Consider the following 65,520-nt stretch of genomic DNA (forward strand, 5'->3'; position numbering starts at 1 on the left):
TTTTAAACTCAATTGTGACATCGATAGACAATCTAACATTATTTTTAAACTGAATTGTGACACCGATAGACAATCTAACAATGTTTTTAAACTGAATTGTGACATCGATAGACAATCTAACATTATTTTTAAACTGAATCTTGACACCGATAGACAATCTAACATTATTTTTAAACTGAATTGTGACACCAATAGACAATCTAACAATATTTTTAAACTCAATTGTGCCATCGATAGACAATCTAACAATATTTTAAAACTGTATTGTGACATCGATAGACAATCTAACAATATTTTTTAACTGAATTGTGATATCAATAGACAATCTAACATTCTTTTTAAACTGAATTGTGACACCGAAAGACAATCTAACATTATTTTTAAACTGAATTGTGACATTAATAGATAATCTAACAACATTTTTAAACTGAATTGTGACACCGATAGACAATCTAACATTATTTTTAAACTGAATTGTGACATCGATAGACAATCTAACATTATTTCTAAACTGAATTGTGACACCGATAGACAATCTAACAATATTTTAAAACTAAATTGTGAGATCGATAGACAATCTAAAAACATTTTAAAACTGAATTGTTGCACCAATAGACAATCTAACAATATTTTTAAACTGAATTGTGACATCGATAGACAATCTAACATTATTTTTAAACTCAATTGTGACATCGATAGACAATCTAACAATATTTGTAAACTGAATTGTGACACCGATAGACAATCTAACAATATTTTAAAACTGAGTTGTGACACCGATAGACAATCTAACAATATTTTTAAACTGAATTGTGACATCGATAGACAATCAAACATTATTTTTAAACTGAATTGTGACATCGATAGACAATCTAACATTATTTTTAAACTCAGTTGTGACATCAATAGACAGTCTAACATTATTTTTAATCTCAATTGTGACATCAAAAAATTAACATTATTTTAAAACTGAATTGTGACACCGATAGACAATCTAACAATATTTTAAAACTGAATTGTGACACCGATAGACAATCTAACAATATTTTTAAACTGAATTGTGACACCGATAGACAATCTAACAATATTTTTAAACTGAATTTTGAATTGTGACTTCGGTAGACAATCTAACATCATTTTTAAACTGAATTGTGACATCAATAGACAATCTAACAATATATTCAAACTGAATTGTGACACCGATGTACAATCTAACAATATTTTTAAATTGAATTGTGACACCGATAGACAATCTAACAATATTTTAAAACTGAATTGTGACATCGATAGACAATCTATCATTATTTTTAAACTGAATTGTGACATCGATAGACAATCTAACATTATTTTTAAACTCAATTGTGACATCGATAGACAATCTAACATTATTTGTAAACTCAGTTGTGACATCGATAAACAATCTAACATTATTTTTAAACTCAATTGTGACATCAAAAAATTAACATTATTTTAAAACTGAATTGTGACACCGATACACCATCTAACATTATTTTTGAATTGAATTGTGACACCGATAGACAATCTAACAATATTTTTAAACTGAATTGTGACACCGATAGACAATCTGACAATATTTTTAAACTGAATTGTGACATCGATAGACAATCTAACAATATTTTTTAACTGAATTTTGAATTGTGACATCGATAGACAATCTAACATTATTTTTAAACTGAATTGTGACATCGATAGACAATCTAACATTATTTTAAAACTGAATTGTGACATCGATAGACAATCTAACATTATTTTTAAACTGAATTGTGACATCGATAGACAATCTAACATTATTTCTAAACTGAATTGTGACACCGATAGACAATCTAACAATATTTTAAAACTGAATTGTGACACCGATAGACAATCTAACAATATTTTTAAACTGAATTGTGACATCGATAGACAATCTAACATTATTTTTAAACCGAATTGTGACATCGATAGACAATCTAACATTATTTTTAAACTCAATTGTGACATTGATAGACAATCTAACATTATTTTTAAACTGAATTGTGACATCGATAGACAATCTAACATTATTTTTAAACTGAATTGTGACATCAATAGACAATCTAACAATATATTTAAACTGAATTGTGAAACCGATAGACCATCTAACAATATTTTTAAACTGAATTGTGACATCGATAGACAATCTAACATTATTTTTAAACTGAATTGTGACATCGATAGACAATCTAACATTATTTTTAAACTGAATTGTTACATCAAAAAATTAACATTATTTTAAATCTGAATTGTGACACCGATAGACAATCTAACATTATTTTAAAACTGAATTGTGACACCGATAGACAATCTAACATTATTTTTAACTGAATTGTGACACCGATAGACAATCTAACAATATTTTAAAACTGAATTGTGACACCGATAGACAATCTAACAATATTTTTAAACTGAATTGTGACATCGATAGACAATCTAACATTATTTTTAAACTGAATTGTGACACCGAAGGACAATCTAACAATATTTTTAAACTGAATTGTGACATCGATAGACAATCTAACATTATTTTTAAACTGAATTGTGACATCGATAGACAATCTAACATTATTTTTAAACTCAGTTGTGACATCGATAGACAATCTAACATTATTTTTAAGCTCAATTGTGACATCAAAAAATTAACATTATTTTAAAACTGAATTGTGACACCGATAGACAATCTAACAATATTTTAAAACTGAATTGTGACACCGATAGACAATCTAACAATATTTTTAAACTGAATTGTGACACCGATAGACAATCTAACAATATTTTTAAACTGAATTTTGAATTGTGACTTCGGTAGACAATCTAACATCATTTTTAAACTGAATGGTGACATCAATAGACAATCTAACAATATATTCAAACTGAATTGTGACACCGATGTACAATCTAACAATATTTTTAAATTGAATTGTGACACCGATAGACAATCTAACAATATTTTAAAACTGAATTGTGACAGCGATAGACAATCTATCATTATTTTTAAACTGAATTGTGACATCGATAGACAATCTAACATTATTTTTAAACTCAATTGTGACATCGATAGACAATCTAACATTATTTGTAAACTCAGTTGTGACATCGATAAACAATCTAACATTATTTTTAAACTCAATTGTGACATCAAAAAATTAACATTATTTTAAAACTGAATTGTGACACCGATACACAATCTAACATTATTTTTAAACTGAATTGTGACACCGATAGACAATCTAACAATATTTTTAAACTGAATTGTGACACCGATAGACAATCTAACAATATTTTTAAACTGAATTGTGACATCGATAGACAATCTAACAATATTTTTTAACTGAATTTTGAATTGTGACATCGATAGACAATCTAACATTATTTTTAAACTGAATTGTGACATCGATAGACAATCTAACATTATTTTAAAACTGAATTGTGACATCGATAGACAATCTAACATTATTTTTAAACTGAATTGTGACATCGATAGACAATCTAACATTATTTCTAAACTGAATTGTGACACCGATAGACAATCTAACAATATTTTAAAACTGAATTGTGACACCGATAGACAATCTAACAATATTTTTAAACTGAATTGTGACATCGATAGACAATCTAACATTATTTTTAAACCGAATTGTGACATCGATAGACAATCTAACATTATTTTTAAACTCAATTGTGACATTGATAGACAATCTAACATTATTTTTAACCTGAATTGTGACATCGATAGACAATCTAACATTATTTTTAAACTGAATTGTGACATCAATAGACAATCTAACAATATATTTAAACTGAATTGTGAAACCGATAGACCATCTAACAATATTTTTAAACTGAATTGTGACATCGATAGACAATCTAACATTATTTTTAAACTGAATTGTGACATCGATAGACAATCTAACATTATTTTTAAACTGAATTGTTACATCAAAAAATTAACATTATTTTAAATCTGAATTGTGACACCGATAGACAATCTAACATTATTTTAAAACTGAATTGTGACACCGATAGACAATCTAACATTATTTTTTATTGAATTGTGACACCGATAGACAATCTAACAATATTTTAAAACTGAATTGTGACACCGATAGACAATCTAACAATATTTTTAAACTGAATTGTGACATCGATAGACAATCTAACATTATTTTTAAACTGAATTGTGACACCGAAGGACAATCTAACAATATTTTTAAACTGAATTGTGACATCGATAGACAATCTAACATTATTTTTAAACTGAATTGTGACATCGATAGACAATCTAACGTTATTTTCAAACTCAATTGTGACATCGATAGACAATCTAACATTATTTTTAAAGTCAGTTGTGACATCGATAGACAATCTAACATTATTTTTAAACTCAATTGTGACACCGATACACAATCTAACGTTATTTTTAAACTGAATTGTGACACCGATAGTCAATCTAATAATATATTTAAATTGAAGTGTGACATCGATAGACAATCTAACAATATTTTAACTGAATTTTGAATTGTGACATCGATAGACAATCTAACCTTATTTTTAAACTGAATTGTGACATCAATAGACAATCTAACAATATATTTAAACTGAATTGTGACACCGATAGACAATCTAACAATATTTTTAAATTGAATTGTGAAACCGATAGACAATCTAACATTATTTTTAAACTGAATTGTGACATCGATAGACAATCTGACATTATTTTTAAGCTCAATTGTGACATCGATAGACAATCTAACATTATTTTTAAACTGAATTGTTACATCAAAAAATTAACATTATTTTAAAACTGAATTGTGACACCGATAGACAATCTAACATTATTTTAAAACTGAATTGTGACACCGATAGACAATCTAACATTATTTTTAAACTGAATTGTGACACCGATAGACAATCTACCGATATTTTTAAACTGAATTGTGACATCGATAGACAATCTAACATTATTTTTATACTGAATTGTGACATCAATATACAATCTAACAATATTTTTAAACTGAATTGTGACATCAATAGACAATCTAACAATATTTTTAAACTGAATTGTGACATCAATAGACAATCTAACAATATTTTTAAACTGAATTGTGACATCGATAGAGAATCTAACAATATTTTTAAACTGAATTGTGACACCAATAGACAATCTAACATTATTTTTAAACTGAATTGTGACATCAATAGACAATCTAACAATATATTTAAATTGAATTGTGACACCGATAGACAATCTAACAATATTTTTAAATTGAATTGTGACAGCGATAGACAATCTAACAATATTTTTAAACTGAATTGTGACATCGATAGACAATCTAACAGTATTTTTAAACTCAATTGTGACATCGATAGACAATCTAACATTATTTTTAAATTCAATTGTGACATCGATAGACAATCTAACATTATTTTTAAACTGAATTGTGACATAAAAAAATTAACATTATTTTAAAACTGAATTGTGACACCGATAGACAATCTAACATTATTTTTAAACTGAATTGTGACCCCCAAGGACAATCTAACATAATTTTTAAACTGAATTGTGACACCGATAGACAATCTAACAATATTTTAAATCTGAACTGTGACACCGATAGACAATCTAACAATATTTCTAAACTGAATTGTGACACCGATAGACAATCTGACAATATTTTAAAACTGAATTGTGACACTGATAGACAATCTAACAATATTTTTAAACTGAATTGTGACACCAATAGACAATCTAACAATATTTTTAAACTGAATTGTGACACCGATAGACAATCTAACAATATTTTTTAACTGAATTTTGAATTGTGACATCGATAGACAATCTAGCAGTATTTTGAAACTGAATTGTGACATCAATATACAATCTAACAATATTTTAAAACTTAATTGTGACATCAATAGACAATCTAACACTATTTTTTAACTGAATTGTGACATCAATATACAATCTAACAATATTTTAAAACTGAATTGTGACATCAATAGACAATCTAACATTATTTTTAAACTGAATTGTGACATAAAAAAATTAACATTATTTTAAAACTGAATTGTGACACCGATAGACAATCTAACATTATTTTAAAACTGAATTGTCACACCGATAGACAATCTAACAATATTTTTAAACTGAATTGTGACACCGATAGACAATCTAACAATATTTTAAAACTGAATTTTGAATTGTGACACCGATAGACAATCTAACATTATTTTAAAACTGAATTGTGACCCCGATAGACAATCTAACATTATTTTTAAACTGAATTGTGACACCGATAGACAATCTAACAATATTTTAAAACTGAATTGTGACACCGATAGACAATCTAACAATATTTTTAAACTGAATTGTGACACCGATAGACAATCTAACAATATTTTAAAACTGAATTGTGATACAGATAGACAATCTAACAATATTTTTAAACTGAATTGTGACATAAAAAATTAACATTATTTTAAAACTGAATTGTGACCCCGATAGACAATCTAACTTTATTTTTAAACTGAATTGTGACACCGATAGACAATCTAACAATATTTTAAAACTGAACTGTGACACCGATGGACAATCTAACAATATTTTTAAAATGAATTTTGACACCGATAGACAATCTAACAATGTTTTAAAACTGAATTGTGACACAGATAGACAATCTAACAATATTTTTAAACTGAATTGTGACACCGATAGACAATCTAACAATATTTTTAAACTGAATTGTGACACCGATAGACAATCTAACAATATTTTTTAACTGAATTTTGAATTGTGACATCGATAGAGAATCTAACATTATTTTTAAACTGAATTGTGACATCAATATACAATCTAACAGTATTTTGAAACTGAATTGGGACATCAATATACAATCTAACAGTATTTTGAAACTGAATTGTGACATCAATAGACAATCTAACAATATTTTTAAACTGAATTGTGACATCAATTGACAATCTATCAATATTTTAAAACTGAATTGTGACATCAATAGACAATCTAACAATATTTTTAAACTGAATTGTGACATCAATTGACAATCTAACAATATTTTAAAACTAAATTGTGACATCGATAGACAATCTAACATTGTCTTAAAACTGAAGTTTGACATCGATTGACAATACATTTTTTTCCAACTGATTGTGACATCGATATTGCATTGTGCATGAAAGGGAGGAAGTTGTCATGGTATACCCTTAATGCCATCAATTATATACAAAATGTCTTGGATAATCTTCTGCGCATGCTAATAGCAGATGAGGATATTGACGTCATCGTATTTGATGCGGCTGAAACCATACAGACAGTAAATTAAACAATACATTATGTGTTTGTTTGAAATTCTAGGTACCAGAGCACCAGGATATGCAACCTGCTAAAATTAACATAACTTAACTTATTCAATCAAGAAGACGATATATTGTTGGAGACACTTCTTGGAAGCAGGGTTGACTGCATGTCGTCTATTGACGATGACGTATCAGATAGGCTCATGTTGGTGACCGCAAACAGCATAGCTTCATTCTACAATAAAATGTGTGCCCTACTATCAACTAACATGCCCTAACATGATATTAAAAGTAAGTAGTAAATTAACATTAAATATAAACAATTAAAGGCCAAAGTCTTCTTGTCAAATCCGCAAATTTTGTTGTCTGACAGCTGTTTGTGTGTGCGTTTATGTATTTGTTTATGTATTTGTTTATGTTTATTTCCAAGAGACTTCTATATGGTTTTCTGTATTTATATATCTCATTTTGTAAACGCATTAGTTGACGATGTATATATCATGCTTGCGTTCTCGTCTATGATGTGTCTCATAATTCTATGATATGTATAATATGTATCTTAGCAACCTGATATACTCTTTGTTGTAGAGGTTACTAAGTCATTTAGACAGTCAGTCATAGATAAATGCATGCACGCACGCATACGCGCAAACAAGTATATATATGCATAAATACATGCGTCATATGAAGAAAAGAAACTACATATAGAATTACACTGTTATAAGTTTTACATTTCATTTTCGTTGCTATCTCGGACTTAATGTTAAGCACATAACACTATAGACGTATTAACTTTTCGAAATATTATCATCATCAAGCAACTGTTAAAAGATCAGTGCCATGCTCCGCCAAATGATTGCAGATTTGCATAATTGCAGGTATTGAGATATTTCGTTTTGTCAATACGGTAGCTTACACAGTATTACAATTGTATTACTACTGTATCTTTGTCACTTTTCTGTTCTATTTTATGATCTTGTATTATTCTGAATTTGTTTAATCTGATGTAATCTCTTTTTAAAGAGGATATAAAGTCAGTCAGTCAGTCAGTCAGTCAGTCATACATACATGCATGCATGCAGGCAGGCAGGCAGGCAGGCAGGCATGTATGCATACATACATACATACATACATACATTCATACATACGATATATTAACCTATTCGTTATTGCGAATATACATGTGTCACCATATTACTTCTGATAACATAATTATCAAATCGAAGTTCGAGGCATATGACATGTCCTTCGGCTGTAACTTGTGATAATGAAAAGGGTAAAAAAAATGATATCGCTAAATGTCACGTTTCTTTTGGTGAGTATCAAGCGAGATTATCACAAAATGACCTTATGTAGACCATTCGGTTTTCCTGTAATCTGATATTTGTTTTTATACATACATTTGTATACATACATGAATATATACATACATATCATTTGAACTTTGAAATAGTCCGATAAAAACGTCAGTAATATATGTGTAGATACTTGCGTCACGATTGCTTGCATCAATATTAGGTCAGCGTTGGAGGTGTTGTCCTTAGATGGTGATTATAATTGGAGAAAATGAAACATAGAAAAATGATATCGCTTACGTTTTTGCTGGTAAGTAAAAATACGTGGCAGAATGATATCTCTATATAAACTGGTTTCATGTTTCCGATGTTATTGCTAAAAACATTTCATAATGGAAAATGTATTGGTTTGTTATTCCTCACATGATCATTTTACATGTTTATTTTCAAGTTCAGTAACAAATTTTAAATGTTAAAATTTATTTCATTGCTCCATTCATACAAAAGAAGGTAAACCAGCCAGCCAAAAAGAATTTATATTTACATTCTCTGAATACTTCATTTTATTATGACAATACAATGTTTCGATTTCAATATATATATTGTGCAAATGCGACTAACAACTGTATTACTAAAGCGATTTTTAAAAAATTGCGAAATTTTACAATAATTTTAGGACAGCAACATTTGCAAACGTAGATTCATCATAAAATGCTTAATATTGTTTTGTTTGCAAAATTCCTGAATAACAATGACGATATCATTTTTTTGCGTTAACACGTTTATTGAGCGGACTGATACAACGAACACCGCAAGAATGGGGTAACATGACGTAATGACCCAACAGACTTCAGAGCGAAGCATCATGAAATAAAATATTTTAAGGATTATGCGTTTACTTGTCAGGATCTTGATTTAAATTTTTTGTTTATTTCTGCGTTTGGATTTGAATTTTTGTGTGTCGACAAGCTTGCAGTCTATTTCGGTAAAAGGCGCATAGGCCCTACTAAAATTTCGATAGTCGCACAACTTGCAATGGACACTAATCAATACCTGTTTGACCGCTCCTAAAGCTTTGATTGACATCTGATATTAACCAATCAAATTTGGGATCCCACACATGGTTACACCGTGCTCCATTACCTCAGACAATCTACGCGCTATCGGTTGTCTAAGCAAACAATGTTTTCAATCGTTTTGTTTCGTATTGTGATACTCATCAATTTAAACTTTTGTATGTGACAGTAGGATTTAACAATGGTAAAGAGGTGTAGCAATGGTTTGTGTAACAACGACGACCAATATCAGGAGCGATTAGAAAATTGTGTGAAGTTTGTTCTTTTACCGACGCAGAAAACTAACTTACTGAAAATACCCGAGAGGGATTAAACCTTACGATAGGTCTCATGAACAATTCATCCCATCGAGAACTAATTCAAATAAATACGTTTGCACAAAGATAAATGCTGGTTATATTTACATGATAATAATGATAATATTAATAATAATAATAATGATAATAATAATAATAATGAGGACTTTGTATAGCGCCTAATCTTTAGAAGCTCTAAGCGCTTTACAACATTAGACAACACCTATAAGATAAAATACATATAATGATATGATTACAAAAAGAAACACAATGAAATTAGAAAACATTAAAAAAACATGCTGAGTATATTTAAGGTAGGAAACAGTATTAGGTCTTTAAGTTTGTTCTTGCAGTCGAAATAAGTGAGTTTTGAGAGCACTCTTGAATGTGATCACTGTGTCTTTGTGTCTAATTTCAGTGGGCAATTCATTCCACGTTGCAGTTTATAAATCACTCTGATCAAAATCAGATATCCACTGTTATACCTGACGCTCTGACAGCGACCGATTAGGGGTCATGTTGTGGTAACCTATGTTATAATCATAATCGCTATTTTATCAACCAATCAGATGAAGTCTTATACCTTCACGTTTGTAGATCTAGCGGTGTGGATGAAGAGCATGAATGTGTACCGAACGATTTGAAAGCTGCATTTCCTTTGGCTAATTCAAAGGTCACCAGAACATTACCCTTAAGTGGTCGTCGTCAGATCAGGACAGCGGAGGTCTGATCTTAATCAGATTGTTTATAAATATCCTTGTTTAAAAGCAAGATTCAAGGCCTGATCAGGTCAAGTGTTAGAGTATGTGTGTGTGTGTGTGTGTGTGTGCAAAATTGCAAGGGCCCTGAGTTCCTCAAAAGAGCACAAAAGCAAAGGTCTTGCTGTTAATTTTAGCGGCGGGGGGGGGGGGGGGGGGGAGGGGGCACCTTGGCATTCGTTTGTGAAACACCTATGGATAATCTATTGTTCTAGGTATCCGAAAATGTATCACCTTTGCCTGCCTTGAATAGATCTGCTGCCCAAACATTTTAAAGCGTAATCATGTCCTTATAACATTAAATAGAAGACAAATATATTAAAAACAAAACAAAAACCCACACATATAAAAAAATAACAAATTATATTTATATATTTGTATTTTAAAAGATAAAGTATATGTTACACGACTGAAATGATGTATGAATCGAAGACAAAGTTTCTAATTCACATTTTTTGCAAACGTTTTTAAACAATGTATGGCCAACATATCAATTTCCACATCTTCTTCCTCCTGATTTCCTTGTCTCCCAACTACTGGATTTTTACACTTATTTACTAGTTATTGAATTTATTCCCTTGTCTGATACCCTTAGAAACATGCAAATCATCTCAACAAGTCACTGATATTTGAGTGTCCAGATGTGTATGGCACATATTTATTTTTAAGTATCCAGGAATAAGTTTATGTAATTAACATTGTGTTGCTTGATCCCTAGAAGTATGAATGCGATTAATAATGTTGTGGCTCTTTTGCAGACGTTAATGTGAAATTGCCCATTTGTGCTCTTCGTTCTACGAACACGCCATATTTCACACTTATATGTCTAGGTAGCAACAGAATGGGTTATCTCCCATATGGAGGCGGAACTCTAGAGGACTAACGGTAATAACTGAATTCCCACAGTAAGCCTATGCACACACCATGATATTAAAAATTCAATAACTTAAACTTTTTTAGTGCTTGTGTTCAAACCTATATTTATCAGTATAGATGAAACCTGCATGTCAGCTTCTGTGTAGAGGAAAGGATATGAGCCATGGCATTTTCTGGACATGAATGTGTTTGAAACATGTCTTTTCAATTCCGCACCAAAGAGTTAGGTGCTAACTTTAGTAATGAATGTTCCAAACTCAAGACTGTTAAAGGACTTAAATTCCATCAACAAAACAATGTCTCTATTTTTTTCATTTATAACTAGGATAAGCTCTCAAAAAAGTCTGTATCCTATAACAAAACTTATATTGTTAACCAATTCTGGTCAGCCAAACCCATTTATACTCTATTTTATGTTGACCCATTTCTAGGCTGGTTCCCATTTTTCCGTATCATTAGTACCGTGTGTCCTATACGGAGGTCAAGTTGGTGGGCAAAGAGATTGATAGCTGGGATAGTTGATTGGTGTCAATACTCGTTTCTCACTGCGTCTAATGTTTTTGTACTGATAGAGTACAGTCTCCTGTTTTGTACTTACAGAGTGCAGTCTACTTACAGAGTGCAGTATATTGTTCTGTACTTACAGAGTGCAATCTACTGTTTTGTACTTACAGAGTGCAATCTATTCTTTTCTACTTACAGAGTGCAGTCTACTGTTTTGTACTTACAGAGTGCAATCTACTGTTTTGTACTTACATAGTGCAATCTACTCTTTTGTACTTACAGAGTGCAGTCTGCTGTTTTGTACTTACAGAGTGCAATCTACTGTTTTGTACTTACAGAGTGCAGTCTACTGTTTTGTACTTACAGAGTGCAATCTACTGTTTTGTACTTACAGAGTGCAATCTACTGTTTTGTACTTAATAGAGTGCAGCCTACTGTTTTGTACTTACAGAGTGCAGTCTACTGTTTTGTACTTACAGAGTGCAGTCTACTGTTTTGTACTTACATAGTGTAGTATACTGTTCTTTACTTACAGAGTGTAGTATACTGTTCTGTACTTACAGAGTGCAGTCTACTGTTTTGTACTTACAGAGTGCAGTCTGCTGTTTTGTACTTACATAGTGTAGTATACTGTTCTGTACTTACAGAGTGTAGTATACTGTTCTGTACTTACAGAGTGTAGTATACTGTTTTGTACTTACAGAGTGCAGTCTACTGTTTTGTACTTACAGAGTGCAATCTACTGTTTTGTACTTTCATAGTGCAGTATACTGTTCTGTACTTACAGAGTGTAGTATACTGTTCTGTACTTACAGAGTGCAATCTACTGTTTTGTACTTACATAGTGTAGTATACTGTTCTGTACTTACATAGTGTAGTATGTTGTTCTGTACTTACAGAGTGCAATCTACTGTTTTGTACTTAATAGAGTGCAGTCAACTGTTTTGTACTTACAGAGTGTAGTATACTGTTTTGTACTTACAGAGTGTAGTATACTTTTCTGTACTTACATAGTGTAGTATACTATACAGAGTGTAGTATACTAATCTGTACTTACAGAGTGTAGTATATTGTTCTGTACTTACAGAGTGCAATCTACTGTTTTGTACTTAATAGAGTGCAAGTATAGTATACTGTTCTGTACTTACAGAGTGTAGTATACTGTTCTGTACTTACATAGTGTAGTATACTTTTCTGTACTTACATAGTGTAATATACTGTACAGAGTGTAGTATACTAATCTGTACTTACAGAGTGTAGTATACTGTTCTGTACTTACAGAGCATATAATACTGTTCTGCACTTACAGAGTGTAGAATACTGATCTGTACTTACAGAGTGTAGTATACTGTTCTGTACTTACAGAGTGTAGTATACTGTTCTGTACTTACATAGTGTAGTATACTTTTCTGTACTTACATAGTGTAATATACTGTACAGAGTGTAGTATACTAATCAGTACTTACAGAGTGTAGTATACTGTTCTGTACTTACAGAGCATATAATACTGTTCTGTACTTACAGGTGTAGAATACTGATCTGTACTTACAGAGTGTAGTATAATGTTCTGTACTTACAGAGTGTAGTATACTGTTCTGTACTTACAGAGTGTATTATACTGTTCTGTACTTAGAGAGTGTAGTATACAAATCTGTACTTACAGAGTGTAGTATACTAATCTGTACTTACAGAGTGTAGTATACTGTTCTGTACTTACATAATGTAGAATACTGTTCTGTACTTACAGAGTGTAGTATACTGTTCTGTACTTAAAGAGTGAAGTCTACTGTTTTGTACTTTCAGAGTGCAGTCTACTATTTTGTACTTACATAGTGCAGTCTGCTGTTCTGTACTTACAGAGTCCAGTCTACTGTTTTGTACTTACAGAGTGCAGTCTACTAGTTTGTACTTACAGAGTGTAGTATACTATTTTGTACTTTCAGAGTGCAGTCTACTGTTTTGTACTTACAGAGTGTAGTCTACTGTTTTGTACTTACAGAGTGCAGTCTACTATTTTGTATTTACAGAGTTCAGTCTACTGTTCTATACTTACAGAGTGCAGTTCTGGTTGTAGTTAAGACCACCACCATATATAACTATTGGACGAGAGAATATTACACAAGTGTTGCGCCATGGCCATGTAAGTAACACTTAAACAGATATGTACAATGTTAAAAATAGTTGCGGAAGAAGTAAAAACACAGCTGTAGTAGGTTAAACAACCATATTTTTTATATTATTGTTATATTATTAAATACATATTTGCAGTTTAGAATGTTTATCCGTTCAGACTGGAAATTGCTAGGACCATGCAAGAAATATACGAGAATCATAACGCTTTTTTTTTAGTATTGTACTCGGGAAATGAAGAGGCAAATTAGGACCTATCTTAGGTTTAAAGAGTTTGCAAATCCAAACATCATATCCAAGAATCGTCAGATTCTCAGTTCTATGAAAATCTAATTACGTTAATGTGTTCACGATAGATGAAACTGAAGGAAGCAGAGGTCAAACGTTTCATAAACTGTAAAGAATTATTTTCTTCACGATCTTGATAAATCAGTCCTGAGCAAAAATCGCGTACCTTGACATCCAGTCCAGGCAAAATTGATCCTGTCCTGACATGTTTGGTTAGTTTGAGTACCTTTATGTTACGTAATAGAAAATTACCGAGATAGAAAGCTTCTGTCGGCTAAGCTCTTTCAAGACGACTCACTATTTGAAGTCACAATACGCATCACAGTTCATCAAATATATATTCCTTCTATCACCAGCAAAATATTCTGACCGCACATAGACTACTTTCAAAGCAAGTACACATTTTACGTTCTTAAGCATAAGAAAAGAAAGAAAAAGTCTTCGTTTCACCTGTACAGACACATAGCGAGAAATTAGTACAAATGTTTCGGCAACTGCTTTTTCGGTAAACATTCTTGAAACGTTTTGTAGGACAATCTTATAAAATAAATCACAGTTGTATTCTCAACCAAGATGGACGTTCTGTGAAACAATGGTTTAGATTTACAAGAAAACCGAAGATATATGTTTCATCCAGATGTTGACTAACTCAGTTGCATTCATATTCTTATTTTGTAAAATAGTTTTTTTCTAGCAGCAAGGCAGCAAAAGTCAATTATTGAAATTTACGTCAATTTTCAAACTCAGTTTTTCAAATTCTAACATAAAAGCACGATCGCATATTTGTTTCATGCTATATTATATCACAAATACTTTGTAATTGAGTCTTCTTTTTCATAAGAAAGACATTTTGATACTACCAACCGTGAAATCATCATATAAGTTTAATCTGAGAACACGCACCTGAACTAGACTTTCTTTCTTTTTGAGCGTCATTGCTTTTTCCATGAAACTGCATCAGGTGTTTTTGACTAAATTAGGAAGAAAACTAATATAAACATACTGTAATTCTTATCCCCCCCCCCCACCCACACACACACACACGAATGTTGAGCCCAAACGGCACATACACGCACTAATAAATGTATAAGCATACGTACAACTGTCATTACTCATATATTTTTGGTTGCGGGAACACTCTGAGATCACGTGTGCATTTATAAACCACCGTATCATAGCAACATCATGGCAATGTTCTGCACAATAAAGCCTGCAAATCAACAATTCTTTCATCGGTAAAATATAACATGGATTACAATACATTAACGATTTTGAGGATTCAGTTTTGAACGTGGCAAAGACTAAATATCATTATTGAAAAGCACTTAAGTAGCTGCCCATTTACATGCACGCTGAGTCTCTAACGTCCACATTTATTTTATCTAATGCTAGTTTTTCAAGATGCCCGAAACATTGTAGATGATGCTTTGCAAAGCTTTGTGTATATATCCAAGACAAAAGGCATCGTAAGCATTATTTACCACGCCACCGTTTTGAATGTTTCCTTCAGCATACAGATGCTAAACTTAGCCCGTTCCGAGACAGGGCCACTGTGAAAGTGAAATGTGTCTATCGAATAAATATTAAAAAATTTATCGTGCCCATCACTAAGCTAAATACCAGGATAGGCTATTTAATTGCACATGACATGGCGTGTAGCTGAATAAATTTGTATCTTGGCTGGGCAAATGAATTATTTTTTCCTGGCTCTCATCCCTGAGACGAATGAATTGTAATAGTTACTCGCCCTTGACCTCATTTTATCACACACAGTACACATCTCCACCACACTACTCTTACTAAAAATGAACACTACCTGACCCGATTAAAAATTAAAATTCAAAATAAAAAATAGAAATGTTCATAGTGAAGACAGCATGTTTGAAACACATGTAATAAAATGAGCCATAGACGATAAATATATATTAAGAGTCAAATTTGAAACTCGAGAAACTGCAATTGCACACCCACCCATCGATTTCTTAATGACATTTGCGTTTTAAAATGGCACTTGTTAGTAATTTAGGTATTTGTAATTGGGGAGACGTTTACCTTTTCAACGAGCTATCATACCTCTTTATGAGCGAGACAATCTAGATTTTATCAGATAGAGAATGTCCGATAGTCGTAATTTTTCGTCTGGTCAGACTGAGTTACAGTCGCGCCAGGTCATCACTACTTTCAGGACTGTACAGTTTTATTAATACATTGTCACGCCAAAGCAAAAGACCCCAGTATATATTTGTATAAGTATTGTGTTAGCTTTTGCAAGACAAATGCCGGAACGGGCATTGATTGACTAATTTCATCCGTCTTCAATCATGACAAATAACCTATATTAGTCAAACCTCCATTTCCGGCTACTTAAGGGTGCCTAGCAAAGGTAAAATTCATGATTACCCAAAAGTATTTGGAACATTGAACGTCATGACACCAATTAATTTGTGACCAGTCAGATGTTGCCTTGCAATTATTTGCTTTATAAATATGTTGCATTGACATACAATGTGTCAAAGCTGGTGGGAATAGACGAAGGCACTTAAAATACTTATTTCTAATGTAAGATAGCAACTTTAATCTTGCGAAAATTAATTTGATGCTTATGGAAATATTTGCTGGCATCTTCACTTTGGAGTGACGATGTAACAATAAAGCTTCATATATGAAAGTACTTGTGACCTGTGGCAAGTGTAACATTTTCTGCCAGTTAAAATGGAAAGTTCCTCCGTACTAAAATTAGACCAACTTATTGAAAAGTGCTGCCGTAAATAAAAATACTATTGAGAAATCGAGGTTTTTACATCGAAATATGCAACGTAATATTTGTTTAGAAAGATAAGCAAGTCCTTGAGCAGTGTAGGAGTGGGTATACTGTCCCATTGTCCCTCTTTGTGGTCCTTCCATCTGTCCTCGCCTCTACCCCGGATGACATTTACCCCATAAGTGACCGTTAACTGTTGGTCAATTTTAATTTTGCCGGCGAATGGGTACAAGCATCCCATACACACGTGACGGGAGTGATTCAGTCATGGGGAGGGGCATAGGGGCATAGTCTCGACCGGATGAAAGTGCCCAAGAGTTCCAGTGGGGAACAACCCCAGTCTTTCACACTTCTCTGTTACGATTGCAGAAACAAATTCCGCAGTGTGTAGTTAAATAGACGAGCATATGGTAGCAATCAATACACACTGCAAGCTCAATGGATGAATGAATGTACTGTATCAGAAAGAACTTTATTGATGTTTCTCCAGAGTAAAACTGCACAGTGCGGTATAGTTTCTATAGCATGATTTTTGTACTGACAAAAAGAGGAATATATCTTCGAGTTGTGAATATTTATGTATTGAAGAAATGCTGTGTTTGTTTATATACAAGTGCTAAGCAATAGCCAAGTCAACTTCCAACGTATACTGAAGGAATTCATAGAAATTTGTAACAGTGGCATAAACCTGCCAATTGATTGTTGATGAATGTCTAGGTGAAATAGGCGTTACCAAACCCTCGTATGAACTGTCGTATAATTTGTTAAAGGTCAGTAGAAATTGCTCACTTGAACCAACCTGATGTACTACTACTAACTCGAGGCCAGCTTGGAATTGTCGAAAATGCACGTGAAAACGCACATACATTTACTGCAGTAACAGATACAAAAAGTCTCCGGGATTGTTTCTACAATGGCGAAGTGGTATTCGTTCACTGATGTATCAACCAACAAATAGTTTGCACTAACATTGTCAGTGCTGAGCCAGACACGATTTCGACTGTTATTTAACAAGATGCTCGGATAACAATTATTGGGTAAAGACGATCGTTAGATGTAAAAGATTCTGGTTCAATCGTTGTGTTTTTGAATGAGAGGAGTGCCAGACCACCAGAAAGCACAATGGCTGGAGATTTAAGTATTCCAGAGGAGGATGATTTTTATACCTGCATGACAATTATGAAAGTAAAAAAATAATATTTGGTTAGAAGTGCGTCTACATATTGATGAGACAGGACAAGGTCTGCCAAAGGTGTAAAAAAAATAGATACATTTGTTAACAGAAGAACTATGAATGGACTTCAGTGTTAACGATGTGAAAGAAATAATAGAACACTAGCTGCAAAGTGAAATTACCAAGGGAAGTGCTCTGATCCAAAACACAAATGTTTGTCTATTTGCCATCTTCCTGCGGAGACAACTGTTGGCCTTTGTGTGTCCATATCAACCATTGTAGGTGAACCGATCTGTATTATTGTTGGATCTTTATGGATATTAGCCGGTGTCTTGTTAGCGCTAACAAATTCATTTCGATGAGACTGCATTCACGAGTACTCGTCTATTCCGAATTGTTTGCAGCTGCACAGAGCAGCTTCACTACAATCAGTAAATTGTACTCGGGTGCAATCGAAGATAAAACAATTAGTGAGGCTGAGTTTGAAATTATGTTGATTGAAATGGAAAATCACAGACAGTTACGAGCACAAATATGGAGTTACAGACAGAGAAGTTACGAAAAAATCCTCAAGCCCAAAACAGGATATTGATCGAAAATACATTGCCTCACGGCGTGTGTATTGATCGCTACCATATGGTTGCCTGAATAGGTACACTCTCGATTTGTTTCTACAATCATAGCAGAGTAGTGGGAAGGGCTGGGATTATGTTTCCACTGTAATTCTTGAGGAATTTTAATCTGGACTCTGCCCCTCCCCCATGGCTGGATCACTTACTTCACGTGTATATGAGATACTTGCACCCCAGCAGGCAAAATTTAAAGTGATCAGCTGTCAGCTATGGTTTAAATTGTCATGGGTTAGTGGCCAGGACAGGTAGAAGGAACAAAAAGAGGGCCAGTGGGGAAAAAACACTCACTCATGCACTACAATATAATAGACGCACGCTATATTTTATGCGCTGTTGAATTCAGGCTACTTACGTGCGTGCAGAAAATGCACACGGATTTGTTTTCAAGGTGCTAATCTGCATCTTCTTACACCAGGGACGTGCACATAACAATGTTTTACTTAGCCGAGCTGAACTAAATCTAAGGATAAGAGGACGGGGCATTTTCAGGAAACCTTAATAAGTGACCTAAGACTGGTATCCTCGTATCCTCGTATCCTCGTATCTTAATTTAACCGGTACTTATATATGGAATCATTGTCTCGCACTCTAAATCCAAACATATTTTTTCTGGATGTTTTGTTGTTATTGTTGTTGTATTGTTTTCTTATCTAGACTCCACCACCGTACTGCTGACGTCTGGATTAGACGGAGCAATTCGGTTTTACAGCAATTCCAGGGAGATACATTCCTGTGGTGTCACTGAAGCAGATAGTAGAGTCATATGCAGAATGTTACACATGTCATATGGTCCAGCGTAAGTTATAAACTGAATGTTAATCAGGGTATATCTGTTAATGACCGCTTCAAGCCCATGATGCCATGTTCCATCAGATCTCATAATGAAATGGTAATTATTTTTAAAATTACGAGAAAATAGATATACTTGTATGTGCTTGAACGTTCTTTCATGTTATCACGAATTGATGCTACGGATGATCAACGTTGTTAAATAAAGGTAATATTTTATTAACATGGCTGTTAGGGTTTGTTTCTTTAAAGTGGTCGACTACGAGAGTCCATTATTCAGCACTGACCCATTCTGTACTTTGTTTCTGTTAATTTTAATTTGATAATTTCTAACTACCCATGCAAACAAATTCTAAATATCTCCTCACTTTCTAAACAGCATCATTTGGAATGAATGTGAAATGTTCCATAACTTGTGAAGATTTGTTATTCTCTCTCTCTCTCACTGGCATGTTCACCTTTTCACATATGTTCCTCCACGTCAGCGCCATCGTGTGAAAGTTAGAATTGCACATGATATGGTGTTTGGGTAGTGGTATTACTGTATAACTGATAAAGTACATATTATTTGGAACAGTCTGTACCTGCATTTTGGTAAAATCTGAATACGGCATACCTTTAAAATTACATCTAATATAACAATTATGGAATTAATAATGGCAAGTGTCTTAACCTAAGTGTTTAACTGTACAGATCATTACCAAAGTAACATTTGTACTTACAATCACTATTACCCATAAATGCAATCTGTATGTTAAACACTCAGTTAAAAGTTATTCACTTTACTGTATTTTGTTTTAGGTCGCCACGGGTATATTCGACATATCATTACAGAAATGGTGATTCATTCAGAGCCTCTCTTCATTGCCGTGGAGACGAGACAGACATTCGTTACTGTAGCCCTCCCTATCCATCGTACGAAAGATGTTACGAAGCAGGATTAGATTGCCGTAATGAATCATTTATATCGTTCGATGTCGTGCATAACGATATAAAAATGTGTCTAACAATCGCTTTATATCTTTTCAGCAGACTGAATCACCGCTCCGGTGGCCTTTTGGTTAGAGCGTCCTCCTCGGATGCGGGAGGTCGTGGGTTCGATCCCCGGCCGAGTCATACCAAAGACTTATAACAATGGTACTAACAGCTGCCTCGCTTGGCGCTCAGCATTAAGAGGTTAAAGTTAGGACTTGTCAGCATGGTGTAAGGATAATGTGATTGGGTGGGACATCATGCTACATATCTGCGGCATGATGCCCCAGTGCTAAACATCACTATAAATGACACACTGAAGACATTGTAGTGATATGATTGAAAAATTGTTAAAGCTACGTTAAAAATCCAAATTAGAACAACAACAGCAGGCTGAATCAGTGGCTCATATTATAGGTTTTGAGGACTTTATACCTGTTCCAAGGAATGCTACTTTTCACCGTTAGCTTTATACTATGTGATGTTATGATTATTTATTAATCAGTACCCTTCGTACATATACTAGTATAGATACAATACACGCTAATATTTCCATGGCCTTTCTAAGTTCACTGGTCGCGTCGGTGTACGTTTTCTTTCCTTGTGTACTCTACATTTATGCCGTCTGGTATCATTATATCAAGGTATCCGACATTTTCCACGCAGTATCAACAAGTGGAATGACTGGCCTCAGGTACTCCGTTCAGCGATCGGCCTGAGTGTAACCGCACCTTAGTATTTGTATTTAGGCACTTCGAGGGACTTCATTGTTGACTGAGTATATTATTTCTCTAAACACGTTTTATCTCGTGTTTCTTTGAGAATTAGAAAACATTTTGCTTTGTGAATAGGTCTATTTGTTCTATTACTGTGTTTTCCTGTGAGTCCAACAGTCTAGGAGCACAATCTTTTCAAACGTTTACCGGTCTAAAAAATCCTTTAGCGTTTGTTGACAACCATTTAATAGTCAGGTGTAGGGTGGGGTGGGGTGGGGTGGGGTAGGGTGGGGTAGGATGGAGTTTAGTAGCTATATTTTCTGCCACATAATATTGTTCTATTAAAGCAAAGTTACATGGTAACTTGTTGACGCATAACCCACATACTATGTATGATTCTGGAATCTTCCTCTAGGTTTGTTTTTACAGATTCTCTCAACATCTTTATGCTCTGATAATGTTCCACTTACTGAAGCTACTTTGAGTTTTTACATTTCTGCCTTCGTGTGATGTTAATGTTTTTTCATTATTTGCTACGTCAGTCTGTTTAAATAATGACAGTCTCCTGTGTCTCTGATAGTGTACTATTTTTATCCTCGCCTTGACAATTAAAGAAATGCGGAGCACTACATTCGGTATGATTGAACAGCCTGTTTGGGGTACAGTCTCGTTCCTTTTTCATCGCATCTTTTTCTTGCTATTTCCAGCTTAATAATAATAATATAATAATAATAATAATAATCATCATCTTTTTCTTCTTCTTCTTCTTCTTCTTCTTCTTCTTCTTATTGTGTTTTCGGATGATTATGATGTACTTTTCCGCTGCCTGGTAGTTGCAGTTGTGGATGCGATGGGAGATCGTACTTATTTTTTTGAGTTCTTTTTTGCATTGAATTTACAATGCACTGAGTAGAGAATACAATTGAAATTTTTCTCTAACTATTCTCGTAAAATCATAGATACTTATTTGGTAAGTTACCAATATTTTTGATTAGATTTTGAATTAGGTTCTGTAAATTAGTTTTTAGACTCAACTCTGTTTTATATCACTGTTAAATGCACAGACTAAACGAGCAGTTTGAATCTCAAGCACTTTGATTTAGTCATCTAAAAATCACAGGAAACATTGCATAGGAAAGTTTTTCAACAATCAAGGTATTAGGTAATTTCTGGTTCATTGCCTTTGAGTTTCTTGATGGTATTTGGACAGCTGGACTAACTTGTATGTTCTTGGTTTTTGTATCGAAAATGTACTTTATGCAAGGTTCCGTTGAAGAAAAAAAAACCTTGCATAAAACCTTTTTTCCGGAGTTTCAGACGGAACATTTAGGCTTATGCGAATTTTAATTATATGCGAGATCAGTTGATAACTTGAAATCTTAAATGTTCTCTATATTAGTATTCAAATACTTCGTACACTATCTTAAAGGAAATCTATTTTCGTAACTCAAACTTAATGTAAAAATCATTTCAAAGAGTTAAAGAAAGTGATGAGTTTTGATGCCATTGACTTTTACATGCAATGAAAGTCTTACGAAAGTGTTTAACCATTACTTATTTGGGGCCTCATTTTTGTAGCGTTAAGACACTTTGCCATATTTTCATGATGATTTCATGGATCTTAAATGTTATACTACATTTTAAAGACTCAGTTAAAATCTTGTGCCTTTTATATGAATATTCATTCAAAGCAACATTTTGACCAATCCTTAAACAAAAACTGCAGAAGTGTTTTTGGTTTTAGTTTTTATATTCTAGTAGTAGACGACTGCGTTGTGGACCCATTGTTTATTCCAGATCTGCAAGGTGTTTTATTTTATAACCACATGCTCTGTTCGTCATAATTCAGAATGCCACATGGCCGGTGTACACGCGATCGCCTTTTAATATTTCTTTTTGAACAAATACCATCCACAAACTATTATTATTATTATTATTGTTATTATTATTATTATTATTATTGTTATTATTATTATTATTATTGTTATTATTATTATTATTATTTTTATTATTATTATTATTATTATTATTATTATTGTTATTATTATTATTATTATTATTTTTATTATTATTATTATTATTATTATTTTTATTATTATTATTATTATTATTATTATTATTGTTATTATTATTATTATTATTATTATTATTTTTATTATTATTATTATTATTATTATTATTATTATTATTATTTAGGTAGAAATGGTATTGGTATTCAACAAAATCATGCAATACCCATACAAGCTATCTCCAAAATTTATTTCACAAAAGATTACCTTATTTGTCCCATTATAAATGACCTAAAATAATCATCGATCAAAATCTGTTTTGTGTAACAAGGTAAAACAATTTGTCATTACTGATTGACAGCCTATATTTGATTGTAAAACAGAGGACTGACTCTTTGGTCAGCCAGCTTTAATAAGTTTCCCTTTAAAAAATATATTAAAACTTTTATAAAAATGTATGGATTAGTCAGTTACTCTACTTATTGAGAAAACTTAGACTTATGTGAGATGTATAGAAAATCCAAAGGAAGCCGTATATGTCTATTATGTGTGACCCAAGAAATAAAAATTCGCCTTTTCTACAGACACGTTTTAAATCTTGAATGACCCCTCGCCACAATGAAAACGGTTGAAACTCCTGTCGTGATTCCAGTCATACAAGGCCAACCGTTGCCTCCTAGACACGAACCTTCAGTTCAATGGCAAATAGACGAAGTTTTCCAACTAAACCCATCACGCTGGCACAATTCTGCTGTGATTGCACGATTTTGTTTCTCGCCATCCATTAAACGAATTACTGCAACCCTTCACGCTAACGGTATAACCAACATCACTTTCAAATTCGACATATTGGCATCTTTTAGTTACACTGTCAACGTAACTGGAATTTTGAGTACAAGCAAGAAAAGAAATGTTCGGATGTTCATTCACTTAATATTTATTTATCCAAAAATGCCTTCCTCATGAAGGAAAATTCAGTTTTTAAAGAATGAGTGATCACTGTATATAAGCTGCAGTGACCGCTTAAGGCAGGGATAAATCATTGTTTGGTTTGTAAAACTCATACAGTTGAAGACGGAAGGCAGGTGACCGTTACATACAGGATAGTTACATAAGACGTTTTCCAGAAGGTAATTAAAATGCTCGTTGTTAACAGGTGATCGATGAACATCAGATGTCTGCAATATGTGGTCACCACTACAAATATATGTATATATGTTTTAGAGAAATGCAACAAAGTTCTAAACATATCATTCCTTTCTATCAAAATGTCCCAAAATCAGATTCCCTCTCTCACACTCTCACTGAGTTTGTTGTTAGGACAGGAGACTAATCGATCAACAGAAAACCACAATGATGCGGGAAAAAACCCCAAAACAAATCCATGGTAAATCGTCCCAAACCCTAATCACGATACCTCTTCTCCCATGTGTAAAGTATTTCACCTGTGGCATGCGAGATTGTCCCTATCCCTGTGAATGACGATACAATTGACAGACAAACGGACCAACGGAAAAGGAAGAGAGGAGGCTGGAGGATAAGATCAATCTTATGACCGGTTGCAATAACAATTAAGGCATAACAAAGACTTATTTCGAATGTAAATAAATTCAAATGTTTTAATTATCTCTTCAAAGAGATTTCCCCACCATCTCGGCCAGTCACAATAGATAATACTGTGCAAGAACTTCATGGGTTTATTTGGACCAATCATAATCTCATAATGTTATATTTTAAGACGTCATATAAAAAATATGAAACTGTAGATACTATATGTAAATTCTACAGCATATGTGATGATGTGTCTTATTAAATGACAGGTACTAATGCCAGACTAGTTGGGGTTGATGGTTATCCTGTTCGAAGTGGTATTCTGGAGGTTCTCGTCAATGGGACAAAGAGGTATCGTGATTAGGGTTTGCCCCAAGCACCGTATGTGATGACAATTTTGACTATTCAGATGCTGACGTTTTCTGCCGAATGCTCGGGTTTAGTCAGTGAGTTTTATTCTTCTTTCTTTCTGCATTTTACTTATTTCCTTCCTTTCTTTCGGTGCAATCAGATTGTTGGGACTAAAAATGCTGTTGGTGAAGACCAATTTCACAGCTTGAAACGATTTTTCATTTACGTACATGCATATATGCATATATTACCATTGCATTTTAGAAATTGTAGCTGATGGCAGTGATCCGTAACGGTGAGCGCTTTAGACCATTCGGCCGCTCGGGACCCCTCTTCCCATGGTAAAAAATCCCATATATATATATATATATATATATATATATATATATATATATATATATATATATATATATATATATAGTAACAATTTAGAATATTGTCACAATATTGCAAAAACACGATGTTTTCTCACTAAAAGAAAGTTACATAAAAGAATGTTATTTTCAAACGTTTTCTCTGAAAACTTTCAATGTAACATTTAACACATAGTTCAGTTGTATTAATGGTGTTGGCTAAACAGTTATGAAATAAAACTTTTTTTATTTAACACTCTTCATTTTGTGTTTTAGTTTTGTTTCTCACACTGGAGTAATTGCAAATCGTGATGCATTACCGTGTGTCAAAACATTTCCAACACTATCACTATTTGAATCCTGAATCTCCGAGACAGAATACTGTTCATATGCAAAAGAATGGAAGAGTTCCAAATGTGGATAGAGGCAAAATAATATGTAGTCAGTAGGTATGTACTCGAGCAAGCTTATAATGCAAAGTGTCCTTTAACAATAAAGGCAAAACATATACAACTATTTATAGGTTCGATCCTAATACATATTGACTTGTAAATGCTCTTTGGTTTATCGAATATTTCCATGCTGTCACTCTACACCATAATAGTGCCTGTGACCCAGTGATAAAATATTACTATTTTAACGATTTATGTGCAATATATATATATATATATATATATATATATATATATATATATATATATATATATATATATATATATATATATATATATATATATATATATATATAAACCAAAACCGTACTACTGTACTTAAAACGATAGTAAAGCAAGATTATATATATATATATATATATATATATATATATATATATATATATATATATATATATATATATATATATATTTCATTTCATCCAAAATGACTCGTTAAATCATTTAGGATGGTTAAAACTTAACTTTTAATACGTTTATCAGTTCCAGCTATTTCACATCTGGATATTCGAATGTAGCAGCCATTGGCACTACAGACCCTAGTTTACACCCGATATGGATGGACGACCTTGCTTGTATGGGTCACGAGGAGGATATTGCAGAGTGTAATTTCAGTGGTTGGGGACGGCATAACTGTAACCATAATGAAGATGTTATGTTATATTGCAGTAAGGCTTTACATATGAATCAATCTTGATTACTTTCGTTGAGAAATAGGCTAGTTTATGGGCCTTTTATTTCATATGCATATCACGGGCTAAGGCTGACTCTTAAAGATCAACGGCATACGCTTCGCTGTGTGTCTTACCTTTCCTAGTAGTCGACCGGATACGCTTCGCTGTGTGTCTTACCTCTCCCTGTATTCGACAGGGTACGCTCCGCTGTGTCTTACCTCTCCCTGTATTCGACGGGATACGCTTCGCTGTGTGTCTTACCTCTCTCTGTATTCGACGGGATAAGCTTCGCTGTGTGTCTTACCTTTCCCTGTATTCGACGTTTTAAAATATGTTGTACGATTGAACTTCACACATGTACATAGCAAATCCGTCAGCAGGTGTAATCGCAATGCTATTTGCAGGGATGGGGTTTGTTCTGTTCCTCTTATATTGAGTCAAATCTTACTAACAATGCATGGATGGGGTTTGATCGGTTCATGTTACATCTAGTCAAACCTTAATACGAAAGTATAAACTAATATGTTTGATATATTGATCTGTCACCATGTGTGTTAAATGAATAGAATTTATATATTAGCATGAACGAAATCTCTTTCTGTCACTAACGGAGATCAAAGTATATATACTTTCATATGAGCAATATACGTTATGCACAAATTTGAGGTATGTATGATAAGTTTTCACCCAAAGTGATATTGAATTATTGGTTTCACCCATAGCGATATTGAATTAATGGTTTCACAAATAGCGATATTGAATTATTGGTTTCACCCATAGCGATATTGAATTATTTGTTTCACTCATAGTGATATTGACATTTTATATTTCTCATACCTCTGCAGCTGAAGATTTTTCTATATGTATATCTGGTTTGGTTGCGCAGAGCCTGCTGTAAGATTGCTTGCCTTACAGGCTTCTAGATTTGCTCAGGAAGCCGTCCGAAACATTTATTGGTGTATCCATTCTTCAACATACAATCAATACCTGGTTTGGCTTGTTCGTAAAGTGGACAGCTCTCTGACAAAACTCGTTGTAATATAACAATACAGACATACACTATAAGTACTCAGGTGATAGTGGAAATCCACGACCGGACAACTTGAGGTAATCGGCTGTCTAACTGCAATCACTTTGCAGGTACAGAATTGGGTGAACAGATCTCAATATTTTAAAATAACTAAAGTAGATAAACCGTCATCGAGCAACACTGTTCGCGGCAATAAAATCCGAGAACATTTTTGTTAATATAATATATAATGCATAAATAGTTTAGTTCACACAATTCCGTTGCATATGCACGTGCTACATGTCTAGGACTGAGATCTGATAATTCGGTTCCAGCCTCGTTTTTCATAAATGTCAGGAACAAATTAGCACTCAGAGAAGTTAATTGGTAACGCTCTAAAACTTATCAAACTTGGTAATATATACATTGTAATAAGGCAGCTCTTTATTGTTCGTGAGCTTGAGAATAAAGTATGGGCTTAAGGAGACACTAAATTACAGTTCAAACTTTCGTGGTAAAAATGATTTATTTTCAATTATTGATTTGTCTGAAATAGATAGCAAAATCGTGCATGCATATTCATGTAAACTTATACGAACCAAACGTTTTATTATTCTCTGCTTCTGACACGCATCTGTAATTGAACGTTTGAGGAAACTAATTCAAGTGTTGCAAATACCATACGACACAATAATCATTTGGGCTGCATTAATTATTCACATAAATGAGTGAGTAGTGATGGAATTATTCAGCTGATACAGGTAATAATTTAATACACTACAAAAGCAAGTTCGATGCAGCCGTCATCGAAAGTTGTACATTTCGGCCGGGGGTGGAGGGTGGGTCATATCAGCCGCCGTTACTAAAATTAAATCGAACGTAAACTGAAATCAAACCAGTAGTAAAGGATCGCAGGGATCGGGAAGCATGGGTTGAACAACGGGGATAATTTGGCAATAAATTAGTTAATATAGACGCAAGGGTAATTAGCAGTAGTGAGCGATTTTCAAAATATTGGAATCTTGGAACAAAAAGTGGGAGATGGTGGCCGAAGTATATACCCGTATTTTTGTTAAGCCCATATCCCTCCAAAATGGCGGAAGAGGAATCTAATCTTTAAATATGTCTATCGGATTAACACTATCGTGCTGTCTGGGGTAAAGGGTATTGAACGTAGGTATCATTGACCAGTATCCATCCTAAATGGCCAGCACATAAACCTGCTGACCAATACTGTCTTACTAACCAGCACCCGCGCCTAGAAACCTACAAGCATACTGACCAACACATAATACTACTCCCTAACCAACTGACTTCCTATACCACTACTGACCAACACCCATTAATACTGACCAACACCCAAACCTACTGAACAAAAAGCATCATTGACCACCACTCAAACATACTAACCAACACACCGTCGCTCGGATCAGCAACCAACCTATTGATCAACGCATAGTCTAAGTACCAAGAAGCCAAATGAACTAACCCATATTCATTCCTTCTAACCAGTACCCACTCCAGCTGCTTACTAACATGCATTATTACTGACCAACGCCCACGTATATTAACCAACATTCATATATACTGGTCAAAACTCACACCTACAATCAAATGTGTATTGATAGGATTTAAAGAAATTGGTAAAGTAAGGACGAAATACATTCAGTCATTATCACCATCGAACACACAGCTTTCATAAGCTAAGCCGAGTAAAGGGAAGCCACAAGGACAGAATCATGCGTAGTGACTATACATATATCCCAGATTGACATACTTATAATTGTGGGCATTTATGTAACTGTGCATGTTATTAAAAGTTGTATTCAAGTGAGCCAAAGTCCTGAGCGCGCTAAAAGGGCCTACGCTAAACATAATATTAAATTTACACAGAATAATGCATTGGAGTCAAAGCACCACTAACATTCCGACGCCGATACAGAGTTTTGTGAAGACAACACAAATCTAGTATTAACATGTTACGAACCATACTATTATAGTTGCCCCTGCCTTTGACCACCCTTTTCATCTGTTGACATCGTGACATACTTGCAGATACGGAACTTGCTCGAAGCTTCATTTTCTGCTTCATTTCGTTGCATATTCTTGTAATATACCGATGTTATGGTTTCGTTATTACAAGAGCCAGGAAATGATTAATGTCATTTTCACATTTCTCCATTACCTTCCAAGGACAAGCTACTGTATAACGAACGGTGATTTACTATTAAGAAGCAATGCCTGACAATTATAACATAACAAAAAGCTCGTACTTATAGTCATTCCAACAGCTTCGAAAATGTTCGAAAGTGTTCATGTTATTGTCTCCTCATACGTAAAAAGATGTTTTTAACTCGCATGCCAGCAAACGAATCAAGAATATTGATATTACTAAAATTAAAACGTTATTCTCCTCGGTGTAAAAAAATGACAATCGATTATAGTTATTGCTGAAAAGAGGGCCATATCAAGAATGCATCAACCAAACTAAACAAGGTAATCAGAAGAATAAAATAATAATTCGTGTATGAATTAGATTAATTATATCTAAAGTAAATTAACAAAAATACTTTGATTCAAAAAAAGTTACTGTTTCGTTATCATGACGTGTTATGACCAGTCATCATGGGGACAAGATTGATCTTAATCAGAAACATTGTCAACTCTTCCATGTTCAGCATCAAAATACACATAGCATGCAAAAGTGCGGTAGTAGAAAGGTACATTTTAGCATTTGAAAAAATGCAGTTTTCACCAATAAGTTGCCAGATTTGGGGCCTTTAAACCTGTTCCCAATATCACGAAATAACGTATGCTACAGATTTCTCCAAATTGTTTATCATGAATAACATTAGAAATATAAGTTGCATGTAATTTAAAATATATAAGATATAACATACTGTAGGGGGAATAACCTAATTATTGACTGTCATGTTACTTGCTTATAAAAGTAAACATGTCTTACCTCATAAATCATATAGTGAAACTGTTATAGGACTTTAAAGGGTTTATACTGGAGTGATCTTTACAATTAAGATATAAACTCTTACTTTCAAGACCTGTCCTCTTTTCTCCATATTGATGATTAAAATTTCGTTTTAATTTGAAGTTCCTTGTGTTGTTCTAAGTCGTTTTCTGATTGGCTTGGGCAAGAGATGCGTCAATGGTACTGCTCAGGATGAGCATAAAATAACACATTGGTCAGAAGCTTGCTTGCTGAAGCTGAGTGTCTCCTTACTCGGGAAACCCTTGTCTAGGGTATAGAATATTGTAATGATTTCTCCCCTAGTTTTAGGTCCGTATATCAAAAATAGCGTCAAGCATTTTATTTATTTATTCCTAGGAATTGTTAGTTCATCATTTGTTCAGATAGTTATTAATCCTTTTCAATATGTCTCATACAGGTGTTTATTCAGGTTTGAGATAGGTTAGGGAACTGGGTTGGAAATATTTTACTTTAGATTTATGTTAAAATGTAGTTCGCAATTATCATGTTACAATATATTGCTTAAAATAAAGTGCATATGTTTGGTCTCTGAAGTTGAAAAAATTAATATTAAACACTAGTTGTAGTTGTTTGCTTTTGACCCCATCATTTAGATCTCGTCATCTCTGTCCAGTCCTAAACTAAGGTCGACCGTGTGCCTTTAAAGGAGCCAAAAATAACTCGTCCTCTTTATTAACATACCTAGAATTTCTGTATCTAACTAGTGTTTTGTTAATGATGACATGAGTTGAGAAAGCACTTTTACAATTCAGGCAATGACAGTACTACAAATTCTTACTCATCGCAGACATGGGCTGCGTCTCAAAAAACAGCCCTTTGGTGGTGGTACAGCACTTCAAGTATTACTCTATACAACTGGTGGCATCATACTACAACTGCTACAACTACGGAAAGGACTACTACACCTTGGTGGCACTATACAACAGCAGGTATGAAGTACGACCGAAATACTGATTTATAAGCATTAAAACGTTTGTAGTGACGCCATTTCTCAATTTGTTTTGATAAAGTTGCTTATTTTTAAATAAATGTTTCCAATGTTAGACGTAATGCCAATGTTAGACGTAAGGCCAGTGTTATACGTAAGGCTTTGCTGAAACCAATGTCCTTCCATGCTTCCTTGTCAAAAACGTAACAATTGGTGATAAACCAAACCAAACATTTTGGTACTTTAACTGTTGCTGTTATTATCTTTATTTTAACACATGGAAACGTATTAACATATTAACACACAGACATACAGATATATATATATATATATATATATATATATATATATATATATATATATATATATATATATATATATATATATATATATATTATAATATTTGTCTTTAATGGAAGTGATAAACAGTATCAAACACTATATATATATATATATATATATATATATATATATATATATATATATATATATATATATATATATATATATATATATAGGAATGCTGTTCTCTCAAAGAATGCAGTTGCTCACAAAGTTTTAGTGCCTCAAGTCGGTATTCATAGCTACTGACTGCGATGAACCAGCTACATATCGCCTTGCAATGCCACCATGTAGCACTCATACTTTACATATCCTAAATCCTGACGTTCACCTTCTGGCAGACAGCTTATCAGTGCAGAAATAACCGTTGTTATGAATCACAACTGGAAGGAAGCAGTACGAGAATGTTAAACACAAGATTTATTCTTATCGGTAGGGAAACTCCAAATAAAGGCAAATCGGGGTAAGTTTAAGAAGACGAGGTGGAATTCTGTTTAAAAAAAACTAATTTGCATTTCGTGTATGTCTTCCTAGAATCTCGTAATGAGACTACGAGGCTAATGTATTTCAGCGTGCATTCGCCAAAACTAAGAATTATAAATGGTATAGACTGTCTATACGCTTCATAAAGAATAGAATCTTGATTTAAATTCTTCACAACCAGTTTACATAAACCTACAAGCGGAAACAATAATAAAGTAACATTAACTGAGAAATATAAGAACATTAGGTATCGCGCAGTTACCTTGTTCATTCTCGTCTTGCCCTATTTTGAAAAACAAAACCTCACAATTCAAAGCAAGCATGATGTCCTCCGCTACTTTTAAACTATTTTTGTGGAAACGAATGTTTCGTTTTCTTGTACGTTATAACTTCAAAACAGGCGAGTCACAGATTCAAACAAATACTAAACTTCTAAAATAAAATGACGCCTTGAATACTGAAAAACGTCAACGTAAATAAAAATAACATTGAGAAATGCGCTACGAGTGGATATACAACATGATATCTGAATACTTTTTTACCCGTTATAAAATCAAGCTTGCATTTCGTACCTATGTAAGAAAAAACAAACAAAACAGTCAACGTCAATTGATGCACGCTAGATATTATGTATTGTTGAATTTCAATGCCTCTTAAGTGAAGAAAATGCACACAGAATTGTTTTCTAGGTGCAAATCTGCATCCTCTCAGTCCAGGGACCTGTAAGCAATAATACTTTTATTGGACCAGCCAAGGCAATTCGTACCCGGTAAGAACTAGATGACCTTAACAAGTGGCTCAGGACTTTTTGGTTCGGACATGTTCACGTATCCTTGTATCTTACTTAAACTATTAATTTTACGTGTGAATTGGGATCAAGGTCTCGCATTCTCTATACATACATATCTTTTTCGAATGTTTTTGATGGTTTTTTTTTCCCCCATCTAGATGCCATCACCGTAAAGCTGCAGTCTGGATTAGACGGAGCAATTCGGTATTACAGCAATTCCAGGGAGATCCATTCGTGTGGTGTCACTGAAGCAGATGGTAGAGTCATATGCAGAATGCTAGGAATGCCACATGGTCCAGCGTAAGTTATAAATTTAATTTCAAACAGGGCATATTTGTTGACGACCGTTTCTAGCATATAAATGCCGAGTATTCTATCACAGGTCTCGCAAAATGAAATGTTGATTATTCGTAATATTAGGATAAAATAGGTAGACATGTATGTACATGGAAGTTCTTTCACCTTATCAAGTATTGTGATGCTACAGATAAACAATGTTATTAAATAAAAATGCAACATTTTGTTACTATGACTGCTTGGGTTTGTTTCTTTAAACTGGTAGACTAGGAGAATCCACTATCAAATTTGTCTCTTACCATTTATTTTGTTTCAATTAATATACTTTTCATAATTTCTAAGTACTCATGCAAATATGTTCTCAGACATTTCTACATATGTTCTCATACATGTTCACATATGTTCTCATACATTTCCACATAATTTCTCATACATGTCCACATATGTTCTCATACATGTCCACATATGTTCTCATGCATTTCCACATATGTTCACATACATGTCCAGCTATGTTCTCATACATGTCCACATATGTTCTCATACATTTCCACATAATTTCTCATACGTGTCCACATATGTTCTCATACATGTCCACATGTTCTCATACATGTCCACATATGTTCTCATACATTTCCACATATGTTCTCATACATGTCCACATATGTTCTCATACATTTCCACATATGTTCTCATACATGTTCGCATATGTTCTCAGACATTTCCGCAAATGTTCTCATACATGTCCACATATGTTCTCAGACATTTCCACATATGTTCTCATGTATGTCCATATATATTGTCAGACATTTCTACATATGTTCTCATACATTTCCACATAATTTCTCATACATGTCCACATATGTTCTCAGACATTTCCACATATGTTCTCATACATGTCCACATATGTTGTCAGACATTTCCACATATGTTTTCATACATTTCCACAATTTCTAAACAGCATCATGTGGAATAATGATAATATGTTCCATAACGTATGAGAATAGTTTAGTCCCTCCCTCTCTTTCATTGGCATGTTTACCTTTTGACATATATTTATCCACGTCAGCGTCATCGTGTGAAAGAATTACATATGGTAGGGCACTTGGGTAGTGGTATAATTGTATAACTGACAAAGTATATCTCTTTTGGAACAATCCGTACCTGAATTTATGAAAATCTGAATACCACATAACTTTAAAATTACCTATAATATAATAATTTTACAGTTACCTATAGTAGGTACCTTAACTTTGGTTTTTAACTGTACCGATTATTACTATGGTAAAATTTGTACTTACAATCAATATTACCCATAAATACCATCTGTATGTAAAACCCTCATTGATTTTGCTTTTTGTTTTAGGTCGCCACGGGTATATTCAACATATATATACATATATGGTGATTCATTTAGAAGCACTCTTTATTGCCGTGGAGACGAGACAGATATCCGTAACTGTAGCCATCTCTATCCATCGTACGAAGGATGTTACGAAGCAGGATTAGATTGCAGTAATAAATACTTTATATCATTCGATTTTTTACAATGGCGTTATATAAAATGTGTCTAACAGTTGCTTTATATCTTTTCAGTATACTGTATAGTTGGCTTATGTTATAGATTTTGAGTAATTTATGCCTGTTCCGATGAACGCTGCCTTTCAGAGAGAGAGGGGGGGGGGAGCGGGAGAGAGAGAGAGAGAGAGAGTCATGCTACCGTTAGCTTTATGCTATTTTATGCTTATGTAATAATTAGTACTAGTATTTGAACAACAGATGGATATATTTATGTCTTTTTATGTTCACTGGCCAGGTCGATGTACATGGGTACTTTTGTTTTCTCCTTGTCCGATATATTTATTCCGTCTGGTAGAATTATACCAAGGTGTCCGACAGTTTCCTCGCAGTATCAGCAAGTCCAATGACTGGCCTCGATTATTCCTTTCAGTAATCGGCCTGAGTGTTACTGTACCTTTATTATTTGTACTTTGGAATTCCCAGCGACTTCAATATTGAATAAGTATATTGTTTCGCTGAACACATTTTATCTCATATTCCTTTGAGAACTGTCAGACCATTTATTTGCTACTGGCTAGATATGTTTGTTCTCAAATAGTCAAACAACCTTTACACGCCTTATCATCCACGAGTGTATAATTGTTTTTCTCTGAGTCAACACTCTAGTAGCAACATCTTTTCAAACCTTTGCCTGTCCATACTTTCTTTTAAGGTTTGCTGAGAACCTTTTAGTAGGCAGAGGTGGAGTGGGGTGAAGGTTAGCAGTAATTGTCGTTTCCATAACCCTATATTTAGTTAGCGACCATTAATTGGATCATCTTCAGACAAGTTACGACAAAAATAAGTTTTCATTAATACCCATTACTCGTTATCCTTTACGTTCAAGAGCTTCGAACATTCAGCTGCATTTTGTGTATTCATGTTTTACTATTACATATATATTTGGAAACATCGTGTCGAATAGTCCATAGACTTTCTATGATTAGAGATTCTTCCTCTAGATTTTCTTTAACATCTCTGTTATTATTGATTCTATTATCATGATATAAAAATCTTCCACTTACTGGAACTTTTTACATCCTCCCTGCCGTTAATTGCTTTACCATTTGCTACATCAATTTGTTAAGATACTGGCAGTCTCTAGTGTCTCTGATATGGTAATACTTTAATCTACATAATCTCTATTTAACAATTAATTACCAGGAATACCAACCATAGTTTTGTTGGAGTGAAAAGCCGGTCTTTGTTACATATTTGCATACAGCGCTTATATATATACCATAATTTTTTCATTCGCACACAGCAATATTCAGATTGTCTTCATCGATACGTATTGTTTCATATTCCATGACAGGAACTCCTGTCAGACTAGTTGAGCTATACGGTAATCCTGTAGGAAGTGGTATTCTGGAGGTTCTTGTCAACGGAACCTGGGGCACCATCTGTGATGACAATTTTGACTATCGTGATGCTGATGTATTCTGTCGAACGCTCGGGTTTGAGAAGTAACTTTTATTTCTCCCTTTCGGTATTTATACTTACTTTCTTCCTTTTCCTTCCTTCCTTTCTTTCGTTGCAATGATACTGCACTGACAAAAAAAGTGTTCTTGACGACCCGTTTCAAACGCAATTTTGCTTAAGTAATTTCTCATTTTAATACTTGTATATATTTACTATTGCGTTTTAAAAATACTTGATCGAGTTTAAAACTTGTACTCATTTAAACCTTCTTACATTAAGTAATGCAGTGAGTGCTTAGTTTAACAGCAGATTTCTACGGAAAGTAGCTTAGCTTAGTCTTAAAAGTATTCTTATGCTGCGCCATGGTATAAAGTAGGCTTGCCTGTCCTTCATGTTGTTAATCAGCGATCATTCAAATTAGAAGCTAATCTTTTTTCTAACTTACTCTTGCAAACACGTTGAAATGCATGTATTATAGGTAACAACAAAAGGAATGCAGCTGACTGGTGATACTACTTAACTTTACAAAATCTCTATATAATACTGTATATCGTCATTAGGTAGTTAAGTTTTTCAGATGTGAAAGTCTGTTACGGAAATAAAGTGTTTTCGGTAAATGATCACATTGGTATATATTGTGGAAAACCAAGGTATATATTAACTGGCCTGCCTGTTGTAAACATTATAACTTTGCATTTCCACACTGTTCAAGGAACCATTGTTTCTCTTCCCATGGTAAAAGCCCGTATATACATAAAGGTTATGAAATAAAACTATTTTTTATTTAACACTCTTCATTTTGGGCTTCAACTCTGTTTCACAAATTGAGGTATTTGCAAATCCAAACGTATTACAGTGCGTCAAACCATATGCAAAATACCATCACTAAACTGAGTCCTGAATTTCCGAGACAGAATACTGTTCACATGGAAAAGAATGTAAGAGTTCCAAATGAGAATAGAGGCAATATAATATTTAGTAAGCACATATGTCCTCGAATCTTTCCTGTAGCAATAAAGACAAATATACTTAGCTATGTTCGAAGCTGCGATTCTAACATATTGGAATGGCTGTCTGGTTCTCCTAATGTGAACGTTAGCGGCAGTTTGCGTTTTGTCCCTATAACGTCACAATTTTCTTTATACCCCATTGATAAACAAAGGGGATATTTTAACGATTTATGTGCAAAAGTTTCCACGCGTGTTAGTTTGGGGATAAAAGGTTGCTTTTGACTGGATTCGAGAACGTTAATAATGGTTGTTGTATTATCATAAATATCCATTTATCGTAAGTTGTTCACGTGTCGTTGGAAACGCTCAATTTGTGACGGCAAACCACCAGTAATATCCTAACATTCTAAAAAACAGGGCCTTTATTCCATTATTATGATTTAGGAAGACACATGTAGGTACGGCTAGGTGATAGAGACGAGCGAAAGTATTACTATTCATTTGATCAGAATTTTAACAACTTGACTAAACATCTCTCTCTCTCTCTCTCTCTCTCTCTCTCTCTCTTGCATGTTGGGTATGTAATTCTATAATAAGAGGAACTTGCAAGTTACTTGAATTCTTTTGACAATAAATTATGTGAAAACAATATAAAACAAATCTTGAAACTGACAAAAAATCACATATATTGAACCTTTGCCAAGAACAGCAATTAATATTTTCATTTAAACATAATTGTACAATACGTGATATATTTTCTTGTATCTCAAATGTACTCATTTGTTGGATTCAATTTTTTTTATACATATTTATCAGTTCCACCCACTTCACATCTGGATATTCTGGATATGTCATCAACGCTACAGACCCTAGATCACACGTGATATGGATGGACGACCTTGATTGCATGGGTCACGAGGCCGATATTGCAGAATGTAGTTTCAGTGGTTGGGGACGGCATAACTGTGGCCATAATGAAGATGTTATGCTATTTTGCAGTAAGAGCTTACAAATGAATGAATAATGAGTTATTTGGCTGCGAGTTATATGTTAGAAAGATTCACGGGATTAATGCCTCGCTGTTTCCCACCCCTCTGTCCATCTTCAACGTTCTTTAATATTTTGTACGATTCAATTTCACATATCTACATAGCATATCCGATAACACTTTCATTCTCAATTCTGATTGTAGGGAAGAGGTTTGTTCTGTTCCTGTTACATTTATTCATATCTTAGTAACAATGTATAAACAAATATACTTCACAGATTGATATATCAATATTGTTTCGACTCTAAGATCTTAAATAAAGTAACAGAAAAGAGCGACAAGCAATCAATTTTGTAAAATTCAAAAAATGATTTATTTACCTAAATAACAAATTAAAAATGTAAAACAAGAACTTGCGGTATTAAATTAAATCAAAAGGATTACTAGCAAATGTTCATCGTTTGATAATCCTTTAAAAATCTTTACAAATGTACTACAGCGAGTCAGAAGTGATGGAATTATCCAGTTAATATTGTTAAATACGCTGCAAATAGCAAGTTCGATGCAGCAGTGATCAAAACATGTATACATGTTTGGATTGTTTTAGTACAGGCGTGCACAACCTTTTTCGGCCAAGGGCCAGATTACATTTTTTAAAACCACTCGAGGGCCTCAAACACTAATTTCTTTAATATACTTACTGTTCACGGGCCAGATTTCTGTGTTGTTTTAATTTGCCCTGAGGGCCGGACATAATACGTTCACGGGCCGGATCCGACCCGCAGACCGGGGGTTGTGCACCCCTGTTTAGTATGTAAACCGAAGCTACTCAGGTTAGATCGAAAATACTCGAAAACTATACCAGTAGTAAATGATCGGATGGGTACGGGATGATAATGTAGTAATAGATGCTAGAATATGGTCAGAGTGGGGATTAGCATTAGGGCCGCGATTTCCAAAATTTGGATACATGGGCACAAAATTAGAGATATGGCGGCCGAAATGTCAATTTACCTTGTGCCCAAATTCCCGTTGATCCCATATCCCATTAAAAAGGGAATATGGGCAGAGGAGGAATCTAATCTTAAAATAATTCATAGGATTAACACGATGGTGCTGTCTGAGGTCAAGGGAAATTGAACATGATCATGATTGACCATGACCCATCCTAACCTACTGACCAATACACAGTCTTACTAACCAGCACCCACACCAAGAAACTAATCCAAAAACATACTGATCAACATGTGTGTTGATAAGTATGCTTCAGTATGTTTTGGGGTTACTGACCACCACCCGAACCAACGGACCAGCTCTCACACTACTGATGAACACCCATTCTTACTGTCCAACACCCGTGCTTATCGAACAATAATGTCTAACACAAACTTTACTGACCGACACACCGTCGTTCTGATCAGCACTCTCAGCTATTGATGAACGCATAATGTAAGTAACCAGTAACCAACTGAACTAACCCAGAACTATTCGTACTAACAAGTAGCCACACCAACTGACTCACACTTACTAAGCATTATGCACTATTACAGAGAAACACCTACGTCTACTGACCAACACTCATATATACTGATACAACCTCACACTTACAAACAAATGTGCAATGGTAGGATTTAAAGAAACTGGTAAATTAATGAAGACCATCACGTAATTGGAAAAATTTTTACAAGGCAAACAGAGTAAGAAAAGTTCTAATATATAATTGTATTCGGTTTATACGTAAATTTACATCAACTGCACCCATGTTATGACTGGCTGTACCCAAGTCCTAATAAAGTAAAATAGTCTAGACCAAAAATAACGCTGAAACTAGAAATCTTACAGACTTTGGTAGAGGCTAAAATTATTGGAATAACTATGCGCAAAAATTATGCAATAATGATGACACTAAATTTTGATGCCAATACAGAATTTTAGCTTAGATTACAAAATTTTAGAAATAACTCCGAACTATAGTTGCTCCTGCTTTTAACCATTTCTTTAATCTGTTGACATCGTGACATACTGGCAGATATGGAAATTTAGCAGCATTTTCTTTCAATATATCAGCTTTATAGATCATTTTCTTATTACAAGAGCAAAGGAATGATTAATGCCATTTTTTCATCTCACCATTACCTGCAGGGAAACGCTTCTGTATAGCGAAAGGTGATTTACTGCTAAAAAGCAATGCCTGACAATTATAACATCACATAACGCTGGTACTTCTAGTTATTCCCACAGCTTACAAGAGCTATAGTATGTTCCTGTTATTGCCTCGTCATACGTACAAAGACGCTTTTAACTCGTATGCCAGCAAATGTATCAGCTGAAATGATATTACTCAAATTAAAACCTTTTGCCTCACGGTGTAAAAAAAAATAGCAATCGGTTATAGTTATTGCTGAAAAGGGCGAAATCAATTCTACATCGACCAAACTAAATAAAGTTATAGCAGAAAATAATGTGCAGAAATTATGTTTGAATTATACCAATTATATCTTACATTAATTTACTCAGACACCTTCATCCAAAATACCGCTCCGGTGGCCTAGTGGTTAGAGCGTCCGCCTCAGATGCGGGAGGTCGTGGGTTCGATTCCCGGCCGAGTCATACCAGAGACTTAAAAAAATGATACTAACAGCTGCCTCGCTTGGCGTTCAGCATTAAGAGGTTAGTGTTAGGACTGGTGTCAGGATAATGTGACTGGGTGGGACATCATGCTACATGTCTGCGGCATGATGCCCCAGTGCTAGACATCACTATAAACTGCCACATTGCAGACATCGTAGCGATAATGACTGAAAAATTGTTAAAGCTACGTTAAAAATCAAAAAATCACATCACATCATCCAAAATAAGTTACTTTTTCTCGTGCGATGACCGATCTTAATGGGGAAATGATTAATAGTATCCGGAAACCTTTCCAACTCTTCGATGTTTAACTTGAAAATACACGTCCTATGTAAAACTGTGGTAGCAGAAATGTAGATTTTAGCATACAATGTAGATGTATTTTTCACCTGCAATTTGCCAAATTTGCGGCCTTTAAATCTGTTCGCGATATCAAGAAATAACATATCCTAATTATTTGTCCAAATTTGTTTTCACGAAGAACATTAGCAATATTATACACATTTAGTTTGAAATACATAGACTATAACATATTGTAGCGGGAATAACCTAATTATCAATTGTCATATTACCTGCTTATTAAAGCAAACATGTCTTACCTCATAAACCATATAGTGAAAATGAGATAGTATTCTGTCATCATTTTTATAATTGCGTGATCTTTACAGTTACGTTAAAACTCTTAGTTTCAAAATCCGTCAAGGGGACTGGGCTGGCAATATATTCTCTGTGTGATAAGCCACCAACTATTTTTCTCATAATTCCTGCTCATAGTTATGTTCAGATGTAGTTCGCAGTTATGATATTACAAAATAGTGCTTAAAATTAAGTTGATATATTTGGTCTCTTTGACACCTTCATTTTAAACAGTGGTTGGTAGCTGTCTGCTTTTGACCCCATCATTTGGACTGATCCTCTGTATCCAGATCTTAACTAAATTCGAACGTGTGCCTTAATAGGAGACAAAATAATCCATCCTCTGTATTGTCATAATTAGAATTCCTGTATTTAACTAGGGTTTTGTTAATAATAACACGAGTTGAGAAATAATTTTTCATCTTTAGGCAATGACAGTACTGCAACAACTGAATCTCACTGGTGGCAAACATTTCCATCCTCCTCCACACCCACTACTCAGAACAACTGGTGGTATACTACATACGGGTGGTACTATACCACAGCTGGTAAGTAATAGGACCGAAATACTGATTGATACGCGTTACAGCCACAATAGTAAGACAAACCAAGAGCTCGGCGTTTTTTCTGTAAACTACATCCAAGGTTGACGAATTTATGAAGTGAATGTATCTCCTTCTTAGCCTCTGGCACCTTTGTAATTTGAGGGTCAACCATGTTTCTGTTCCGATAGCATTTTATCAGTTCCATCTCTCAAATCAAACTGCGAGATTGTGTCTGGACGTGGAGCTTCAGTACATATTGAGATACAGATCAAAATGTTGGAACATAAATAGAAACTTGAATTTCCTTCAGCTTTGATATATTACCATAATACATAGTTCTTTATATATATATATATATATATATATATATATATATATATATATATATATATATATATATATATATATATATATATATATATATAGCTGAATGTTGAATAATGAATTGTTCTTGGTGAAATAAAATTAGATCGTCAACATTCTAGCATGCAGATATTTTCTCCGTAAGATTAGGTGCTGTCGATGATGTATCACTTTGTCAGTACAATACAATATTTATTCATGTCGCGATTTTTAAATTCACTGTGACAAGGTTTCCTAGTATTATAGTATATAAACCCTCCTTTTCTTTGAGCAAACAGGCTCTGTTAAACAGTCTCAATGTCCCTGGACACTGTGTGTGCGTACGAGTGTGCGTATTTGTGTGTGTGTGTGTGTGTGTGCGTGCGTGTGCACCATGGCGTTGAGCATGACACACGGACGCGTGAATATACGTAAATTCGTATGATGCATGAACTTCATATTGATGCACAAATAATGCATTTTGGACAAAACTTTTGCCTTCCTCTTTAATTGTTCTAACATAAAAATAAAACTGTTTTATGTGTTTTGATGGTTTAGTTATATGTTTACATGCTTTCAAGGAAAATATGTTACAAGGTCAACTTAAAACTCAGTACCATATGACCTGGTTTATTTTGAAGTTCAAGGGTTCGGAAATAAAAACTTTAAAACGTTTTATAACTGTATATTTATAATGCATCAATTCATTGAATCTAACATTTCAAACCTCCAGTGCTATAAATACGGCACGATTTTCTACAGAAACGAACTCTAGTGCCATTTCCTGGTTGTATTGACCACTTAATATACGAGAACTTAAAGACTAAATATCGTGCATTAAAAAAAGAGAAAATGTTGCGTTCAAGTTGGGTATGCCACATGAATGATATCCATGATAGGATGATGGGAGGGGCAGCATTGGCACTGGAACAAAGGTATTTGTATTAATCTCTCTTATTGTAATGTTTGTTGTTTCATACCATACATTGCAGAAACCCACGCATACATAATAATTGTTCACTGATCATAATAACAAGAAATGTATCTGTGATGTAATAAAACCGTGCTATATATGTTGAACATGTACAGTTTTCATTCACACAGATATATATATATATATATATATATATATATATATATATATGTTTGATCATAGTGCCAAGTGAAGTACATGTATCTCTGCTTGACTAAAGTGTTAAGTGAGGTCTATGTGTTTCTGTTTGATTGAAGTTTCAAGTGGGGGCTATGTACATCTGTTTGATAGTAGTGTCAAGTGAGGTATATGTGTCTCTGCTTGACTGAAGTGTCAAGTGAGGTCTATGTGTTTCTGTTTGATTGAAGTTTCAAGTGGGGGCTATGTACATATGTTTGATTGAAGTGTCAGGTGAGGTGTATGTGTCTCTGCTTGATTGAAGTTTCAAGTGAGGTGTATGTGTAACTGTTTGATAGTAGTGTCAAGTGAGGTATATGTGTCTCTGCTTGACTGAAGTGTCAAGTGAGGTCTATGTGTTTCTGTTTGAGTGAAGTTTCAAGTGGGGGCTATGTACATCTGTTTGACTGAAGTGTCAAGTGAGGTGTATGTATCTCTGCTTGACTGAAGTGTCAAGTGAGGTCTATGTGTTTCTGTTTGATTGAAGTTTCAAGTGGGGGCTATGTACATCTGTTTGATTGAAGTGTCAAGTGAGGTGTATGTGTCTCTGCTTGATTGAAGTTTCAAGTGAGGTCTATGTGTAACTGTTTGATAGTAGTGTCAAGTGAGGTATATGTGTCTCTGCTTGACTGAAGTGTCAAGTGAGGTCTATGTGTTTCTGTTTGATTGAAGTTTCAAGTGGGGGCTATGTACATCTGTTTGATTGAAGTGTCAAGTGAGGTGTATGTGTCTCTGCTTGATTGAAGTTTCAAGTGAGGTCTATGTGTAACTGTTTGATAGTAGTGTCAAGTGATATCAAGAAATAACATATCCTAATTATTTGTCCAAATTTGTTTTCACGAAGAACATTAGCAATATTATACACATTTAGTTTGAAATACATAGACTATAACATATTGTAGCGGGAATAACCTAATTATCAATTGTCATATTACCTGCTTATTAAAGCAAACATGTCTTACCTCATAAACCATATAGTGAAAATGAGATAGTATTCTGTCATCATTTTTATAATTGCGTGATCTTTACAGTTACGTTAAAACTCTTAGTTTCAAAATCCGTCAAGGGGACTGGGCTGGCAATATATTCTCTGTGTGATAAGCCACCAACTATTTTTCTCATAATTCCTGCTCATAGTTATGTTCAGATGTAGTTCGCAGTTATGATATTACAAAATAGTGCTTAAAATTAAGTTGATATATTTGGTCTCTTTGACACCTTCATTTTAAACAGTGGTTGGTAGCTGTCTGCTTTTGACCCCATCATTTGGACTGATCCTCTGTATCCAGATCTTAACTAAATTCGAACGTGTGCCTTAATAGGAGACAAAATAATCCATCCTCTGTATTGTCATAATTAGAATTCCTGTATTTAACTAGGGTTTTGTTAATAATAACACGAGTTGAGAAATAATTTTTCATCTTTAGGCAATGACAGTACTGCAACAACTGAATCTCACTGGTGGCAAACATTTCCATCCTCCTCCACACCCACTACTCAGAACAACTGGTGGTATACTACATACGGGTGGTACTATACCACAGCTGGTAAGTAATAGGACCGAAATACTGATTGATACGCGTTACAGCCACAATAGTAAGACAAACCAAGAGCTCGGCGTTTTTTCTGTAAACTACATCCAAGGTTGACGAATTTATGAAGTGAATGTATCTCCTTCTTAGCCTCTGGCACCTTTGTAATTTGAGGGTCAACCATGTTTCTGTTCCGATAGCATTTTATCAGTTCCATCTCTCAAATCAAACTACGAGATTGTGTCTGGGACGTGGAGCTTCAGTACATATTGAGATACAGATCAAAATGTTGGAACATAAATAGAAACTTGAATTTCCTTCAGCTTTGATATATTACCATAATACATAGTTCTTTATATATATATATATATATATATATATATATATATATATATATATATATATAGCTGAATGTTGAATAATGAATTGTTCTTGGTGAAATAAAATTAGATCGTCAACATTCTAGCATGCAGATATTTTCTCCGTAAGATTAGGTGCTGTCGATGATGTGTCACTTTGTCAGTACAATACAATATGTAGTCATGTCGCGATTTTTAAATTAGCTGTGACAAGGTTTCCTAGTATTATAGTATATAAACCCTCCTTTACTTTGAGCAAACAGGCTCTGTTAAACAGTCTCAATGTCCCTGGACACTGTGTGTGCGTACGAGTGTGCGTATTTGTGTGTGTGTGTGTGTGTGTGTGTGTGTGCGTGCGTGTGCACCATGGCGTTGAGCATGACACACGGACGCGTGAATATACGTAAATTCGTATGATGCATGAACTTCATATTGATGCACAAATAATGCATTTTGGACAAAACTTTTGCCTTCCTCTTTAATTGTTCTAACATAAAAATAAAACTGTTTTATGTGTTTTGATGGTTTAGTTATATGTTTACATGCTTTCAAGGAAAATATGTTACAAGGTCAACTTAAAACTCAGTACCATATGACCTGGTTTATTTTGAAGTTCAAGGGTTCGGAAATGAAAACTTTAAAACGTTTTATAACTGTATATTTATAATGCATCAATTCATTGAATCTAACATTTCAAAACTCCAGTGCTATAAATACGGCACGATTTTCTACAGAAACGAACTCTAGTGCCATTTCCTGGTTGTATTGACGACTTAATATACGAGAACTTAAAGGCTAAATATCGTGCATTAAAAAAAGAGAAAATGTTGCGTTCAAGTTGGGTATGCCACATGAATGATATCCATGATAGGATGATGGGAGGGGCAGCATTGGCACTGGAACAAAGGCATTTGTATTAATCTCTCTTATTGTAATGTTTGTTGTTTCATACCATACATTGCAGAAACCCACGCATACATAATAATTGTTCACTGATCATAATAACAAGAAATGTATCTGTGATGTAATAAAACCGTGCTATATATGTTGAACATGTACAGTTTTCATTCACACAGATATATATATATATATATATATATATATATATATATATATATATATATATATATATATATATATGTTTGATTATAGTGCCAAGTGAAGTACATGTATCTCTGCTTGACTGAAGTGTCAAGTGAGGTCTATGTGTTTCTGTTTGATTAAAGTTTCAAGTGGGGGCTATGTACATCTGTTTGATTGAAGTATCAAGTGAGGTGTATGTGTCTCTGCTTGATTGAAGTTTCAAGTGAGGTCTATGTGTAACTGTTTGATAGTAGTGTCAAGTGAGGTATATGTGTCTCTGCTTGACTGAAGTGTCAAGTGAGGTCTATGTGTTTCTGTTTGATTGAAATTTCAAGTGGGGGCTATGTACATCTGTTTGATTGAAGTATCAAGTGAGGTGTATGTGTCTCTGCTTGATTGAAGTTTCAAGTGAGGTCTATGTGTAACTGTTTGATAGTAGTGTCAAGTGAGGTATATGTGTCTCTGCTTGACTGAAGTGTCAAGTGAGGTCTATGTGTTTCTGTTTGATTGAAGTTTCAAGTGGGGGCTATGTACCTCTGTTTGATTGAAGTGTCAAGTGAGGTCTATGTGTCTCTGCTTGTTTGAAGTTTCAAGTGGGGCCTATGTGTCTGTTGATTTAAGTGTCAAGTGAGGTATATGGGTCTCTGCTTGATTTAAGTGTCAAGTGAGGTTTATGTGTCTCTGCTTGATTGAAGTGTCAAGTGAGGTCTATGTGTCTCTGATTTAAGTGTCAAGTGAGGTCTATGTGTCTCTGATTTAAGTGTCAAGTGAGGTATATGGGTCTCTGCTTGATTGAAGTTTCAAGTGAGGTCTATGTGTCTCTGATTTAAGTGTCAAGTGAGGTATATGGGTCTCTGCTTGATTGAAGTTTCATGTGAGGTCTATGTGTCTCTGATTTAAGTGTCAAGTGAGGTATATGGGTCTCTGCTTGATTTAAGTGTCAAGTGAGGTCTATGGGTCTCTGCTTGATTTAAGTGTCAAGTGAGGTACATGTGTCTCTCCTTGACTGAATTGTCAAGTGAGATCAATGTGTCTCTGCTTGACTGAAGTTGCAAGTGGAGTCGATGTGTCTCTGCTTGATTGAAGTTTCAAGTGAGGTATATGTGTCTCTGATTTAAGTGTCAAGTGAGGTATATGTGTCTCTGCTTGATTTAAGTTTCAAGTGAGGTCTATGTGTCTCGGATTTAAGTGTCAAGTGAGGTCTATGTGTCTCTGCTTGATTTAAGTGTCAAGTGAGGTCTATGTGTCTCTGATTTAAGTGTCAAGTGAGGTATATGGGTCTCTGCTTGATTGAAGTTTCATGTGAGGTCTATGTGTCTCTGATTTAAGTGTCAAGTGAGGTCTATGTGTCTCTGATTTAAGTGTCAAATGAGGTCTATGGGCCTCTGCTTGATTGAAGTGTCAAGTGAGGTCTATGGGTCTCTGCTTGATTTAAGTGTCAAGTGAGGTATATGTGTCTCTGCTTGACTGAACTGTCAAGTGAGATGTATGTGTCTCTTCTTGACCGAAGTTGCTAGTGGAGTCTATGTGTCTCTGCTTGATTAAGTTTCAAGTGAGGTATATGTGTCTCTGATTTAAGTGTCAAGTGAGGTCTATGTGTCTCTGCTTGATTTAAGTGTCAAGTGAGGTCTATGTGTCTCTGATTTAAGTGTCAAGTGAGGTCTATGGGTCTCTGCTTGATTGAAGTTTCAAGTGAGGTCTATGTGTCTCTGATTTAAGTGTCAAGTGAGGTCTATGGGTCTCTGCTTGATTGAAGTTTCAAGTGAGGTCTATGTGTCTCTGATTTAAGTGTCAATTGAGGATGTGTCTCTGATTTAAGTGTCAAGTGAGGTCTATAGGTCTCTGCTTGATTTAAGTGTCAAGTGAGGTCTATGTGTCTCTGCTTGATTGAAGTGTCAAGTGAGGTCTATGTGTGTCTGCTTGATGGAAGTGTTAAGTGAGGTCTATGTGTCTCTGCTTGATTGAAGTTTCAAGTGAGGTCTATGGGTCTCTGATTTAAGTGTCAAGTGAGGTCTATGGGTCTCTGCTTGATTTAAGTTTCAATTGAGGTCTGTGTGTCTCTGATTTAAGTGTCAAGTGAGGTCTATGGGTCTCTGCTTGATTTAAGTTTCAAGTGAGGTCTATGTGTCTCTGATTTAAGTGTCAAGTGAGTTCTATGGGTCTCTGCTTGACTAAAGTTTCAAGTGAGGTCTATGTGTCTCTGCTTGATTTAAGTGTCAAGTGAGGTCTATGGGTCTCTGCTTGATTTAAGTGTCAAGTGAGGTTTATCTGTCTCTGATTTAAATTTCAAGTGAGGTCTATGGGTCTCTGCTTGATTTAAGTTTCAAGTGAGGTCTATGTGTCTCTGATTTAAGTGTCAAGTGAGTTCTATGGGTCTCTGCTTGGCTAAAGTTTCAAGTGAAGTTTATGTGTCTCTGCTTGATTTAAGTGTCAAGTGAGGTCTATGGGTCTCTGCTTGATTTAAGTGTCAAATGAGGTCTATATGTCTCTGTTTGATTGAAGTGTCAAGTGAGGTCTATGTGTCTCTGCTTGATTGAAGTTTCAAGTGAGGTCTATGTGTCTCTGCTTGATTGAAGTTTCAAGTGAGGTATATGTGTCTCTGCTTGACTGAAGTGTCAAGTGAGATCTATGTGTCTCTGCTTGACTGAAGTGTCAAGTGAGGCCTATGGGTCTCTGCTTGATTGAAGTTTCAAGTGAGGTCTATGTTTCTCTGCTTGATTTAAGTTTGAAGTGAGGTTTATGTGTCTCTATTTGATTTAAGTGTCAAGTAAGGTCTATGTGTTTCTGCTTGATTAAAATGTCAAGATAGGGCTATATGTCTCTGCTTGATTGAAGTTTCAAGTGAGGTCTATATGTCTCTGCTTGATTTAAGTTTCAAGTGAGGCCTATGTGTCTGTTTGATTTAAGTGTCAAGTGAGGTCTATGGGTCTCTGCTTGATTTAAGTTTCAAGTGAGGTTGATGTGTGTCTATTTGATTTAAATGTCAAATAAGGTCTATTTGTTTCTGCTTGATTGAAGTTTCAAGTGAGGTCTATGTGTCTCTGCTTGTTGAAGTTTCAAGTGAGGTATATGTGTCTGTTGATTGAAGTGTCAAGTGAGGTATATGGGTCTCTGCTTGATTGAAGTTGCAAGTGAGGTCTATGTGTCTCTGCTTGACTGAAGTTGCAAGTGAGGTCTATGTGTCTCTATTTGACTGAAGTTTCAAGTGAGGTCTATGTGTCTCCGCTTGATTGAAGTTGCAGTTGAGGTCTATGTGTCTCTGCTTGATTGAAGTTTCAAGTGAAGTCTATGTGTCTCTATTTGATTTAAGTGTCAAGTGAGGTCTATGGGTCTCTATTTGATTTAAGTGTCAAGTAAGGTCTATGTGTCTCTGCTTGATTTAAGTGTCAAGTGAGGTCTATGGGTCTCTGCTTGATTTAAGTGTGAAGTGAGGCCTATGTGTCCGTTGATTTAAGTGTCAAGTGAGGTATATGGGTCTCTGCTTGATTTAAGTGTCAAGTGAGGTCTACGTGTCTCTGATTGATTTAAGTGTCAAGTGAGGTCTATGGGTCTCTGCTTGATTGAAGTTTCAGGTGAGGTCTATGGGTCCGTGATGTTTCAAGTATGGGCTAAGTAGGTATATGTTTCTCCGTTTGACCAAGAATATTACCCATCAACGAAATATGACTGGAGCATTAGTCATGTAGTGACCGTAAGTCACAGATGTTCAAAGAATATCAACTACATTCGATGATATAGTTTTTTATCAGAATGAAGCTTGATGAACGACTGTGACCTTTATTTCATAGCTAATGCTTTCAAAGTATTAAAGGAGAAAGACCAACAGTCTATTTAGCCTTCGTATTATAATTTACAAACATGTTATTTAGCATATTTTTTTTGGACATGCATGCCCTGTCACACATAAGGGAATGATCTGGATGTTTTATTTATTATTATTTGCAAATATTAGTGGATGAGTATTCTTAGCTGTTGTAACATCTATATTTTCATCGAGGATCCCCTAAAATAACTTAATAAGAAATAAAAAAAAAATTATTATACAATAATTGACGTTTGTCACATGTTCATTTGCGAAGTCTCCTTTTTCATTTCTATGTTGTACTGATTAACTCTGGATATAAAATGTTCATTTTTCCCTGTATGACAATGTAGTGTGAATAAAATTCTTTGTTGCCATTACGTATTTTTAATTTTTTTTTTAGAACTAAGCCTTCCTTATAATTCTTAACAGGTGACTCCCTGGATAATGCCATCTCCTCAAGCTGTACCTCCAGTGGCTGGTATATCCAGGTTGACATGTACAGGCTAAGGCAGATGTACCCTGGTGCACGTGAATCTGATATCTACCTCGGTGAAAACTCGTGCACCGGATACAGCAATGGTTACACGCTTGTATTTCAACATGGGATCAGAGACTGCCTTACCAGTCAGACGGTACGATACAATAAACCTGCCACATCTAAAATTTAGTAGCTTGCGCGTGTTGTTTTCTCCCGACAAGATGAATATGTGCCTTTAATTTTAAGTATACGAATACCAGAATTATTTGCACCTATACTAGTATTTGCAAATAAAGATTTATGAATAATAATGGCAAACAAGTAAACATTATTCAGATTTCTTCTTGTTTGCAGTGTGCTTCATATCTGTTATTATTTCGATTTTAAAGTACCTAAATCTATTAGGTTTTGGCCACAACTGGACATTTTTCGCATTGTTTTATTGATTTCTTACGTCCATATTTGTAAATACACCTAGCATAAATAATAAATGAAATTAGCTACAAAAAATGTGAAATACAATTCACTGAATCCAAAAATAACCTGTCAATGCCAAGTTAAACAATGTATGCACTGAAGTATCCAGACGTCGGTCAAAATTTTTTTAAAATTCATACAGATTCAATTATTAGGTATTTTTAATAATTAAATTGTACTAACAATTTATTCTATTATAAAAGTTGCCTGTCCTCTCTAACCGAAAAAATGTCGACAGAGCAAGAGATTTGGGTCTTATTGGATACAAGTTTTAGGAAGTGTATCCCCCAGGGCTGTAAAATTGAGGGTAAAACAACCCTTGGTGTCAGAACTGGGGGTCAAATAAAAAATGTGGGGGTCAAAAATGTACTGACAAATTTTCATATGACTCGTACTATTTCAGCTTGAAATAGGATATTGCAACTTGCACAACATACTCTCTCTCTCTCTCTCTCTCTCTCTCTCTCTCTAAACATACAAATCAATCAACATGCACAACTAACAAGCAAATGCATTGTCCATTCAAAGAATAATTTTATGAGTTCATTTTTCTCTTAAAGTCGTATTTTAACAGTCTCCTTATAATCAATATGAAGCAATATTATAGCCCAACACAGTACATACAAGCCAATACAAAAAGCCAAATAAATCTTTTTAACAAAATGACAATCAAATTACAGCCTTTCATCATCGGTTTCATTTTACTTCATCCTAGAACATAATTATCCAAATATCAAGGAGGATAATGATTCATCTTCTTTCTAATACGTTACATTTGAACTTTAAGATCTATCTTTTATTGCAGCAAAGTTTAAAACCAACAAAATCTGAGATGACCCGCTGACCTTGTAATCCAAATAACGCATTTGTCTCTGCAAGTTTACTGATTTCTTTGTTGTGAAAGAATGTCCTGGGTCATAATATGTTCTCCAGATATCTTGTGGCGAACGAGGGCAGATTTTTTAAAATTCTAAAACCCTGTCAAGAAAGGATTATCCACTTTTGCAGTCTTCGCAATCACGCGATCATAAGTCACACCTGTAATCCTGATGTATGAATTTCGTATTCCAGTCAAGGGCATTATTTTCTCCATTTTTCATTAAAGTTAGATCCACAGTTACTCTTTTGTGTTCTGCTTTTATCACTTTCTTCGCTAATGATTTTTAGTACACGACGTTTTAATGTGGAGATCACTTTCTAGTGCAACAAGGATTGAGATTAAACATCTAGATGACAGCTTGCTGAGCTCGATGAAAATTGCGTTAGAGCTTGCGAGAAATGGGGAAGCTACTCCGTCATAACATTGCCTATACTAGTCTGGTTCATTGTTTCGAATGTTCCCTCCGTTTCACTCTGCTATACGAATAGAGGAGCGCAAGGCAAGGAACAAACAAAGCAGGGAACCAGTCAATGCATATGCACGAAGTATATACGATGTCGTCCATCGTCCAATGCATTGGATATTAAATAAATGCTGATCACATTATGAAAATCCTTTGCGTCAAAAAAAAAACAAAAAAAAAAAACAAAAAAAAAAAAAAAAAAAACGCACGGCAACAAAATGTGTGCATCAATTTTCTCCAGCGTGTGTCCCTGACGCACAAATGTGCGTAAAGGGAAACACTGTTTTAGGTATGTCGTAAAATGGCTACTCACAAAATTAATCTTAGAATTTGAAACCAAGATAGAAGGTGCTATGTTTATTAAATGTTTGTTTCAGTTATCATTGTGACTGACACTGGACAGTCTATGAAAGGCAGTTAGCATTGTTATGGTCATAGGACCGATTATGGAAGACAGCATTGTTCCGGACAATGACTGTCGATCTAAAACAGTAGGAACACTGGACGGTCCATAAAAACCAACAGGATGGTCTCAAATAGACAGTTACAAATTTTATGGACACTGAACGATCTATAAAAGACAGTTAACAGTGTTACAGAAACTGGATGGTCATTAAAGTACACTATTGTTATTTGCACTGGAAGGTCTATGAAAGACAGTTGTGTTATCGGCACAGGACGGTCTCTGAAAGACAGTTAAACATTCTTATAGACACTAGACGGTCTGTAAAAGATAGCTACCATTTGTATGGATACTTCACTATGAAAGACAGTTAGCATTGGTAGGGACACTTAACGGTCAACGAAAGACAGCATTGCTATGGACACAGGTACTTTTGTTCTGAAAGTAAGCATGGTTGAGGCACTGGACAGGCTATGAAATACAGTTTTCATTGTTGTGAACAATGGTCTGTCATAAAAGACAGCTAGCATTGTTATGGACACGGGACAACTTATAAAAGACAGTTAGCATTGTTATGGACACTGAACGGTCTATGAAAGACAGGTAGCATTGTTATGGACACTGAACGGTCTATGAAAGGACTGTAAGCATTGTTATGGATACTGGACGGTCGATGAAAGACAGCATTGTTATGGACACTGGACTATCTATGAAAGACAGGTAGCATTGTTATGGACACTGAACGGTCTATGAAAGGACTGTAAGCATTGTTATGGACACTGGACGGTCTATCAATGACTGTGAGCATTGTTATGGATACTGGACGGTCTATGAAAGACAACATTGTTATGGGCACTGGACTGTCTATGAAAGACAGTTAGTATTGTTATGGACATTGGGCTGTCTATGAAAGACAATAAGCATTGTTATGGACACTGGACGGTCTATCAAGGACAGCAAGCATTGATATTGACACTGGACGGTCTACCAAGGACTGTAAGCATCGTTATGGACACTGGACTGTCTATGAAAGACAGTTAACATTGTTATGGACACTGGAAGGTCTATCAAGGACTGTAACCATTGCTTTGCACACAGGACTGTCTATGAAAGACAGTTAGCATTATTATGGACACTGGACGGTTTATAAAGCACAGCATTGTTATGGACACAGGACTGTCTATAAAAGACAGTTATCATTGTTATTAACATAGATTTGTCTACAAAAGACAGACTTGTTATGGACACTGGACTGTCTATGAACGACAGCATTGTTATAGACAATGGACTCTACAAAAGACAACTTTGTTATGGACGCAGGACTATCAATGAAAGACAGCATTTCTATCGAAAGATGAAATACAGCATTGTTATGGTCACTGTACAGTCTATGAAAGACAGCAAAGTTATTGACACTGGACTGTCTATGAAAAACAGCATTGCTATGTTAATATGACTGTGTATGAAATACAGCATTGTAATTGACACTGGACTGCCTATGAAATAAAAAGTTAGCATTGTTATGGACAATGGACAGTCTATAAGATACAGTATTGATATGGAGACTAGACTGTCTATGACAGCATTGTTATGGACACTGGACTGTCTATGACAGACATCATTGCTCTGGAAGCATGACTGTCTATGAAAGACAGCATAGTTATGAACACTTGACGATCTATGAAGGTGCTATGTTTATTAAATGTTTGTTTCAGTTATCATTGTGACTGACACTGGACAGTCTATGAAAGACAGTTAGCATTGTTATGGACACTAAACTATCGATGAAAGACAGCATTGTAATAGACACTGGACTGTCTTTGAAAGACAGCATTGTTACCGACACTGGACAGTCAATGAAAGGCATTATTGTTATGGACACTGGACTTTCAGTAAAAGACAGTAAGCAATGTTATCGACACTGGACTGTCTATGATAGAGAGGTTTGTCAGCAGCTGCAGCTTACGTCTGCGTATTGAAAATAATCTAATGCAAAGAATATGAACAAGACAAGAAAATGTATGGCAGTTATCTCTGTCTCAAAGTATGGTCATGATAAATAACGTTGTGCGTTTTATTGCAAAAGATGTAAACATAGAATTTTTTTGATATTATATAATCAATATAACCTAAATCGCACAGGTTCACGATATATATATATATATATATATATATATATATATATATATATATATATATATATATATATATATATATATCCTTGACGTCTATGAGCTTCTTTTAATTTGGAATTTATTTTATGTTTTTGTTCTTAAAAACAGAAAAATATGCATGGTGTTTAGAAAAAAAGATTATACATTTTATTTCTAGTTAAGTATGTTATATATTTTGATATTGTTTTGTTTATTTTCATTTATTCACGATAGAGCACGTGTTTTGATTGGGGTTTTACTTTGCAAATTAATCATAACATGTGAGATACGATATCTACAATTGTTCTCTTTCAGGTCACACAAAACGCCATAGTGTACAGAAACAGATTATTTTATGCCATGCGAGATCCCCAATATCCATTCATCATACGAGCTTACAATTGGACCGTTCATGTAGAGTGTGACGTCATGAGAAATGAGACTGCGTTCAGTCATATCAGTCATAACGCACAAGAACAACTCGACTCTGGCCACATACAAGGAACCAGTCACTACAATATCACCATGCGATTCTACAGTGATCCCAACTTCCAATACGAGATACCCGGAAATCCACTGCACGTGAATGTCGGAGCTGACGTATATGTCAAGGCGTACACTTCTGCAGCTGACTGGGGAATCAAAATGATCGTACACTCGTGTTATACCAAACCTGACCCATATGCATCTGATAGCTTGAAATATTACATTATAAGGGACGGGTAAGTTTCCTGTGTAGGATAACGATACACGATTTCGAATAGTATGACATCTACTTTAATTCCACTTGATGCTAGATTATTTCGGTATATTATATTATTACAGGTAATATATTAAAAAAGACACTACGCTTAGCAATGTTATACACATATCTAGTGTCTCTTTTCAACTTATGACTATAATTATTTGCCTGTAATGTCTGCCTGTTTTTCAATAAACCGGTTTCTAAAGGTTAGTATGCAAGAGAAATTGCCACCAGAGAGAACTCGACGGGTAGCAGAAAAGATCAGCAGGAACAGCAATATCTTCTGGGTCAAGGTTACCAGTGGGTTTAATTCACAACAGGGGCAGGTCTAGAATAGCTGTCAGCAACTGGTGTGTGTCCTAGGCGAACCATAAAATCGGCTCCTTTCTGCAAACAATATCCACAAATTCCTCGCCCCGTTTAACTTTTGGCGCCTTAAGCCACCCCCCCCCTTTACAAAGGAAACTCAGAGTTATATATACTTTCAGTATACTTTATTATGTTGTCAGCAAATTTACATAAATAAGTTTGTAACTAAGATCTACCGCAGTTCATGCACAAATTTTTGATCGATACAATGTAAACATTTTGAGGCCTAATATTCTTTTCTACAGTATGGTAGCTTTAGTACATATTTGTATAAACCTTTGTATGCACAAAATCGTTGCTATCCCTTCTTGAACCTATTATCGTCCTTGTCCTGTTACTTCTAGGGGCTTAAACTATGTAATAAGACAAGGTAAAACCCAACGAGAATTCAAATGTCCAAAATATAATTTTTTCCGTAGAATATAAAATCAAACAAAGTCCTTGAATGTTTCATGTAATCCGATTGAGTTATCTAAATATCCAAGTCCTTGAATAATTTCGTGTAATCCGATTGAGTCATCTAAATATCCAAGTCCTTGAATAATTTCATGTAATCCGATTGAGTTATCTAAATATCCAAGTCCTTGCATAATTTCATCATACCATTCAGCAATGTACTGCCATTTAGAATGAAAAGGTTTTCATGTCTGCAATTTCAGCGAACAAATTATAAATAAAGCTAATTTCCTTTGAATGACTTACACAAGACTGGAATATAAATTGAAGAATCGTAACACTTTACTTAAATGCACTTATATAGTCACCTAATACATATAAGATAAAAATATAAATCTCTATAAAAGATTCCTGAACATTTAAATCATTTTCCCTTGCGAAATGCTTGGGCGTCGACATTACTTTTTATTTATCATTATTTAATCAGTGGCTACGACAGTCCTGATATATCACTCTAGAATGACATTACCTCCATTGAAATAATGCGTGGCGTTCTTGACAGAATTAGGTATTGATAAGAACTTGGCAATCGACCATGAATTATAAATATAATTTTCACAAAGTTTTGTACATCTACGTTTTGTATAGTACAGGTCAGTCACAATTAAAGAATTAAGATATCAGTGTGAGAATGTGATGATGACTTGTACTACAGCAATAGTTAAATTAAGTTTTAGCGTATTTTTTTTGGCGTACTGTTTAATACGTTGTACATTTCGCTTTCGTTCGTAAAGAAAATCACACTAATTTACAATGGTGTAAGTTTGGAAAACATATTGAAATGAATTTTCTTTTTTCTTTTTGAACTCAGCTGTGAAGCAGACGTAAATACACATTATATTTCTCAATCAACTCACGAGACAAAGTTTATGTTCCGTGATTTTGAATATACATCCAATCACGAAGGACTCTACCTTTACTGCGATGCTACTTTTTGCGAGACTTCGAATTATTCCGATCAATGTCAGCAGTCCTGTAACCCAAGAGGAAAGAGGGATGCCGAATCAAGACCAAGATTGACGGAAACCGTTCAGGAAAAGATTATTCATACTCGCAAATAGAATGAGTATGTTGACGGAATGTGATCGTTTTAATTAAAAGAAATTTCATGATTAAGTTTTTTCAAATTAGTAATTTGTCCAGAATTGACTTCGAACATGTATTTACTTGTCCAGAATTAAAAACGAACATGTAGTAATTGTCCAAAATGGATTCGAACATGTATTAACTCGTTGAGAATTGACTTCGAACATGCAGTAACTTGTCCAAAATGGATTCGAACATGTATTAACTCGTTGAGAATTGACTTCGAACATGCAGTAACTTGTCCAAAATGGATTCGAACATGTATTAACTCGTTGAGAATTGACTTCGAACATGCAGTAACTTGTCCAAAATGGATTCGAACATGTATTAACTCGTTGAGAATTGACTTCGAACATGCAGTAACTTGTCCAGAGAACTCATTTTTTAATACAATACTTCAATATGCACAATCTTTAATAGTATAAGACCAGATATTAATTTATGTATATTGTTAATAATAACATGAAATATTGATAAAGCTATTTATATAGAGATAGCTAAACTAGAATTAAATATCACCAATAATGTTGCAGTGTTTTAAAATCTTGTCTCGATGCCAGTATGTTGCATACTTTTTATTTTGTACAAAGCCTATGATAGTTTAGAAGACGAATCAGTAGACCAATTATGTTTGATGATATCTAATATTTGGATTATGCTATTCTAAAATGCATTTTGTAATGGGAATGTTTGAACAAAGTCAACCGGTTCATATTAAAATGACCAAAATATAAAATGAATGTCTTAGATTTCTAGCTATTATTTTGAGACGATCAAATGTTACTGGTTGTATTTACTATAACGGTAATATTTAAAATGATATAGTATCGTCCATTAGGAACCCAACAGAACATTTATCGATGTGAAGTTCATCTGATATTTATAGTACCACAAGGAAAGAAAGAAAGAAAGAAAAAAGGAAAGAAAGTTACCTGTCAGTAGGCATAATTTTGTTACACTTTATTCTTTAAAGATGCACTAATAATCAAAGACGACACATTTGTTGCAATAAACAATTGTTTCATATACACAAATTGTGAACGTCATATTTTTAAAGAAACAAACATTGATTTAATGAATGTAAATTCGTAACCATTGTCAGCTGGGTCATATCAGTTAGAGTGATATTCAACCATCCATTCTTTATCCCTGTAATCATAGCAGACTTTAAGTACCGTCTTTAAATTCAACCGATCCGGTGGCCTCTTGGTTAGAACGCCGGTCTCGGATGCAGGAGGTCGTGGGGGGTTCGATCCCATGCCGAGTCATACCAAAGACTAACAGCTGCCTCGCTTGGCGCTCAGCATTAAGAGGTTGGTGTTAAGACTGACCGGCCTTGTGTCAGCATAATGTGACTGGTTCGGACATCGTGCTACATGTCTGCAGTATGATGCCCCAATGCTGGACATCACTATAAGCTACCACACTGCAGATATTGTAGCGGTATGACTGAAAAATTGTTAAAGCTATGTTAAAAATCTGAATCACACACACACACACCGTCTGTAAATTCCAATTTACGAGCAAATATAAAGACATTGTTTCTATTCAAATTTGCCTTTGTTTGTAAGGTTCCTCGAGTGACTCCAAACCATTTCGTAGCACGACAAGATGGTACCAAGATGAACATTTTTGCTAAATACTATCAAATATTTACTCAGTAACAAATATTTGACAATTTTATAATTTATGTGATATAGCAAATTACTTTACAGTTTAATCGCTCCCAGATTCTATTTAGTTGTAATTTAGATATGAGTCTGGTTTTGGACAATTTCCATGCTCCTATCGCACTTTCTTACAGCGCCATATATTAAAAGTACTCTTTAACAATCGGATCATTTTAAAAGTATTACGATCGTTTTGCGGCACATACATATGACTGGTCAGCGAAGTATTCGGCAAGATAATCATGCCAATGCATTGATACTTAAATTATGAATGTTCACTGTAATGCACTCTCTTTCGCCTATGTTATAAACTTTCAAATACGACCAATCTATACGTTTTTTTTTGTTAGTGTAGCATTTGCTGGCGTAAGTGACAGGCTCCATTTTATGTCATAAATTTACGTCTAATTCGCTGTCGTGAGAGGCGGAGATGAATTTAAGGAGAACCGGACTTTCGAATGTATGATTTTATAGAGTTTCCATTGACGTAATTGATTTAATCAGTTATTGTTCGCCAAATATTTATGCAGAACGTTTGTAAGAGACATGTTATTTATTTCATCCTTTCTTTTGAAATAATTTGTTCTTCACGTTTGTTAATATTTTGCGACATCTCGCATAGGTTAGGACAATTTAGGTACCTTCAGTTTCGTGTTAGTCAGTTTGTTCTTGATTTGTTTTGTTTTATTTTGTGTTCAAAATCTTTAATAATTAAAAAAAATGATTGTCATGCTCTGTTTGTTATTTTATTTATGTAAACGTGCATCAACTGAGCCGGTAATTTTTCATCATGTATTTAATTACATTTGGACATGTACAAGCAAGATGGCATGCAAATGTAAAATAGGTTATATTGTTATAATAAGGCAGCTGAATTTGCGAAATTTTCATTCGTGTTTAAAACCGGGGGAATGCACAAGCTGAGGTTCGTTCTTTAAGAACCAAACTTCATATCTCACGCGATTCGTAAAGCCATGCGATATTGAAAATCGACACAAGAACGGCCGTAGCGAAGCAAACGCCATTCATTCCTAATGTGATAGAATTTGGAACTTAACAAGTCTGTAAAATATGATGTGCAATTCTTATAGCTAACATTAGGTACAATGATAACAGGAAACTAAAGAATTATAAAACCTATTTTTAAACCATTCTTTGTAAATATTGTTAAATCGCACAAGTCAGTCGCATGAACAAACTATCTTCAAAGGAATCTGGAAACTCCTCAGGTTTACATGACTGCATGACTACACTGATACTGTATTTCCAAGATCTTGAAACAAACTGTCTGTTCTGGCACATAACTGTGCGATCTGTGTAATTTTCAAAGAAAAATGAGTCTTAATTCCTGGAGTGACATATCTGATAGCTTGACAGTGTTTCAAATTGGATATTTTCTTTATTGATACATTTCCTTTATCTTGGTGTTTTGTGATGGTAGCACTAAGTGTTACTGGAAACTTAGCTTGTTCAGGGATGGTGGCAGATTAAGGAGACCTATTACAATTAAAGTAGGAAATGTTGTCCCTTTATTGAGTTAAAGAGCAGTCCCGTTTGCAGCTACGGACAGCGGCTTCATTCCTAGAACATCACATGTACACACATGATCTGAGTCATTTTTGCACTTAAATAGCTGTGACTGGTATACAGTGTGCTGTATAAATTCCTCTAGTGATGGTGTATGGATTCTGAAAACTTATTCATGTATATAGGTTTAATGATACACCTCATACGATTATATATATGTACTGATTTTGTTTCCCTGAAATGGAGCTGGGATTAAATAGTTTGAACAGATGATGTTTAATTTCTAGCGTGCGTGCGTGTGTGTGTGTGTGTGTGTGTGTGTGTGTAGTTTTTTATTTTTATTTTTAATGCAGCTTTAAACATTTTTCAGTCTTATCGCTACAATGGCTGTAATGTGGCAGTTTATTGTGATGTCTTGCACATGAACATCATGCCGCTGATATGTAGCATGATGTCCCAATCCAGTCACATTATCTTGTCATCAGGCCTACCAGTCCTAACACTAACATTTTAATGCTGAGCACCAAGCGATTCAGCTGTAAGTACCATTTTTATAAGTCTTTGGTATGCCTCCGTCTGGGTTCGAACCCGCGACCTCCCCCATCAGAGGCGGACGCTCTAACTACTTGGCCACCAGAGATGTGCTTATTTTCCAGCAAAGTGTCACATTTTGACTTAAGTCTATTAACAAAAATAATGAAACAAACAAACCAAATAAATATTCATATTTATTTAAAATGCCCTCTAAAAATGAAACTAAACTCCAATTTTAATCCAATTAAAATTTTGTGTTCTTGTTATTTTGGATTATCGTTTAAATATTTATAAAAGTTCAAACCAAATTATTACGATAGTGCATTGTATTTTGTTCAAACGACACAATATTTCTTTCTCGGATCACAACAGAATGCACAAAGAAAATATAAAAATTCTTAAATGTCTCGCGATTGCGTTTGAGAGAATATAAATCAGTAGATTGTATGTTGACCATACAGATTGAATTATAGGATTTTGGATGTATGTTTACATCAATACCTTGTTGTCTTGTCCTCATCTATATATGACTAAGATTTACATTCTCTGTCGTTGGCATATTGTTTATACTTGTGCTAAAGAGACATTGATAAGGATGTGTTAGCGTACGTGCAGAAAACCAAGTAAATATAATGACCTTTACTGATTTCATCTTAACCTTGAAATTTGGCTCCAGATAAAGCCTTAGATAATTTTCAAAATCTGTATGTAGGTCGATGTCTTTCTCAATTGCGCCTTTGTATAAGATACAAGGTTAATTAATTTTAGTTTTCATCGCTTTTAGCTCTTATAGCTGGTTCTTATTTTGCTTATGACACCTTGATGCTCAGTTCATTTTTAAAGAAAATTACAAGATATAAAATGGAGGTTTCTGAAATAAAATTATGTGTGAGTTTGGTGCAATTTTAAATACCGTGAAGCAGGCCAGTCTTCCGGTCTGAAGTACCTAACAGGAACAATACTTTAACAATGTTAGGATACGTCATTTGGCGTTCGAAATTTAATTATTTTAAAACTTGTTCATATTCGACATTGTATTTTAAATTTATTGCTGTCTTGGATGGAGATAAAATATCACAATAGTCACTCATAATATTGCTCATTATTTGAAAACTATTATCGGTTATGTTTCTATAAAATTACTTGTTAACATAACATTGAGATGAATTAATGATTACTGAAGACCCTCTACTTGGCCAAATGAGCGAAAACCACGATTTGTTCAGAAATACAAATAAACCTCAAATTAGTGTAGGGGGCGATATGCGGACAATGGGACTTCTATGTTAAAAGAGGGTCCGGGCACTATAAGGACATAATGGGAATTTATAATCGTGGACCACTATACAGACAAGGGAAATTTAACATAGGGAATGTATTGGGGCTTTATACGGACAATAGGAATTGAACTTGGATGACATCACGGTACTGGACATTGGCAACAATGATGCAAGTGATGACCTCAGTCTGGCGGAACAGTGTGGCAAGGGGCTGACCCGAATGCGCGCTACTCTAGGGACAAATAGAGACATAGACAAAGAGATGTGGTTAGAGGCATATATAGAGACATACGTTGATTTATGGACATAAATCTATCACACAAACAACTATACAACCAACTAAAAAAATATAGGCAAGAAAGAATAGGTTTCTTTTCGAGGCAATCAAGTGGCCATAAAAAGGGCCTTTGGTTTTTTTGTCAACACCATTCAGTTAACATATAGGGCATCTCACATATTTTCTTTTCTTCCTCAAACTTCGTCTGACGTCTGGACCGTAGATTAAGACTCCCTTCAGACAGCCTTGTCTCTCGCACAGATCCTTCTTTTCTGTGAGCTGGGTGATTGTCCATGATGATCTGACATACATGGGATAGTCCGGGTAGAATGGCATCGACGATATGAGGGTAGACGATTCTACGTTAGTCGACATCTTGTGACGAGAACAGGTGAAAGAAATGAAGTGAATCGCGGTTATTTATACTGAAAGACCCCGACAGCATGAGTACCGAGCAACGAGAAGCTTTCTACACTTGGTACCAGACCCACGCCTCGGACCCTTTCGACTTTCAGGAAGAAATGTTAAAATATTGTCATTCCGACGTAGACATTTTACGGCGTTGCTATGGACCATTTCGAGAACTGTTCATTGAATACGGAGGGATGGATACTCAGAAAGAAAAGTGCACCATTACCAAAGCGTCTTCCTTAGTGTACCGGCCGACTAATTTGGAAATGTCATCATTGTGGCTTACGTGACAGTCCATGCTTGTTTAAAAATAAACGATGCGTAGCACCAATTATGAGATCGTGTGCTGTATTTTGAAACAGACAGTTGCATCTATATCGATCGCCTGGGTCATCGTCACCCTGACATCGAAGGAGACCGTTTTGGAGCCTGGACGGACGAGCTCCCAGACGAAAACATTCTAAGTTTTGTTAGTGGTGGTCCCAAACATTACGGCTACGAATATCAGGACAAACAAGGAGAAGTACATACCGAGTGCACAGCGAGTGTAAAGTCAACGGATTGACTCTCAAATATATCACCAGTCAAGTGGTGAACTTTGGGGTATTGAAAAAAGCCTTGTAGTCTGGAAAGGATCAACATTTTAAAGTGACCACCTACCAGCCTCACAAATTTGTATATTTAGCAACACACCAAATCGTCATAAAAAAGTTTATCAAATCGTTTACCAGAAGCAAGTGCGACATCGCAACCACTTCACTTTACCGTACGAACACGTGGATATTGGTCAGCATCTAAAAACGAACAATGTCCAAGACCGATAGTTCATTGTGACCACCACTACCAGGAGAGAAAGATGAATGTTAACAAACAGTCCACACTATTTAAGTTTGATGATTCGCAAGTGGAGTGCGATGCTGTGCCTTACAGGGATGGCATACGCTGTGACCTCAGCGAATCAATACCACATCATGGGAACTTTGCTATGACTACTACTACGATACCTACCATGGAAAGTAATGTTGTGCGTGTCAAACCTGACGGATGCGAAAGCGATTCAACTAGTGATCGTGGACTTTTTACTGGTTTTCATTGTTGATGTCATCCTCTACGTGAAACCATGCGGCTACCACCCTACGGATGTCATCCAACCCTAACTAAACTCCTGCGGATTTCACTGTACCCTCATTGAAACGAGCCTGTGAAAGACGAATATTCGTTCTCTGTGCGTTTGCCTGAACAATGTGACTTTGAAAGTCGATTGTAAACCTTTCGATGAAAATGGCCTAAACATAAGGGAGGACCTATCTTCGAAGAATCAGCCAGAGCCTGATTTGTCTACTTGGGAGAAGGTGATAAAGTCAAGTACTACAGTCGCGGTGTGTCACTTCACCAGTAGGAGCAAAAAGATTCCGCTTACCAAGAACACGGTTTGATGGTCTCCGCAC

At 34.6% G+C, this 65,520-nt stretch overlaps 2 protein-coding genes across 2 annotated transcripts; both read left to right on the plus strand.

The window, feature by feature from the left end:
- Positions 1-8,815: 8,815 nt before the first annotated feature.
- On the plus strand, positions 8,816-25,592 carry LOC149792936 (uncharacterized). The gene is made up of 5 exons (XM_089966784.1): positions 8,816-8,955; positions 14,211-14,295; positions 19,795-19,936; positions 20,731-20,879; positions 25,447-25,592. Exons 1-5 carry the CDS (start codon positions 8,917-8,919, stop codon positions 25,539-25,541), a joined length of 510 nt encoding a protein of 169 aa, XP_089822910.1. The 5' UTR covers positions 8,816-8,916; the 3' UTR covers positions 25,542-25,592.
- LOC149792937 (scavenger receptor cysteine-rich domain-containing protein DMBT1-like) lies at positions 25,550-60,693 on the plus strand. The gene is made up of 12 exons (XM_089966782.1): positions 25,550-25,623; positions 26,817-27,001; positions 31,776-31,952; positions 33,725-33,866; positions 35,227-35,375; positions 36,736-36,886; positions 38,609-38,790; positions 42,476-42,595; positions 45,512-45,631; positions 51,293-51,495; positions 56,033-56,439; positions 58,099-60,693. Exons 1-12 carry the CDS (start codon positions 25,607-25,609, stop codon positions 58,346-58,348), a joined length of 2,103 nt encoding a protein of 700 aa, XP_089822908.1. The 5' UTR covers positions 25,550-25,606; the 3' UTR covers positions 58,349-60,693.
- The last annotated feature ends 4,827 nt before the right edge of the window (positions 60,694-65,520 follow it).

This window comes from Sinohyriopsis cumingii, chromosome 8, assembly GCF_028554795.1.
Source record: "Sinohyriopsis cumingii isolate HCF-2022 chromosome 8, ASM2855479v2, whole genome shotgun sequence".
NCBI lineage: Eukaryota > Metazoa > Mollusca > Bivalvia > Unionida > Unionidae > Sinohyriopsis > Sinohyriopsis cumingii.

What these genes read in the sequence shown, in the direction of transcription:
- LOC149792936 (XM_089966784.1), top strand. Translation starts at nt 8,917, where the DNA reads ATGAAACATAGAAAAATGATATCGCTTACGTTTTTGCTG. An exon ending in CACATGTCATATGGTCCAGC is followed by an intron (nt 19,937 to 20,730) that starts GTAAGTTATAAA and finishes ATTTTGTTTTAG; the next exon opens with GTCGCCACGGGTATATTCGA. An exon ending in CGAAGCAGGATTAGATTGCC is followed by an intron (nt 20,880 to 25,446) that starts GTAATGAATCAT and finishes ATTAAATGACAG; the next exon opens with GTACTAATGCCAGACTAGTT.
- LOC149792937 (XM_089966782.1), top strand. An exon ending in CGAAGCAGGATTAGATTGCA is followed by an intron (nt 35,376 to 36,735) that starts GTAATAAATACT and finishes ATTCCATGACAG; the next exon opens with GAACTCCTGTCAGACTAGTT. An exon ending in TATTACATTATAAGGGACGG is followed by an intron (nt 56,440 to 58,098) that starts GTAAGTTTCCTG and finishes TTTTGAACTCAG; the next exon opens with CTGTGAAGCAGACGTAAATA.